Source organism: Lagopus muta, chromosome 25 (assembly GCF_023343835.1).
Source record: "Lagopus muta isolate bLagMut1 chromosome 25, bLagMut1 primary, whole genome shotgun sequence".
In the NCBI taxonomy this organism is placed as follows: domain Eukaryota; kingdom Metazoa; phylum Chordata; class Aves; order Galliformes; family Phasianidae; genus Lagopus; species Lagopus muta.
In genome coordinates, this window is record NC_064457.1 from 1,758,564 (window position 1) to 1,819,511 (window position 60,948).

The window sequence follows — 60,948 nt, forward strand, 5'->3', positions numbered from 1 at the left end:
TCCGTTTTCCCCTAAAAGTCTTCGTCTGGGGGAAACCTTCAGCACTGTCACCCAAAGGGCAGAGCAGCTCACGCACTGCCAAGAAGGAAAGCGTTGTTTCCTTCTTGCAAAGAGATCAGCTTAAGAAATCCGCAAGAAGTCGGGAATTTCTCTTTTTCTCGTTACCAAATATCGGCACCGCCGCTCCTTCTGCAGCGGCTTCGGCCACCAAAGAAAGCTTTGAGTCGCAAAACCCCAAACTGAAAGGGGTGGTGGTGGGGGGGGGAAGCAATGATCACGTCGGGAAAGCAGCGGCTCCTCAAAGCGGCCCCGGGGTGCGGATTGAAGCTTCATCCCCACCTGTGGATGCGACTGTGGCTGGGTGGGCTGGGGCGGGGTGGGGAGAGGGACAGAGCTGGGTCGGCAACGGCAACTCCTGAGGAAAAGCCCTTGGAGGTCTTCCCCCCCCCCCCTCTGCAGACACCGCTCCTTTCAGCTCAGGAGATCCGTGGGGTCTCTATGGGATTTTGCCCCGCTGCGTCCTACAGAAAAAGGGTAAAAATGAGCGCGAAGTTGCGGGTTCGGTCTTGGTTTTTGTCGTTCGCTGCTGCTGAAAATCTTGGGGTCTTTGTGGACGCGGTGGGGTTTGTTTTATTTTATTTTATTTTGGAAGAAAGAGAAAAAGAGGGAAAAAGAGGAAGAAAGAGAAGGAAGAAAAAGAAAAAGGGAAAAAGAAAATGGTAAAAAGGAAATAAGAAAAAAGAAGAAATGAGAAATAAATTAAGAACGAAAAGAGAAAAAGCGAAAGAAAGGAGAAGAAAAAAAAGAAAGGGGAAAGACAGGAAAGGGGGGAAAGGGAAAAATGGAAAAGAGAGAAAAAAGGAAAAGGATGAAAAAGAAATGAAATGAAAAGTAAAGGGAAGGAAAAGAAGAAAGAAAGAAAAGGGAAAAAATAAAGAAAAGAAGGGAAAAAAGAAATAGAGAAAAGGGAAAATGGGAAAAGAGAGAAAGGAAAAGAGAGAAAGGAAAAGAGGAAAAAAAGAAGAGACAAAAACGGAAAGAAACTACAGAAGAAAGAAAAGGGAGATCTAAAAAATCGGGGTGGGGAAAAATAGACATAAAGGAAGAAAATTGAAAAATCAAACTCCTATCTTTTTAACATCCACCTTTCCTTTTTCAGAGCCCCCCCCCCCCCCGCCTTTTTTCCCCCCCTTTCCACACTTTAACGACCGCTCTCCTTTGATGCCCTTCGTGTCCCGTTCCCCCCCCCCCCTTCCCCATCCAGCTCCCATTTGCTCCGCTCCCTGCTTTGCTCTCGGCTCCGCGTTTGCCGCAGCTCCGGGCCGGGCTCCGTGTTGGGGTCAAGGCCAAGTTGAACGCCGAGAGCGGCAATGCGGGGCCGCCGTCGGATCCAGAAGATGCGGGGGGGGTCGAAACGGGGCAGCTCGAAATGAGAAAACCCGAAAGGATCCGGGATGGTGAGGAGCTGCGGACGCAGAGGAGCGATTGGCCCGGTGCTCTGTGCCTTTTTTCATTATAATTCGTATATTTTTTTTGCCTTTTTCTTTATATCTCGTTCGAGGAAGATCCAACAGCACAGCGCCCAAGGAAGGAAGAAGAGCCGCTGAATGGAAACGGGATTTTAGCCTTTTTCCAAGGAATTCTCGGTCAGACGCAGCCCTGCTGCCAGCTCCAGGAGCAGCGCCGGCTGAGGTTCTGCTTTCTGCCTCTTTTCACCCCCAAATTCCCACTCGGGTTCGCTTATTTAGAGGTCGGAGGGGACTTTTTCACCCGGCTTCTCCCATACATTTGCACGTGGGCTGATTTATCGGAGGCATTACCGATCTTTTGAGGTCTCCTTTCCCTTCGGTTTACCTTTGCAACACGGTCGGAACATTTCGAGCGCTATTTGCAGTGGAAACGATTGCAACTGTGGCTTTCAAAGCGATATTAAGATTTCTATTCTTTGACAATTTTACGCACAAAATTCGGTGTGATATTTTATATCACAATAAAGCCAGAGGAACGGTGTCATTTTAAAGGAAAAGATCGATTTATTTACCAGCTCCTCTCTGCTCTCGCTGATTGTGTTTGAAATTATTAAATACACTTCGCAGCTATACTGATATTATATTCTTGATGGGATCCATTTAATATTTATGCCATCTGGAATCCGAAAATCTTTGGTATTCCAAATCTGAACTGATCTAACTGTCTGTAATTCTTTTATTAAAGCAATTGAAATTGAGGTCGTCCTCACAAAATAGAGGGGGGAGAAGGGGGGGAAAGCAACCTCAAAACCAACACAAACCCCAAAGCAGTTTGAAGGGGGAAAAAAAGAATTGGAACTACTTAAAGACGTAACATTTGGAAAGAATCAATTGCTGAAAAATTGAGTTCTGGCTCTGGAAGGGAGCCCAGCCCTTTGGTGTCTGATTTTGGCAATATTTCTGGGAAGAAAATAAAACCAAACAAATAAAGGCAAATATTTTGACCTCTCCTTTCTTTCTCCCTTCATGGATGGACGCTCCTTCTCTCCCCCCCCCCCCCTCCCCCCCATCTCACGGGCAGCCCCAGAAGCTCAGGAGGACACAGGGGAGAAGATTTCTCTCCCTGGTGCTTGGAGGGCCATAATCTGTACTTCATAGCACGTTGCTCTTGAATCCTTTGAACAAATCAGCTGGCATGGGAACAGACAGCACGGCCTGGCTTCTCTTCACTCCTTTTATCCTTGTCTATTGCTCCTGGCCGAGCCCCTGTGCTTGCAATCACTGCAGCACATTTCTGACCCCCCCCTCTTTAGGGTGCAATGTGAAGCGACCTCAAACTTGAAGCATTTTGTTGCACTTCAGGTCTCCCCTCCTTGAGTTTGTTTGGCCAGAGGCTTCTTCCTTACCTTTCAGTTTCCCTTCCAGGAACCAGGAAGGCTGAGCACCCTGGACAGGCAAACCTGAAACCTCCACTTTGGGGTTCTCCTTCCCTTTCTCCAAAATATGGTGTTGAATCTCTAGGAGGTTCCCCAAAGGCTGCAGCTCCTTTGCAATACGCCCCTCTTTAAGCCTCCCCCTCTGCCCACCTCTTGCTTATTGGGCAGGGGAAGGTTGAAACTCCAGAAGGGGTTCATTCTGTCCTCACTGCTGCCTCCAGGAAAGGAAGAGTTGTGGTTGGATCTGTATGGCTTTACCTGCAAAGCAGAAGCCTGAGGAAATCGAAGGTAATGTGGCCTGGGTGCAGCATATGAAGCAAATCCTCTTGTCCTGGAGCAAAGAGAGAAAACATAAACGCTCATCTGCTACTGCAAACAGAGACATTTGCACACCTTCAACCTGGAAACCTCCCCATAAATACTGCTGGGTGTCCACATCTGTGTTGTCTCTGTGTACAGCCTTGTTTAAATATGCAAGTGCTCTTGTTAGATATGGCAAAAATGTGCCTCTCTCCTCACCCCCCTCTGCATACCCCCATATGTGTGCATGAGTTGCTCTGCCCTGAGTCCCACCCCACTGGAGCAGCACTTTTGCCTGAGCCCATTTCCCTTTTTGAGCATCCATCCCTGCACACTCCAGGGATTAATTCAGTGTTCCTGTGTTCCTGCTCAGCTAAAGCAAATCATTTCAGCTGTTATGGGATAGAAGGGGAATCGCTCTGCGCGCAGCTTGCTGTACTTCTGATGTTTCATTCATTAAGAGCTGTTCCATTCCTCTGAACTTTCCCACTTGGACCTGGCTGCAGGTCCTGCAGGCAGCCTGCAGAAGGCATGGTCACAGGATGGTGGGGATAAGTCAGATTTTAAGTGGAATCAGGAATATTTTAGGGCTATTCTCGCAAATGTGCCTGGGACTGGGATCCCCCTGAGGGAGGTGAATCCAGGTGGGAACTCAGCAAGACCAGGAGCAGCTCTCCCACACCATGCTGCTGCCAGGGAACTTGGGCAGAGGGCAGCCTGCAGGTGGGAACCTCACACCATAAACCTACAGATGAGACTGTTCAGATGCTGAGGATCTCTGTGAGGCAGCAGTAGGGCTCTGGCTACAGTAGTAGGGCTCACTGCAGCTGATGAAGCCCTTCCTGCTTCTTCTCCACTGCACACAATGGGTGATCATCTATTCCAGCCTCACTGGTAATTCAGAAATTTTTCCAAACAGAAGACCTTTAACTTTTGGACAATGCCATCGATATGACAAACTCTGCTGTGCTGGATGTGATTCATACCTTGCATTCAGAAAAGTTTCCCTGAGGTCAATAAGATGGAGCATAAATCCCAGCGAAACGGTGGCACCTCCAGGACCAAGCTGGGCACAGAGCTGCGCAGAGCAGCAGGATGAGGCTCTCAGCCCCTGCAGTGCCCATTGCAATGGGAATTACGTTTCCTGATATTCGTGGCAAAACGTTTGGATTCAAGTCTTCGGAGCAGACAAAACATCGGGGATCTGAGCAGAGCACATCCACAGAGCAGCCCCGCTGTGGAAATGTCACTCAGCTCACAGTCAGTGGGAATTTGGGACAGTGCTTTTTGGGATGATTTGTATTTGTTATTTTTTTAAATTATTATTATTTATTGTTCTCATCTGATTTATGCACGACCAAAAAAGCAGCTGGACGGCTCACACGGGCTCTTTCTGCCTTCCTGAGCACGGTGATGGATCGTCCGACGGGATCCACCCCTCCTCCCCCCCCCCCCGAACAGGGCTGGATGGGTTCCGTGTCCCCTGGATGGAGCACAGATCACAGCAAACCTTCCGGGAGACACTCGCGTCCTCCCCTCTTTTCAGCTTTTGAGTCCAATGCGAGTTTCTCAACACGAGCTGGGAACAGCAATAGGGAAGGACGGGGATCTCGGTGCTCCGGGGGGGGGGGAGGGGGGGGGGGGGCTTCGAAGGTCAGCGTTCCTCATTCCCGACCCCCGCCTTTGGGAGGAGAGGAGGTTGAAGGTGGGGACGCGAATTCCGCCAGGTTTCTGGGGACCTGAGCAGCTTGAGGGCTCAGTGAATGCCCAAACTCACATCCAGGTAGCATCCAGCCCTCCTAGCGACCAAATCCACGGCTTCACACGGCTTGATTTAAGCACTGCTGGGACTGTCCAGCTGAGATCAAGTTCATTCGGGTTGGGAAATGAATGCGAGGCTGTGAATCAATTAAACACCCGAACAGCATTTGCTAGAATGGGGGAAGATAAAAAGGCGACTATCAGCCGATGGGTTGGGGAATTGTTTGCTTACAGGAAGTGCCAGACTGCATTAAATTCCGTGCATGAATACAATGGAGGGATTGTCGGTTTACGAGCTGCACACGGTCGGATGCTGATGTTCTGCATTGCAGAATCCTAACTCCAGAAACAGCATTACTCGAATCCTTCATTCGAAATTCACCTCGCTTCTATTTCAGTGGAGAAGACCGGGGCTCCCTTCCCACCCCCTTCCCCTTCCCCTTTTGGAGGATCCCAATTCAGAGCCCCACAGGTGTCGGCACACGAGGGGGAAAGCCGGGTCCGGACGGCAGAAGTTAATTCCCATCAATTAGGAAATAATTGTTTTGGGATTAGAGACATCGCGGCTGGAAAGATCCCTGCAGTAACACTTAGAACAAAAGTTAATTGCTTCTTTCTCCACGTCTTTGCTAAACAAGTCGCTGAATTGGAGTCAGTAACGGCACAGGAGCGCATTTCTCCGTTCATTTTGATATTCACTGCTCTTCACGCCCTTCCCATACTCACGAGAGGCGGTAGAACAGCGCAGAACCGACCCAGCTCCCGTCTGTAACACGAGCAGAAATTACCCCCAAATCTCTTCCCTTCGTTTTTCCCAAGAAGCGAAGAAATCCCTCACAATTTCCCCTCGGCTGATTCAATGCACAAATCACGCCCAGGGCGGAGGATTCTGCTGCAAAACACGAAGACCAAGGATCACCACGATCAACTTGCCATCGGATTTCACTTTTTCAGCGCTGCAGAACGATGGGACCCGGAGAGCCGTGAGCCCATTCCCACCCGGATTTCCCATCCTCCCAGCTCGCTGACATAGCCAAGAAAGCAAATTATCCAACCCACAAGAACGCATTTTGTCTCTCTGTTAACGCAGCGGATAGGAAGGTTTCCTTTCCCCCCCCCCTTCTTTAGTTAAATAGTATAGAAAACAAACAAACAAACGACACAAAAACGAAACGAACCATAAGAAAAACTGACAATGCAATTGGGAGATAACACTGCAAAGTGAAGAAATAATTCCAGCATTAATTAATAATTTATTTTTTTAATTAATCATTTCTAATCTTCATTCCCCCCACCCCCCCTCTTGCTCCCTGTGCTGCCCGAATTACACCGCTCCCCTCGAATGGAAGGGAAGCTTTCCTCCACCCTCCTTCTCTGTAACCTTTCAACGTTACCTGTTTTCAAGTTGTCCGAGGAAAAACGGATCGTTTTTCTTTCCTCTTTGTGGCACCTCCGGCTCTGGGGATCCCCTGAGCTCCTGGAAGCCCCTCAGTTCCGTCCGACCCACCCCCCCCCCCTTGGCTCCGGGAGGTGCCCGCAGAGCGCATCGCCCCGCTGCTATTACAGCTATTACAGCCCCTCCTCTCCCGAGGGCTGAGCAGGGAACGGATTTCCCCTCCGCAAAGGCAGCTGCTTCGGTTTACCTCCATTATCCGGATGATGAAAAGCGAGCCCAAAGCGAGGACTCCGCTTTACGGTGAGGAGGGGTCCCGCTGCGGTGCGAGATCACCTATTTTGCTACTGCTGCTCAAGGAGATCCCGTAAACAGATTTGCTGCCCGCACTCAATAACCTTTTCTCCCCCCTCCCCTCCCTCCAGAAATCGCGGCTTTCAGATCGCTGACGGAACAGGACCTGAGGAGAAGGATTTCCGTGTCTGTAGGGTGGATTCGGAACCTGGACCTCACCAGGAGGGGCAGAACAGGTAAAGCTGCCCCCCATCTCCAGGCGGCTCGGGGGTTCCCACAAAGCGCCGTTACTTCAAGGAGAGCTTTGTTTGCAAACAAACTCAGGGGAGAGCGCTTCTGTGTCTCACCTGTGCCTTGTTTTGCTTTCATTTCCTCCCCCATACCCGGTAACGTTATCCTGGAGAAGCCTATGGGTGAGTTCAGATCCTTGAGGTCCTGGAAGTGAAGGGAGGGGAGAGACCTGATGGGAGAAACCCCAAACTTTCCCCCATAGAACCGTTCACAACCTCAAGAAACCGTCCAAGAAATGAAATAATGCATTTCCCAGCAACATTTCCCGACCTGATGTAAATCCTTTCACCTCTGAATTTCGAGGCAATCTTCCTCCATCTTCTCGTCCTCCAGTGAAGAGAATCCATTTTCTTTCCCTAATTATCAAGCAATCAGGATGCAAAAAGAAAAAAAGCAGATTACAGCATAATCAATAATAATAATAATAATAATAATAATAATAATAATAATAATAATAATAATACAGCTGCACGATTAAAATTAAAATGATCTTTCCTTGCTCCCAAAGTCCAGCTCACACAGAAGCACTTCTCAGAGCCTCTCTGCTTGCTGTCAGTGCAGTGTTTGGAGCTGTCTGCTCACCACGATTCCCACTCAGAAATTCCTTGTTTCCACAACTCTGATTATTTTTCATACTCTTAAAAGCCTGGACATTGAAACACTCAGACCCCAAATCCCCCAAGGGGCTGCAGCTTTGCTCTGCTGGGCTCCCAGCACAGAGCTATACCCACCTCAGCTCTCCACCTCCTCCATTTCCACCTCACCTCTCCATGGGGAACATCTCCTGGGACATTTTAGTGCTCTCTTCTTGTTTTAGTTAATCCCCATCAGCTTTTGTTGATGCTTAGCAGTGCAGCCAAGGGTAGCTTTGATTTCTGAAGCAAAGCATAGGAAAAACAGACACAAATCCAGAGTTATTCACAGCCACATAAGAAAGTCCTTCAAAAAACATTTTAATTCATTCCTTTCAACAAATTTCCTCCCAGCGTTGCCCAGACCCATTTCTATACAGCAAAAGAGGCAGAGAACGTGCACTTGCACTTAGCACCAGGGACTTGACTTAGCCACTCATTTTCTTCCCATTTCCAGGATATCAAGGATTTTCCAATACCTGTGCCCAAATCATTTTGTGTTCACCATCTGGACAGGCAGATCTGGCTTCTCCCTCCTCGTGTAGTGGGTGCACCACACCAGGCAGAGCACTGGTCTGGCAGATGGCTGCCAATTAATTGTGCTTTCCCACCGTCATTAAGTACAACTTCTGCTGCTGACAAGTCACGTACGGCGAGGCACCAGGCAGTGCTGCCTCATTGCATGGATGCCAGAGCCAATAAATGCTTCTTGATCCTCAGAGGTTGTCAGCAATGTCACCACCCGTGTGACTTAACATAATAACATATTGCTGCATCCAGGTCCCAGCAATTTCTGTGCCAGCGGTGGCTTCATAGTTTCCATTCATTATTAGATGTGTCGGAAGCGCTACTGAGTGTTGCTTAAGAAATCAAGAAGCAAACACTGCATCCTCCTGACTGTAATAATCTCATCTTCTGAGGTTTTGTTTTGCTGTTTGTAGGTGACACCTTTCCCTTCTGCGGTAACATTTGGCATCCAGATGGAGGATTTTTATCCTGAACTGGGTCTCCCTGTCCCCTATTCTTTTTGGGTGTGATATCCTGGGGATTTTGGACCATAGAATCATAGAATGGCCTGGGTTGCACAGGACCACAGTGCTCATCTGGTTCCAACCCCCTGCTATGTGCAGGGTTGCCAATCAGCAGACCAGGCTGCCCAGAGCCACATCCAGCCTGGCCTTGGATGCCTGCAGGGATGGGGCATCCACAGCCTCCTTGGGCAACCTGTTCCAGTGCCTCACCACCCTCTGGGTGAAAAACTTCCTCCTAATATCCAACCTAAACCTCCCTTGTCTCATTTTAAAACCATTCCTCCTTGTCCTATCACCATCCACTCTCTTAAACTGACCAAGGCTGCTGTAGTGCCTCTCCAGGCTGTGCTGTGGGGAAGGAAACCTAGAACAGCATCAGCAGCAAGGAGTCAGAACCCTCCATGGGCCACATCCCTCCCTGTCTCTGCTAGGACATAAATCTTCAGTTATGCGCCGTAATGAAAGAATCCGTGCCATATGCACTGGAACTAATTAAATCTGAATCTCGTTCCCAACGCAGGGGATGTGCCCTGGGAGAAGTGCAGCTCTTCCACACACACAGGAGGAGGGGAAACGTTTTTCTCTGGGCTGCCAGCTGGACTGAAATAGCCCTGAAAAACGCTGAGCAAATGTTTTGGCTCCTGGGCTGGGTTCAGCCTCGAATTCTGCTTTTGTTCCCACTGCTGTTTGTTTAAGGACATCTCCAAACTAAATGTGAAAGAGCCCAAATGTCCTCAACATACCACTGCCTTCAGGAAAGCAAGGAGAAATGGATGTTGGGGCTCGTTATGCAGATAGCTCCTGAATCAAGGCTACCAGAGGACAAATATTATCTGAAAAGCAATATGTGTAGAAACTGATGCAATTTTCACATGCCGATAATCACCTCAATCTCATTTTGTGTGATTATATTATTGCAAAGGGATTATGTGCTATTGAAACTCAAGATATCCTCCAGCCTAGATCATTTCTCAGAGCCTTCAGCTGACAGTATTGCTGTCCATAATAATTATAGCTCATGATCGTCTTGCTTTGCCCAGCTGTTATTGATATAACTCATCAGCTACACGACGTTCTAAGATCACCCTGATAAACGGAAAGCTGCATGCATACAAAATATGATGGAGTGAAAAATAATAAGCCCGCTACACTGAATGATCATAACAAAGCAATGGTCCCATGCAGTGAGACATGAAAGCCTTCAAGGAAGGGAAATTTATTAGAATTGTTTCCAAAATATACAGTTCAAAGTGGGCAGAACAACAGAAGCTGGGATTGTCTCAGCAAGGAGCCAATAAAGCTGGGAGAAATGGAGGAGATGCTATTTGAGGTTCTTACACGATGGCATATCCTGACCATATTAACCATTCACATCTCAGCTCCTGAGGACAAGAGGCACCAAAGAGGGCTGAGAATCCCTCTGTGCTTTATAGCTGGTAGATGGAGCAGTGTGCTCATGGAAGGATCTTCCTGCAAGAAAAACCCCTTTTCCTAGCTTTTCTCTAGCTCCCATTTCTCAGGAATTAGATTACAAAGCAGCACTCGCCTCCTTCCTCTGCCCATTTGACTTGCAAGTGGGAAGCACTCCCAAGACAGCCCCATCCTCCCCCCTTCAAACAGCACTGGGGAAGCAGCTTGTGTATCAGTGCAGGAGCTGCAAAGCACTTTGCAGGCAGATGCAGTGAAGGCAGCTGAACCTGTGCTTGCCCTTAGCTGAAGGGCAGCGTCGAAACTTCATTTTCTTTTTGATTAACCCTCGGATTAAGTAATTTAAAAGGAAGGAAAGTGGTTCTGCTGAGTGACACTAATTTCAGTCTGATTCATTTTACAATGTTGTAAAAACAATTATGTGCCTGGCACCCTCCAGAACATTGAGCACTGCTCAGTAACCATCAGATCTACTGAGATGAAACTGATGCAGCTTGTTAGAGCAGAAACTTATTGAAAATGTGCTTTGCAGCCAGAGCAAGTGGGCAGTGGCTTGTTTTTTTTGTAGTATGACCTCGGCTGGTTTTCCTTCCCTTAAATGAAGAGGTGCAGTTCTCAGATCTCAAGGATCTGCTGTCCTGGTCAAACTCACTGGTCAGCACCCTGATGGACCCTCGAAATTCCAGTTCTGCTGGAAGGAATTGCTTTGATTTGCTGTTTGCTGACTATGATTGCAATCCTGGCCATTTTAATCCCTACAGCAATACTCTGATTGATCAGAACAAGGCTGTATAGATCTGTAGAAATGAATGTTACGGGATCTCTCACTGCTCAAAAGTCAGTAAGAGCTGACACTACTGAGGGGCATCTTTGCTGTCTGATCCAGCCCTGTGCCATTGATTGCTGCAGCAGGAACAAAGACCAGGTTGAAGCTATCAAAATGATCTACATCACAGTGCAGAGAACAAAAAAATGTGGTTCTGTTCCTCACTCTGTGGGTCAGAGGAAGTTACTGAGAAGTCCAGTCACAGAGGTGGTCTTCTGCCAACTCACACCACGTTCTGTGCCTCAGTTTCCCTACCCACCATACTGACAAAACAATATTTTCCCAATCCATCAGAGGTGCTTTGTACATATGGTGTTTCTAACATGCTTTGCTTTAGTTCTGCATGGACATTCAGTTCCAGAACTTAAGAGCAAAAGGAAGAGATACTAATTACCTTGATAACTTCTCCTCAAGCTTGCTTTCCATAGCTGTTACTCAGCATGCTTTTAGTCATTATGCTGAACTGATCCTTCTCCATTTCACTTTACACTCAAATGTTCTTCCAGTCTTTTGTACTATATTTCTATATAGGAAACAGAACGCCATGGATGTGAGTAGCCTCATTTGTAACCAAGCTTCTGTTAAAACATATTAAAAGATTAATATTTTATGGATACCTTGCATTGGAATGGCCTTCCTTGAAACACAGACTCATCTGTCTCCCAGGGTGAAACAGCTCGTATCACTGGCTGCTTCAAAATGGGATTGATGGTATAGACTAAATTCATTCTTGATGAAATGGAGATCATCCACTCAGTCTATGTTACAGAGTTAACCAGTGTTAAAAACTAAGTAAAGAAAGTGAGGATGAAGCACTGATTATTGCTTCACGTTACTGTTCTGCAGAGCTAATACCAAGCAGTAAGCTGTGGACAAGGGATGAAGATCAAGCTGAATGGGGCACTGGGTGAGATGCTGAATGAGGTTGTATTTGTTCATTTGCTGACAGAAGGAACTCAGAGCCATAGCTTTAAATCCATCTTTTTATGATGGCAGGTGTTATAAGTTCTTTGGACAAGGACAGTGCCTCGTTATCTGTCTGCAAAGCAAGCATAACATAAAATTATTAATGAGTAAAAACAGATTTCCTTGTTCTTGACAGGTTACAAACATTTGAAACTTTTCAATGGCAAATCTAGGCCCTTGTGTTCTCTGGCAAGTATTTCTTACATCCCTTACCTTTGAACCCTGCTCCATCACTCACCCACTCACCTTATGGCAGTTTTCAGGATAACCGGGGGGAAGTAGTGAATATTAATAAGAATAATCAACATTTTTGTTAATACACAGTAAATGAATATCAGTGTACCAAAATTGCTCTACAAGAAGAAATCAGCCTGTGAAATGAAGCAATTTGTCAGACACAAGAGGTCTTTTTGCCTCTAATCAGATGAAAACTAGGCCAAGGAAGGGCATGTGAGGAGCTGAGTGCTCTCTTAACAGAGTTAAGTGCAAAATGAATGACCCTCCACGGAGCAATATAAACAACGAGCCTTGCCAAACCCCCAGACTTCCAGGATCACGGTTGAGATTCCTCATTTTGGCCTCTTCCATCCTTTCATCTCTGTGAACCTGAAAAGTGAAACCCTGGTCTATCGCATCAATCTATTTGTATCCATATCAAACACAGTATCAATGAAGACTAATAGATGTGGTGCTGGAGATGTCTGATTTTGGCAGTCCAACAGCTCAGCAGGGTTGGCTCAACATCCACTGGGAAGGAAATACTACGATCAACAATTTAATAGAGTGCCTACACTGCAGAACAAAGCTTTAAACAACCCAGCTCCTATTCTAGAAGAAGTGCAGCCATGACTGTGCGTGTGCACCCTCAGTTCTCAGTGAAATAAAGTCAAGATAGCTCAGCTATCACTACACAAGTGTGTTACTGAATTAAATTGCTGCTCCATGCTATAAAGCTGCATGGAGACTGTGCACCATTGCTCATAAAGGCGTCACAGTTTGAGAACGACTGCTCCATTTTACAACCACAGGACTGCAGAACTGTGTGGACTGAAAGCATTTGAGGAAAGGCAGCCAACCCATCCCTTCAGGCTCACCACACTTCTCCCACAGATTCCATTCCACCTGCTCTTAGAGCTACTGAACAACCTGTCTATCAACACAATCCATCCTGATTTCAATTTATTGCCATCGTCAAGGTTGGATATTCCACAGTTTTGCTGCTGGTTTCACCAAGGATTGCTGAACAGCCATTTCAGCTGAAAAACACACCTTCTTATCCTCTCTTATCCTTATCCTATCCTCATCCAGTGCGTCCTTGCTGTTTGTCAAACCAACAACAGCAACAAAAAGCAGTGACACAAGCTGGTTTTTTTCTTTTTTTAATTTGGCAAAGAGAAAACTAATCATGGACATGCTCAGTTTGAAATTATGGCCTGAGATTGAATGCGGAGTCGATGCCAATCTAGCATCCACTAGGAGTAGAAGAGGAGGAACTGCCATTAACTTGCTGTCCTCTGAGAGCCACAGGCTACACTCTCCATTACCAAGTACGTTCCACAGAGGGTAATAGCTAAGTCTGAACTAATTCCGCATGCAAAGAACTTGAAAGAAGCCGTCCACAAAGGTGGGGACTCCTGCAGGCAGGAGATGCTCCATGCAAGCTCCCGGAGATCTTTTTCCCACCGATTCAGTGTAGTCTATCCCCCTCTGCCGGCCACCCATGAGCCATCCTTTAGCTGGGAGCTGCAGGAAAACCCGAAGCCACGACAATTAGAAATCGGTGTTAAAAAAGAGGCGGGTGGCTGCAAGCAACAGGCTGAAGAAGAGCAATAAGTCAATACAGAGGCAAGGCTCAAGTAGACAACTTCATATGGCAGAAGAGGTAAATGCAACCCTCTGTAAGAGTGGCTCTGAAATGTTGGCTTCTTTTTATTTCTTACTACCAGTGACTTCTTCTCTGCAGAATTAGCACTGTTCTGGTTAATGGAATAATTTGTCAGATGCATGCATACATTATCTGTAAATGAATGAACAAGATGCAGGGTTAGAAAGGTATTAGCCTCCTCTCTTCTTCTCTACATGATCCTGGTCACACTGCATAATGTACAGAGCATCTTAATTAAGCACAGAAGATTTAATGGCACTGAATATGATCAGCTCTATACTGATCCCATTACTCTAAAGAACCCAATAAATGAGGCTCAACAGCTTCAATTTCACTTCACTGCAATCTCATCAGCATTCCAATTCCATCACTTCTGAGAAATCAGCAGTTTCAATTGAATATAGCCCTCTTTCTCAGTCAGGTCCCATTCTACAACTACTTATTAGCAGAGCTAATTCCATGTTAGAATGATCCAGAACTACACAGCAGAACCTTTTCCAGCCATCAGCTAAGCCAGGACTTCTTTTCATAAAGAAGCAGGAAAAAAAAGACAACTTAGCATGGAGGCAAACTTTCCCTCCAGCGTTTCTTTTTCTTGTAACTACCTTAAACAGGACCAAAATTATGCTGAAAGTCGATTAGATCTGTATTTATGGCAATGTTATCACACCTAAAACTTGTTTTCAGCTTAGATACCAAAAATATAACTACCTACTAGAAAAGAGCTAAAATATTCTATGCATGCTTTTATTAATGGAACTGAGGTTCTGCACATCGAGATCACTAACATTTATGGAGTGCTTAGAGATTCCCAGATAAAGAATCTTTGGACAATCAAACCACAGTGGTTTCTCTGTCCAGTTGCTATGTATTGGATGGTCATTAATATCTGCTGATAGAGTTGTTTACTTATGAAGCTATTAGGCAAAAGGTCAGAGTGTGCTGAACTGGCAAAATGTGTAATGTCCTCATTATAGACAAATATCCTCAGAGGATCACAAGATTCACCAGCACATAAATTTGCAGATCAAACTTTTGTCTACCAGTTATAAAAGTCTGGGACTTTTGTGCGAAGCCAATTTGCTTCTAAACTTGCTTGAAACACATGAGTCACTCAGGTAACTCATTAACCTATAGAGCAAAGGTTATAAGCCCAGTTAATGTCTCTACTGAACACTTTCCTACAGTAGATATTTTTCCAGAATAGTCTAGCCTAGCTAACAAAGAGCTAGGAAAGATGCAGCAAATGTCTATTGCTGGGGTCTAGGACCCAAACACTGATTATACACAGCCCACAGCATGGGAGGTGGAATAAGATGATCTTTAAGGTCCCTTATGACCTATGCCATTCTCTTATCCTACGATTCTGTGACTGCCTACTTCCTTTTTCAACAAGCCAGAGTCTCTGTGTGCCCTTCCCTCCATCTATGGCTTTGACTTTCATTCTTTCCTGGGAATGATCCCTGAGAAATAACAACGAGGTGAATGCAAAGTCAAATTTATCTCCCAAAATAAAGCGTATCCAAAGGTCAACAGCAAACCAGAGTAAATTCAGGTTCTGTTTCTAAGACTATCAGAAATCCACAAACCTAGACGTTCACTGGGGTTTGTACATTAGACTTCATCAGGAACATGACTCCAAATGTCAATCAAAAATGCTTTGATGAGAGTTTTGTAAAGAGCAGGACAATAGGGCTTAACTGGACTCGTGAAAAATGAGTATTGTTTAAGGGCTCATTCGCTCATGAGGGAAAGTTTTCCTTGTCCAATGAGTCCGAATGGCCTGAATTCTTGTCAAGGTGATTCCATCTCAAAATAACAGAGGCTATTTCTGAATGAGAGTTTACGCGGCGACATGTAAAGTAGATATTTTTCCTTTTGACAGCAATGAATTCCTTTGATAGTGATGAATCTGAAGAAAATGACCAGTGAATGCTATTTATGGCTGACTGACCACATCAAAGCAAGGCTAAACTGGATATTAAAACAGTAGCTCAGTGACAGAACAGCAATCTTGAAACATGGAATGGAGGGCTTACCCTTGAGATGTATTGCTGGCAGATCCTCCCCTGTCCAGGTTTTATGTCCTCAGATTTGGCGATGAAGATGCCTCTTCCCTGACAGTCACAGTCCACTTTACAGATATAAGTCCTGTGTTTCCTTGATATGCTATCAGGCTGCAAATCATCACCACTACGGGAAGGGAAACAATAGAGGGACTCCTGAGAAGTTATCAAACGCTTGCACTAAAGCTGCTTTCTAAGGTAGACTTTCTAGATGTAATTTTTCAATCTTTTGAAATAATTTTGAGGAAAAAAAAGGTAACTGACTGTCATAAGGAAATGTAACATCTGGCTAATTTTCTGGGTAACTAAGAAAAGAAAAAAAGTGATATTTTGATTTTCACCTCTTTAATTGCAAAAAATAATAAAGAGACCATCGCATGTCATGCTGTGGATGGACTCAATGATCTTTAAGGCCTTTTCCAACCTGAGTGATGCTATGATTCTATGATTCTATTCTATATGCATACAGATTAAGCAGCTCATGCTTCTAAGGGCTTGATCATCACTTCCATTCACCAATCTGTTGAGTACAACCTGTCCAGTATGCTGTCCTCTCCTCATCATCTCTTGTTGCCCATAGGTTTCAGGAGAATGGAGAGTTGTAATTTCAAACTTTGCCCTCTGGGTGAGATGCAGCATCTCCTTTCAGTCAGACCTCAGCAATAAAGCAAGGTAGATTGCTTCTGCTTGCTGCAGATGCTTTATTTACAAACTGCTTGTTTTAGATGGCAATTGGTCATAAAGGACCACCAAACAGGCCAACAATTTCTTGCTGCTTCAGAAGCCACCAACAACTGCCCAAACAAACAGTCCCATTGATATTTCTGATGAGTGGTGAAAAACAGATTCCTGGAACACAAGCCTGAATAATGCTTTGTTTAAGTTGGGAACAGAGCCATTTGTAGTGCTTCTTCGTGCTCTACACCCGAGGCATGAATCCAGAAAAGTACTGGCAAGAGCTCACTGACATATTAAGTTTTGACTTCTTGCCTAACTTCAGTCATTAAGAGAGAAATATGTATCGTGATCACAAGCAAGCCCTTTACAGAGATTAAACATTAGGGATAGTGAAGGCTTGCAAAGAGCAAGTGTTAGAACAACAGGGGACACTCCAGGGCAATAAACCAATACTTTGCCTAATGACTGGTAGCGTATGTCTGAACAAACTGCATCAATGGGGAATTCCAGGACAGCCTGCCAAGCTCTGCACAACCACCCACGACTTTCAAATGATATTTGGAAATCATGTCATGACCTTCATGCAAATGGCAATCGACTCAGCCTTCGGGTATGGACTACACCACAATTATTTTGGCTCCTCCGAGCCCAAAGGCTGTGTGAATGCTCTCCTACTGCTCCATCCACGCTGGTGCCAAGTGGAGACCCATTCACAAGGAGGTTTTTTTTGCAAGACCTCTGTACTAGTAGCACGGGGGAGCTGCAAGGGACGGAGCGCTGGGAGCTGTTTTCAAAGATGACAGCTCACCAGAAGGAATGGAGGAACCGCTGAACGAGGGCAGCTCGAACCCCACGGGACCCCAGTAGCCTCGAACCAGCAACCCTAAGGCTCAGCGCGGCTCGCAGCAGCGCCACCTCCCGCCCAGGTGAATTCCCTTAGCGGTGAGCCCGCATCCCCACCCCCGCGCCTTCTGATTGGACAAAACGACAAGCACCACCCCCTTCTTCCCCCGCCCCCTTATTAACAAATCGCCGCTCCATTGGGCCGAGCGGCCAGAAAAGCTTGTGACTGGATAAAAACAGCAAGGGGGCGGGGTAAGGAGCTGGCGGGAGTGACGTCACTTCCATGCGCCACGAGTGCACAGGCGCGTTTTAAAGCCCTCCCCTTTCCCGCCCACTGCCGGCTGCTGACGGCCCCATTTCGTTTGAACGGCCGCAGCCAATCGCAGCTGTGTGGCGATGTGAATATTCATGAGGGCTGAGGAGGAGCTGGAGGCTGGGGTGACGCCTAAGGGCTCTGCCACTCGGGGGGGAACGAAAGTGCTTCGCTTGGGGCCTTCCTACAGCAGTTTGGGGGAGGCCAGAGGGGAATGAACGGCTGTGAGGCCCGGAGCAGCGCGTCTGCCTGGATGGGATTTCAGGGCTCTGTTTTAAGCAGCCTCAAGTTCGAAGCTGGATCTGCGCAGCTCTGCCAGGGCCGCCCCAGCTCTGGGTAATGGCAGCACGTGGGCCTGAGAGCGGCTGTGTCTCAGATATTAACATTAAACAAAAAAAAAGCACCCAAATCATCCTCGCTAAGTAATGATAACAAAAGCAAATTAGCAGCCTTGGGGAAATGAAATTAGGTGCTGAGGTCTGCTGGTGCTGCAGAGACAATGGGCAGCACCATTTACATCCAGAATTCGCAGTTGGTGTATTAATTCAGCTCCTGCTGCCATGGAAACAGATGGAGCTGGCAGAAAACAGAGCAGGTTGTGCTGAGCTAATTGACACACGCACAGAGAAAACTGGATTCCCTCTTCTTTTTTTGTGATAACATATCCTTTAAAGTAACCCTATTCATTTCCATAGCAGCCCACAGCGGATTCACCAGAGTTCATTTGAAATTTTACAATCCTGATACAATCCTCATTGGCTTAAGAGTTTTCCAACACTTCAAGATGCAGTGAGCATCTTAGATTTAGTTGAGCAATCTGTGGTGCACTCAACAAGGTGCACCCAGATGATACATAGGTAGATTGCTTCTCCATTAAAGCAGTGGGTTTTTCTCTTTTGTTGCTTGTGAACGCAGATGTTGGAGCCTGAGACCAGAGAAAATTTCATTCAGGATCTCATGGTGATGCAGCAGGTCTGTATGCTGTCTTTTATTGGAATTATTTAGGATAAAAGGCAACAATCTCATGTTTGGGGATTGTCTTAGTAAAGTTCACTGAAAGATAGGGTACAGCTTTCAATGTTAATCTTCTTTTTTTTTTCCCAAAAAATATATATTAGGGTTATGAGTATTTTTACAAGAATTATTTCTTTAAGAACAGAGAGGTTCTCTTGTAGGTAGCTAGCAGGAAAGTTCGAGTGCCCCTATTTTAATTGGTTCATTGAGAAAAGCAAAACAGGTCATTACAGTTGTAGTAACAGAGAAGGCACTCCTTGAAGGTGTGAAAAACACTGCACTGCCTAAAAGATACTGATGTTGTGACAGTCTTTGGGTCATCTAATGAAGAGTCCTTCCTTTCCAACATTCTGGATCAGCTCTATCCTAGCAATCAAGCTCTTTGAGGAAGAACTGTCAAGTTCAGCGACTCTGCTAAGACAAGTGTGGGTTCATAAACTGCTACCATCAGGTAATAACTCCTAGAGATTAAAATTCCATATGGCTCTCTCAGCTGCACTACATAACATGCAGTACCTGCTCTCAACAATATAACTGCTAATAAAAAGGAATTAGCCACACTGCATGGCTGGCGAAACTGCAACTTACTGTAAAACACAAAGAAGTATTAAAAATATTCAGGATCTTTAGATTTCCCATCTTTTTGTCTTTTTCGTTGTCATTATTTGTTTCTGGTTGCATTTAGATGCTATAATCATGACCAAGGCCCCACGGGAATACACATTATGAAAGCACATGCAATATTCTAGTCTCATCCTGTTACTGGAGAAGGGAGGCAGGCAGCGTATGAGACATACAGATGTAAGTGCCTCAGGGCTTGAGTTATCAACTCACTCTTGAAGCAGCTGCTCCCACTGGCAAATCTCTTATGGATCAGCAGAGGAGCAGCGCAGGCTGATGAACCCCACCAGGTTTTTCAGGCTGGCAAAACCATTGGGAAGGGTTAAAAACTCCCTGGAGTCTGAAGGACATCAATCCCTTTTGGCAGCCATCCATTTTTTTCCCCTCCATCCTGGCTCACTTCTCGTGCTGCACAGCCTTTCTCAAAATGAATGTTAAATCTGGTGAGGGAGAGGAGGATTATGCCACACGTTTTCTGAGAGACTTTGGCTAAATTCCTTCATGTCTACGTGGCTGCTGCCCTATCTATAGCATAGAGGTAATATTTAATTACATAATATAGGGCATAAGTCTCTTAAGACCTGCATCTTCAATCCTTGTGAGGTTGTAATGTGGAAGGAGCTATATTTTAAAGTAATTAATTTAGCATCTGTGTTGCTGATGGCTTTATTGTATTTTAGGCTTTCAGTGCCAGACTAGTAATTATGTAAGACTATAAGCCCTGGGCACTCTGAAGCTAGTGGAAGCTTTGTCACCAATGTCATTTTTTATTTCTATTACATGGCAAGCAAGGGTGTAAGCCTACCTTTAAGCCTAAAGTGACCTTGCATACAAATTTTAATGAGCTGTGGAGCTCTTGAACTCTTAAATAGGGCACCATGTAGTCCCATCTGCTTTGCGAGAGGGGTGGGCACAAGTATGGCTGTGCCTTGATCCAAGCCAGTCATAATATATCCCATAATATAGCCAACAGAGAATGGATGAGTGAGCTCAAGTTCTTTCCTAGAAGGCTTCAGTGTTGTATGCAGCAGGATGTTACGATCTCTGCAGCTAAGCTGATGATATTTGGAGGGTGAGTAAATAATGTCAAGGAACATTGGGGCAACCCAGTTTCTGACCAGATCCAGTGAACCACAGAAACATTGCTATTTGGATCAGGGTACAGTGTTAATTTTTCCCTGAAGGCAGTTTGGACTTAGTGGGAAGGTTAAAAAAAAATCATCTTCAAAAGCCCTGCTTTTACTAACAACAAGAGACAGTCTATACAGTATCACATCAGTAGCTCTACTGCTTAAATGGTGATCAAAAACTAACACAACCCTCTATTTGCTGAGATTTACTACTTCACAGCCCAGTGGAGCGAAATGTAAACTGCAGCACATCCATCTTTATTCCACAAGCATCCCTGGTTCTGTTATCCCCCCTTCCCAGTCCCCCTGGATGAATAGCCCTCCCTGCCTTGCCATTCTCAATAGGCCAGGTGACTCCAAAACCGGCCACCCAGCAGATGCTTCAGCACTACCAACTGTTCTGAATCCCCCACCTCTTCTCCAGCTTTTTTTTTTCCCTTTCTTTCTTTCTTTCTCCCTTCCCTTCTTCCCCTGTGTCCCACCAATCTAGGCTGCCTGGCACATGCTGCAAGCTGCAGTCCCACTGGAGTGATATTGTGATGGAAATGAGGGAGGGGGTCCAGGCAGAACTGCACAGATTTACAGCACTCTAAGGGTTTCCATTAAAATCCTTGACAACTTGTTATTTATGAGTAGACCAACAGCTCTTCTAATATCCAGGGCCTAGACCCCATTCACTTCAATAATGCTGGTTTGGAATAAATGAGCCAGAGGATGGAAACCAGTTCTGTTAGTATAATGGAAGTGGCTAATAGCTGTTTAGAGAAAACAACCGATCTAATTCTGGGACCCAAGTGTTTCACCAACAAAACTGTAAAGATCTGCTTCTTCAGTGCATCTCAGTTAGGGATTTAATTCAGAACAAAGCGGGTGATGAACAGCAGTATTCTGATTTCATGCCTTTATATGCCCACTTTGTGCAACTGCTTTAGAGATAAAGGGCCTCACTGACTCCTGGATGAGCAAGAGGTCAGTTTGGATCTCTACTGCAAAACAAAGATAAAGAGAAAAAATGTCCTCACAAAATAACATAAGCAACAACAACCAAAAAAGCTCGACAGAAGTGTAATACCTCAATTTCTCAGTTTCACAGGGACGTCTGAACACTTCCCCAGATTTTTCAGAGCTGCCCCATCTCAAACAGCCTGGCAGTTTGCTTCAGTGTCGTTTTAGAACCATTGTTTTTAACTGTGATTGCATTCCCCAGTCTCTTCCCATAATTGACATGCCAAATACAGAAGCGCTGCCACTTACTAAGAAAGTACAGACCTGATCCCTGAAATAAGGACTTTGGTGTTCAGAACACTTTAACTCCTAGGAAGTGCATTATACTGCTGTAAAGAATTATCGATCTCTTCTGCTGTGTCTTAAAATCAATCTGACAAGTTGATTATCAAGCAAAACCACTCAGTTGCTGGCTTGGACACTGCTTTCCTTCTCCTCTATTGTTCACCCGCACCTTGTCTATTTACATTCCTTTTGTTAGGAACCTTTTTATTTTCTTTCTGCTTCCTCTGCTCTCTGCAGGAGCCTCATTAAGGTGAAGAGAAGCAGCAGCACTACTCCCAGCCTGCATTCTGCCAGTGCTGCCAGATGGACCCCACTCCATGCCTCAGCCTCTCCTCACCCTAAACCTCAGCACAGCAATTTCAGAGGAGAAAGACAACGCTGAAGGTGTACCTTGTTCAGTAAGAAAGAAGAAGGCATAGATAGATGATGAGAAATCAGGAGGAGAAAGGGTGGAGGAAAGAGGCTGCTAAAGTGAGTATAGGGGCTGTGGCTGTGAGCTTGGGAATCATTTTGTGAAAGGAGCAGAACCACCCATCACCCTTCAGAGACTCTGACTTTTAAGACTGAAAGAGTTGGAGAATCTGGATACTGTAACTGTCTGCCTCATGGCCAACCTCATTTTTCTGCACCAAAAAAAACCTTTTGCAGGCAAGATGATGGTCTTTCTGATGGAAAGAACTGTCAGTCTGGTGCCCTATGCAATCGACAGCATGCCTTTGCAGCTGGGAGATGCTGTCATCTGGTTTGTGTTTTCCATCCACAGACATTTGGCCTGCAAAATTTTTATACCCCTTTAAATATTTATATATAATAAATGCCCATTCAGTCAGATTCCATGTGATTCCAGACATAGATTGTGCCAAGTATCTACTGTCACTTTTGAAAATTTATTTCAAGGTCCTCATGCAATACATATCAACGTAAATGGGATCTCATCCAAAGTATAATTAGATCTAATGATCAACCATTTGAGCTATTTCTGTTTTAAACCATACAATTGAGATAGGGTTGAAACATACTGCAATTCCAAATGTTAAATACATCAGTAACATACATAAAGCTGTAAATTACATGTAAAATGAAAATCTGCTTAGAAAACACAGTGTAGTTTGTACTTGGAGGTAAATTGGTCCCTGGCTGCTCAGGATGTGTCAGGCAGAAGTATATTATGTCTTGGAAGTCTGAATCTGGATCGTTATTGCAGAAAACAAACGGCATACCTTAAAATGCTTTGAAATGCAGCATCCTCGTGAGATTTATTGCAGTCTGACCCCCTCTGCCGGCCACCTGCTTGCTGTCTGTGTCCTATGGCTGGCACCTCAAAACGGGCTCTGAGGTTTCATGGAGATGGTAGGAGGTGGCAAGCAGAAAATGGTTGGCACCAGCGTATTACAAGGGGTGGAAGCAACATCAACACTTGGCAGTGGTAGCTCAGGGACACGGTTAGCACTGTAACACAACTAGCCACTAATGACAGGGCTAGGCTTTAGGATTTGAGCTGCTAAAGCCAGCATTAACAGCAGTGTAGAAAATGAGCAGGGCTGGTAAGTGGTATTTGGGGAACCTGCTGGAGTTTTAATAAAGACTGCTTCTACTCTCTGCATTTGATCTGCTTCGGTCAAGATGTAAAGCAGGAAAAGAATTGGAAAAGAAAATGTAATTTTGAATGAGGATGCGTAGAAAAGCTTTGGGGTGGGAGCATTTTCTTGAAAACCAGTGGGATGTTTCCTGAGAAAACAGGTGCCCAGTTAAAAATTAGCCTCACAATGACAGAATATTTGCCAAAATTGGCATAAAGATACATCAGGAATGTTGATACACATTATAGTAATGAATAACATCCTATCCTTTGGCTTTCTTGATACATTTCCATGCTGAGAGAAGCCAATGAAGATCCGCCAGTTCAGTAGATCCTATTAGACAGCAGCAGCCCCACTACCATTGAGATATTACGTTGCATGCTAAAAGTTATTCAGAGATGTGCTTAAGTACTTTGTTAGAGAAAAGCTTCAGAAAGTAATCCAAGGCTTGCAAATAGCTCCATTAAGACACCAACAATTCCTCCACTTTATTTAAATCACTTGTCATCTTTTTTCAAGGTCTTTCTCAGTACAGCTTTTATTTTTTCTCTGCTCTTATTTTCTCTTACAGATTTTTTAAAATCATGCTTACCAGTGTACATCTTAAAGGCAGAAATACTCCATTTAAACCTAGATTAAAAAAATCATGTGTAAATCAAAACATTTTAAAGTCTTTGTTACTCTTAATGGTCTTAAGACTCTATGTAAACTTCTTATGATTTTCTTTTGCTTCAGATATTCAGCAGGAAACGTCTAACACAGCTGGATAATAAAACTTCACCCATTTGTATGTGCATGGACAAAAGGACTGTTAATCATAATCTGAAAATCCCAAAGCAGAAATAAAAATAGTGACTGGATAATCCAGCCACAAAGCGTTGTGATGTCCCAAGGCACTTAGCAGTTTTCAATCACAATGTTTTGGTTTGAGAACAGGCTCTTCATTTTAAGTCAGGAGGGTTTTCATCACTTCCTTTACATGAGGATGCCCAGTTTCAAGACTGAGAGCCCATTTATCCTCAGCACTCTCATGGCAACTCAGCTACTGCTTTCCTACAGGCTCCAGGCCATTCTGACTTTCCCTGTTTCATAAACATCAGGGTTCCCTCGCCATGAGATGGATGCATGACAGGACAGTGTCAGAGTGCCCACACAAGCACAGACTGTGTCACCATTTACTTTCAGTCTGGTCATACAGGAAAAAAGGGACAACAGTGCATGCACCTCATTGTACACTAAGCTATACTGCCTACTCTGACATAAGAACCCTAGACCTTTAGATCTACAAACAAGTACTTTCTTTATAAATACATATTTCACTTTTTTAAAGTGAAAAGACAAAAGAAGAAAGGAAAATATATTCTTATTTAGACTTCTGTATTTATTAGTATTTATGTTCCAGAAGCTGAACCAGACTGAAGGTGTGGTCCTAAAAGACTATGCAATGCTTCTGCTCTTTGGTTAGCAATCACAGTGCTCTACTGAATAATAAAGACATTATAATGGACCTGTATCAGCTGAGTACTGCTGTACTAGATCTGTTATTTGACCCTACCTGGATAGTTATTAATTACAGGATTTGTAACTCATTTAGCAAGCACAGTTGTTTGATCCAAGGCAGAGGACTTAAGGGGATGACAATTGCATTTCTTACCAGCATAGATCAAGTCTCTAGAGTAATTTTGGTCTATTCTAAGCTGCAGCCTCCACCACCTATTCTACAGAACAGATAAGGATTCACAATTGTTCCAGGCTATGGCACAACATATGGTCTTCAAACACCTGCTGGTTGGACTTGTCAAAGGCTCCATTGCAGACTGGGCACTCCAGAAGATGGCCCTGCACGTGGGCCTCGTAGTCTCTTGTTTCAATATTATCAGGAAAAATGCAATTGCATATGGGGCATTTCCTGATAGAATCCTGGAGTACAAAGGAAATGCAAACAAAGACAATTTTAAATTTGTATTTGTATTTTTCCTTCAAAAAGAAGAAAAAAAATTGCTAGTCAGATATCATCAGCTTTGGGCAAGTTTTTCTGACTTGTAATACATTGAAGTTTTCAGATGTCTCCAAGCTTCTCTAAATAACACTTAAAACTCCTATATGGCACAAGTCAACGTTTGCAATACAAAATAATAAGGTATTTAGCAGTTGCTCATTCTGACATTTGATGCTGCCAAAAGCTGTTCTTTAAAGATTAAGGTGAACAGAACTTCTCTTCCCTGACATGTTACTAATTCTACAGACTAAGTGTACATGGTTCCATTTTACTGTCCATTATATTACCAGGACTAAAACAAAAAATGGACAACCAGCTACAGAACTGAACTTGGTGCTTCTCATTTTCAACTACTGATTTTTGTCTGTATGTCACTCATTCATGTCCATTCATGTCTCCTTTACTTACTATTCCTGTGCCTCTTGTCCAATTTGCTCCTGCAGCTGGGGAAAAAAAGAAGAAAAAGTTCATTCAGCCACTTCAAACGATTAACAGTGCAATAACTAACATGTAATAACAGTGTCAATAACTAATAATTCTTGAAATGTGAGGCTGTGGCTGTGGATCTAAACCTCTACATTTAGGTCTATAGAAACTGGACATAAGCTACAGAACTCGCTGTCCCACTGACAAAGGAGCTAGGTGATGGTTGTCTCTTTCTGCAGTAAATGACAGACTGCTGATGACTTAAACCAGCTCTTAACATCTGGCAGCATTTTGCAGCTGCCAAATCACCTGCAAACATGCAAAGCTACACAGGTGCTGTTAAGAATGCATTCTCCACAGCATCCAATTTGAAAGGGAGGACAGTTGGCTGAGACCCTTACTGCCGTGTATTTGTGGTATCAGACAGAATGTAAAGTATTCTCACCATGATATGGATTTCCAAATACAAAGCCTTCAGGAGCTGGAACAAAAGCTTGGGCTTGTGAAGCAACAAAAGAGGAAGAAACGTCTCTAGGCTGAGAGAGATGCCTCAGGAGGGAATCATTCTCTTTCCTTAATAGCTGCAAAGGGACAGAAGGGCAAAATTAATTTGCAGGAGCTCAGGAGACCAATTCAGTGACAAGTTACACACTGAACTAACACAGCTCTTCTTAAACCAGAGTAAAAATTGCTCTTCAGTTTTCAGATAGTTCAGTCTTAGTCCTGCTTGACAGAAAGTGAAGAAAGGAAGTGCAAGGATCTATTCTGTGGCCTGCTCAGGCAGACAGGATGACTGCAATAGAGTAATACATTTTAAAAGACAGAAAAGAATCTTGCAGTTGTAAAGGCACAGGTAGCAATCTGTTTGGTGGAGGGGTCAGTGGAACTGAACACTAATGGACAGATTTGTGTCATATTCAATGCGTGAAAAACGTAAGGACTTGTGACAAGTTCTCACCTGATTTTCCCCATCAGATTCCTTCTTTTTTGCTTGCAAAGCCTGAAACAAACGCTTCTGCTCTTCCAGCTCTTTCATTAAGTCACTGTTTTGTTGCTATGAAGGAAGAGTGTTATTAGCCAAATTGTGGGACACTGGCAAACAAAAAGATGACAGCTTCAAGCACTGTTCACGCATACAGGCAGCTTCTAACTGCATTTATTCCCAACAATTAAACCTCTTCAAACAAGAGTCTTAGCATTTTGTAGATTTTGACCTAGGGCAACTCTGTGTCACCAACCACTTAAGCTCTGTATTTTCATTACAGCATGAGAGGATGATGTGACCTCCAGAGGGGATGCACAACACGTCAAAGTGAGAGGTTAAAGAAAAGGATTCTACCCTGGCAGGTAAGAGCCCTCCAAGGTTGACACATTTCCTGGTACTCTGACATCTGCATTGACTGTGGATAGTATCACAGTCCTCATTAAAAGAATGAGAGGAATGAATCTGGGATTAAATCTTGGATTAAATCAGTAAATTACGTAAGCTAGAGTCCATAGGGATTCTGCAGTCATTCTCAAAGTGTCACTGTAAGAACCCTGAACATTTGGCATCACAGCAGAGGTAATCACATCTATTTTAGGCACCTCATTTTTGAAGTCAGAGGGGCTTAAAGTAAATGTCAACTCCCCTAAACAGACACCAGCAAATTCTATACAATATAGCAGAGCTCTGTACTCAGCACTTTTGAGACACTCCCAGAAATGCTGGACACCTGTTCATTCTGCAGACGAAGCGTCAGCTTGGCCTCTGATCCCTTCAAGTGCTCCAGGCACAGTTTAAGTTCTTTCTTTTGCTCCTCCTGATCAGAATTCCCAGAGTTTCACAGGTAGAGTTGCAAAGAGAAATCAAAGAAAGAAGATGTCAGGTCAGGAATGTGAGGCAGAACATTAAACTACAGAATAGAAACTTTATATTGTAAAGGCTGTTTCATGGCATTCTGACTATATTCCATCTTTTCATCTTTTTTCATTATTAAATGGCAAATCTACAGTAGTAAAAATGAGAAAGGGACAAAATGTAAGCATACAGGAAACCAGCAAGGTTGCTGCCTTTCACCAGTTACTCATCGGCTTCCTTTTGGAGCTAAAAGCAACTGCAGATAGTCTAGGCAGGTTGAAATTGTTTTATTTATACAAGTCTCCACCCTGAAACTTTTGCCTAGTTGTAACAATTTGCCATCAGCTAACTATCCATTCTGAATTCCCACCTATCTGCTTCATCAAAAAAGATGAAGACAGAGATTGAATTTTCTTGCTACAGAGAATCAGAATTATGAAGTCTACTTAGACAGGCCTCTCTTCCAAAACTAAAATGTATGTGTGTGTACTACAGGAATCTGCAAGGTGGTGTGTTCACAGAAATACCTGTGTGGACACCCATAGCACCATAGAGATTTCTCCTTGTCATGAAACCTCCTAGACTTTTCCTAAAATTGAACTGTATTTCTATGTAGTCACTGCAAAGGACACCATTCAGCTTCTTCCCTGGCTTCCCCAAGCATCCTAATATTCAGGGAAGGTTTTACCTTTTGAGTAATAGTCATGCATAACTGGTTATTCTCTTCCTTTAAACTTTCACACTGCTTAGTCTTGTCATGGTCCAAACGAACCAGCTCTTCAATTTCCTTCTCATAACTCAGAAGTTGAGACTAGGAAGAAAGAAGAGTGGGCAGCAAATGAATACAAACAGTTATGACTGAGAAGCACAGGATCTTTTAGGTGCATGAAGCAAACCTCCAGAACCTGTGGCTGACCATCAGAGACTGTCCATAAAATCAAAGGAAGGAAGCTATGTGTTTTCTACCTGCAGTTGATCGACATGATCTAGGGCTGTTTTTAGTTTGGTTTCCAGATGTTCCTTTTCAGAGGTTACATTCTGAATTTGCTCCTTGAATCTGTTCAAAGCAAGGCAAAACACACCACACTTTCACAAGTGGAAACTTAATCCACAACAGCAAGATGTTTGCTTACATGGAATCCTGTTTAAATTGATCTTGAAGATACACTTACTGGTGCAGTTCTGCCTCTCTGCACTCATTCAGCTCCTTCAGGTGTTTATTTTCCTGTTTCAGGGAATTCAGCTCCAGCTCCAATTTTTCAGTGCTGCTCCTAAGGGACTCCAAAACATTTTGTAGCTCCTGAAAATCAAAAATGAGGTCAGTAGGAAGAAAAAAATGGGACTCAGGCAATAGACCTCCTCTGCACTGGAAGTGCAAAATGCAATGCTTCCAGGCAGCCCACATGAAGGAGGAAAATCTCTCCTTTGTATCTTTCAGACCCCGTTTTGTTTACACTAAGCCCTGAGCAAAACTGAAAGAGAAAACAGGAACATTAGGGAACAGGGCTGGGCTGGAAATTTCTGGAGAGCCTACCAAACATTTTTGAATATGTTCCTGAACCCCACCTCTGATGATGCCTCTTGTTCATCACTGTTATTATTGTAGCAGAGGTGTTGTGCCCCTTGTTAAATGATTAAACAGATAATACAGGAAGAAAGCACTTCCATTTTCTCCCAGAAGCATACAACAGAGCATGATCTGACTCAGACTTTTTACCTTATCTTTCAGAATTAAAGCTTCTGACTTCATATATGAACTTTTGTTGTACCTGTGTCTTCTTGAGGTCTTCCTGCAGATCTGTATTTTGTTTTTGGAGACTTGCACAGTTGGCTTGCAGCTCCTCATTTTCTTTAAGCAAATTCTTGTTTTGTTGTTCAATCTCTTCCACTTCTCCCTAGCAAGCAAAGTTGTTTAGTTGTAGTGGAAGCATAAAAAACCACTATGCTCCAACTGCAAAATAAATGTGCCTGGCTTCACAGCACCTCAGTTATTGTCCATGTGCACACGTTTACTCCCATCTAATGGAAGGCAAATAAAAGCAAAGCAAAGGCAGGAAGAAGAAGGGGACGAGAGGATACACACCTGTGTGGTAACCACCAGAATATCATCCTCAGTCTCTGCTCTGAACTGGAAAGGCACACTGGCTCCACGGATCATACCATCCTGGTCAATGTAGCAGAACTGGTAATATTCATCATCTTTGGGCAGGTAATAAGCTTCAGACAAACACAACAACACTCAATATGCAGCTTCTAATTATTTGAGTCTCTTAACTATCTAGCACAGAAAGTCAGAAGCTAGCAAAACAGACATCTTCAATACTGTTCCTTCACCATTGCTAGTTCTTCGTGATAGGGATTGGAACACAAACAAAATCATTCAGACAGGATTGCAGAACCCAGTAGACTTGAAGTAGTTCTTTCAAATCTATTAGGCTGGTGGGATTTGAAATTTACCAAAGCACATTACTAAGATATTCTGTAATTCTGAATATAATACTTATTAGTGGCAGCAATGATTTGATGTGTGCATGCCTGTGTGTGCACCTGCACATATATACCATGAGTGACCCAACCTCCCAGCCCACCTTTGAACTGGATCTGTTGCTGCACAGCAGTATCACCACGGACATCACTGGGCCGAGGAGCCCACATGAATGTGTAATATTCTCGGGTGGTTTTCCATCCCACCTGCAACAGCAAAATTCTTGTAAGGGATTACATACTTCACGTTTATCCTATGGCAATTGGACAGTATTACTACATAGACCAGCTGCTGGGAGGACTTTTGTAACAAAATCCTGACTTCTTAAGAGTTGCAATCTATGCATGAATCAAAAATCACCAGTTTATGCCTTATTCTATGGAATGTGTTAGGTAAGTGAGGGGAGCACTGAAGTAGGAAACATTGGAAGAGATGGTGCCAGTATGGTCTTTAATGCAATTGTTCTTCACAGATTCTGTGTATCATGGTCTGTTCTGTTGGCCTTGAAGCTGTTGAAGTAACAACAGAGTTCTGGCACTCTGTCCCTGAGCACAAGAAAAATGTTGCATGACACAAGGTTATCACTGAAAAGAAATTCTTTACCGTGTTCTACCAAAACCTTAAGACCTTTCCTAATGGTGAAGTATCAACTAAATGCCAAACAATGTGTTTCTGTCAGAAGCTGCCTAATGGTACTTGGTTGCACAGTATTCACTTACCCGGAAGATGCCCACCCAGTCCTTCCCACGAGGAACAATGTTGTGTGTGAGAGTATAGTGACAGGTTACGTCTGCTCCAGGAACATAAAATTTCTCCACGTTGTTAAAGATGACCTGGGAGAAGTGGCCGCTGTCTAAAATGACAGCAGAAGTGGGAGGTTCATCTGAAGTCTCATCCATTGTGGAAGTCTATGAGAGGAGAAAGCATAATGTAATTATCTCATCTCCACGTGCTGCCAGTATAATCGTGTCCAGGAAGGATACGAAGAGGAACAGTTTGGAGTGACAGAGCTGTAAGGTCCTCTACACATGGACCAATGTTTATCAGCAAGGCACAAGGGAACACTGGAGTCCCTACTGCTGTGATGAGCCTGCTCCTTAAATTCAAGACAGTTTGAAGATCCTTTTTAGTAACGTAAGACTGACCACTGCTTCCCAGCCACAGTGCCTGGAACTCTAGGGCTGCCCATGTAATGCAACAACCTCTCTCCTGCTTGGGACCCCATAAGCCAGACCCTGCTGACCTTCCTACAGATCGGCTACACAGAAGAGAAGCAGCAAAGCCTTCTAGCAGCAAAAGCACGCATGCATGTCTGCTGGTGGGATTCAGTGCCTGGATGCAGCAAAACAACGCATCCTGCTGGGGAAAAAAAAATGAAGAAGTATTGTTTTTCAGCAAAAATGACAGTGATCTTGCAGAAAAGCAACCCCAATGGCCAGACAGGCTGTGCTGATGATACAGCATGCAGTCCATTTCCAGGAAGTAGAGGAGAAAGACATCTTACTAAAATGAAGTTTGTTACATGAACAGTTTTGAAGCAGTGCAGGAAGAGGTCCTGTGAGGCTGGATCCATCAAGGCAATGGTCACAGCCCCACCTTTGCAGATGGCAATAAGTAAAGGTCAGCCCCAGCCCACAGCCGAGGTAATGAGATAATTACACCTCACACAGAGCAATATGGAATATACAACACTCCCTCTGATATTCACGGCCCAACCTCTTTCTGGGGATTTTTGGTTGATTTCCTTTTGCTGTTGTTTTCTCCTCTTTGTAAGCTGCAGCATTCCAAAAATGCAATCTTAGGAAGAGAATGCTCTGACAGCAGCTTTCTGATACTTATAAACAGGAAGGAAATCAACTTTCTACACGGGTAAATAGCAATAAGACAAATGGGAAACTTTTAAAGTAAAATAAGAGATTCAGATGAGATGTCAAGGGTAATTTATTCACTGAGAGGGCAGAAAGGTGCTGGCCCAGGGAAGGGCAGACACCCTACCCCTAGAGGTGTGCAAGGCCAGCTTGGATGAGGCCCTGCCCATTCTGATGTAGTGGTTGGCAGGGGGGTTGGCATTATGTGATTTTTGAGGTCCTTTCCAACCCAATCCATCTCATGATTCAACAACAACAACAAAAAACAACGAAACCCTTCTTAAGTGAGGCTGATTTCCAGCTGCAGGCAGGAAGCTGATGTGCCAAGTTACATGCCACGGGGGGGTGCCCTGACTGCAGCCCCTGTTAGCATCCCTACGTAAGACGTGGGGTGGAACGGGGTGCCGCTCCCAGCTCCACCGGCCCAGAGTCTGCACTCACTGCCGGGAATCGAATGTGAAAGCATCTCACCAGTAAGCGAGCCCCGTCCACAATCAGCCTTCCACCCTGCACTGAAAAAAAAGCGGAGGGAAGGAAGAGGGGGACAACGGGATTGCAGGGCATCCCCAGGACCCCACACCCTGTCCCGGCTCACTTACCGACAGGCACGGCTGGAGAGCTCCGAGGAGGAAGCGGAGCACCAGGAAAAGCAGAACGCTCCTCCGCAGGCTCTGCCGCCCCGCCCAGGGTCGCCTCCCCAGGCTCAGCTCCGCCTGCACTGCTGGGATTTGTAGTTCGGTGCCGCGGCGCCAAGGACCGCCTTCGGTGCGGGGTGCTTCGCTAAGCAAAGCCGCGCTTCAATAAAACACAAGGACGAGTTTCAGTGTTCGAAGGGACCTTTATTTATGGAACAGGAAACAGCAGCGGCCGCAACAGCCTCCGGTGTACCGGAGAGCAACGTGAGAGGACGGCCGAGCCCGCGCCGCAACGACCGCCATGTCCATGGTCAGCTCTGTGATTCGAGGAGCGGCCCGCGCGCCTCATGATCCTCTGGGAGACCTCCAGGCCGCCAGCCAATCGCAGAGCGCGTAGCGAAAATAACTAACCAATGGAGGCCCGCATCGTAACACAGTCCTCCCGCCCCATGCTGCTATCCCGGATGCTGGTGGGAGGAGCTTGCCTGACCTCGGCCAATGGGGAGCGAGGATGTTGTCCCAGAATGCCGCGCGCCGCGTGTAGCGGTAGCCAATCGGCGCGGAGGACGCTGGGGGACACGGCAAGGTGAGCGGGGTGGGGGCGCGCTCTCCCTTCACAGCCACCGCCGTCGCAGCCCGGAGTGGACGCCGCGCAGGTGGGGTCCGTGTGCGGCCCCGGGGCTTCGAGCGGCACCGCGACCTTGGTCTTGGCCGGTGGGGTGTGCCTGGCCGGGACCGTACCCTTTGATGGGACTGTGCTGTCCCTTTGCCCCGTCCGGGACTCGGTTGTGCTGAGGTGGTTTTGGGGTGTTTAGAATGAGGGAAGGGAGAAATGCGGATCTCTTGATCTGTGGGGTTGGGCCGCGAGGAGGATGTGGCAGCACTGGGATTCCTAATTCCTTCTTGTCGTTATTAGTAATAGGTAAAGCAAGATGCAGACGACTTCTTTGGCTCTTCTCAGCTCTCCGGCTCTGGTAAGAACTGTCTGCAGAGGGGTGTAATGGTGCTTAGTGGGGCCGTGTGGGTATGGAGGCTTTCCCCATGGGGCAGCGATCAGAACTCTGGGCGGTCCTGGCTGAGAGAGGGTCCCACAAAGCCATTTTACACGTGGGTAATAAAGGGGGGGGAACAAGGTGACCTCTGGTGACTGCAGAGTGATGCCCACTGTCCCTGCAAGCATTTGTTGGGCTGTGAGCCCAACAGCAGTGTGAGATAAGCAGTTATCACAGAGATGTCATCCTTTTGTCACAAAATACAAGCTAGGAATGAAACCTCTGGGGTTGTGATAATGGCTGAGCTGTGAAGTAACAGCTGTGATCCTGCAGCTTGTGACAGCATTCCTCGTGGGCTGCATCCAACTGACTAGAGTAGGAATGCTCTAAATTTGTCTATGCTTTTTTCAGTCTTAAAACATTTCGAAAATTTTCTAACACTGTTCTTTTCTCAGAATTGATGAGGGTGCATCTAACTGTAGGAATTAATGATCTGTTTTGCTTCAGTTCCGGTGCTGCTCCAGGGCTCTGGCCAGGCCCGTTTCAGTGTCTGTGTTCAGCAGGCCTGAGGCTCAGGCTGTACAGGTAAGACTCTTTTATGTGGTAAATTAAATTGGCTCCTGTATTTCAGTGCTTGATGTCTTGATGACTCCTCCAGAGGTGGAGGAGTAAGATTTTTACATCATCAGAACGGCTAGTAAAGGGATATAGCTTCTAGCCCAGACCAGTGGTAGCTGAGCATTATTTTTTGCTCTGTCCTGAGTAGATTATAAAAGGTGAAAATATGTTGTATTAAGATGACTTCCATATTGATGATTCAATGCCATTAACCTGTTTTTCATGTATCCCACAGCCAGCTGGTGTGTCCTATCCACAGCTGACCCGCCGTGAGTTCCAAACTAGTGCAGTTTCCCGGGATATTGACACTGCTGCTAAGTTCATCGGTGCTGGTGCTGCCACAGTTGGGGTGGCTGGTTCAGGAGCAGGTATTGGGACAGTGTTTGGCAGCTTGATCATTGGCTATGCCAGGTAAGTAAGATGCCAGGCTGGCTTGCATTTATTCCTTTCTAGCGCTAAACTTAGAGGAGAGGAGCTTTTTCTGGTGCTTATGTTCTACTCTATATGTGTAGCGTGTAGAAGCATTCCTCTCTGGAATGTAAAAGGAATGTTACACTTCATCATTTCATTTAAACAAATAAGAAAGTGCCTGAACTGTTTAAATCCACCCTATACTTACTATTGGATGATGCAGAAGTTCTGTGGAGCTCTGCCTACTCCTAGAAGGAATGAAACACTAGTCATCAATGGCAACTGGTGCTTGGTACCACCAGGGCAGGTGAAATTAGCTTTGGGGATTTCACATAGCTACTGAAAATCGTTAAACCCAGGGAAAAATCATGGCTTTTCAATTCCAGATGGTGGCTAGCTGCCATAAATCTGGTTCATCCTCCAAAGCTTGATGACTGTATGGCATAATCCTGGCTTTCTGTGATGTGATTTGGGGTCTGGTTTATTTAGTTGTGTTTTGTTTTTCTCACTGTGGGTCCTTTTTTTTTTTTTTCTTCCTACCTTCACTTTGTTGTTTTTCGTTCCCCCCCCCCCCCCCCCCCCCCCCCCGTATACATGCAGGAATCCATCTCTCAAGCAGCAGCTTTTCTCCTATGCCATCCTGGGCTTTGCCCTGTCTGAGGCCATGGGGCTTTTCTGTTTGATGGTGGCATTCCTTATCCTCTTTGCCATGTGACAACTTCTGGCGTGGCTGCAGTTTCCATCACTTTGTCCTCGGCGGTTTGAGTCTGCTTTCATCAGAGCGTTCCAGACTGACAATTAAAGAAAATATTTCTCTAAATAAAGTGGTGGCTTTATTATTTTTTTTTTTCTTATGTGCTGTTCCATCATTGGGAAAGCCATTGGGGGATGTTGATATATTAGTTGAAGAGGGTAATATTCTGGATCTAGGAACACCTACTGATAAAGCAGTGGGAATGTGAAATGGTGGCAGCAAGAAGGAGAAATGAAGTCAGCCAAATAAAAGGGGATGTCCTTGAACAGCTCAAACACTGTGTCGGATTTATTCAGTGATCCCAACAAGCATTGCTCTAGTAAAGCAAATTCTTACATTTGAGCTGACAAAACATTACTATCTCCACATAATATTACTGAAGATTATGGTATTGAAAAGGTGATGGGTACAGGTGAGTGTACAGAGTGTATTAAAGGAGTTTGGATTATAAAATGGCATATGTCCTTGTGCAAGTACACAAGGATATACGTTACAGTACCATCTGAGACTTCTTTAACGAAGAAAGAAAAATGGTTTCAAGGTCACACTGTTCATAGGCCTCTTCAAAGCTTTGGTTTAAGCACAGGACCACAGACAGTGTTATTTCTTTCTCAACAGTTGCATGCCTCAGCTGTTTCAGAGTTTGGAGCACACTGAGCAAGGAGAAGTTCTGAGGTCTAAGCTGAATCTTAGACCCAGTGTAAGACAGCTGTGCCTTTAAGGAAGGTAACCATGTGGGAAGCTAGTCTGGTTATCAGCTTTAGGTAATTGAATTAATGCAGTGTCTGTGTATACTAAAGCCTCTGAAGCGTGGTTGGGACATGCCTGGGGACATGAATATCAGTAACTTCTCTGTTCCTTTGTAACAGCTGCTTATGCAGTGTGAAAGGAGTTGGAGAAGGGTTTTGATTTCTGCCCAAAAACAACAAACAGACAAACCCATTCTGGACACTGCTTGGAGAAAAGGATCTCCAGGAAGAGCCCACACGAAACCCACTAGCTGACAAAGAGGAAAGGTTCTATATGTTCAGAGAGGTTGCCAGGTGGGGACAAATACATAATTGCTCAAAGGAGAGGACCCTGTTCTCCATGCCTGGATTTCTTACTCCAGCTGAGGTTTATCTGTTTTAAATGTTAACCATGCTGGACTGCAGTAGCAGAAACCCTTGCTGATAGAGAGGATGATGCACAGCTTAACTTGTGCTTTTATGTTTCCTTCAGTGAGAAGCTAAAGTGCATCACAGACAGCTGTGAGCTGGAGAGGGGCAGATTTCTCTTGAGCATGGGGGAAGCTTATCTGTGCTCCCTGTGAAGTGTGGGGGTAAAACTATCAGTGAAGGTCCCTGGGAACCTTCAGTTAACATGGTGTAGTTGGCAGTGTGTCAGCTGCTCACCTGTACTCACAGCACAGTGCTGTGTTACCTGACCTTTTCTGGCATGTAATCTGATTGCATTTCTTCTTTACGTCGGTCTTTTGTGCGTGAAATGGATTAAACCAGATTATTTTGTGTACTCTGGTGTGGCAGCAGTGACCTTGGGAGTAAAATGGTTCAGTGATGGCTGCTCGGGGCCGTGCTCAGCATCTCTGTAGCAGCTGCTTCCCTGCTGAGCCTCAAAAAAACTCCCATTTCCACGAGTCAGACTTCACTGCCTCTGCAGTCCGCCGGCACAGCAGGGGGCGCTGTTGCGCAGCGACGCACAGCCTATTGGGAGGAGAGGGCGGTCTCCGTGGAAGGGCCCCTCTGGTACCGACAGGAGACTCTATGGCAGCTGGGGGAGGGGGGAGTCAGCGCCGGTAGTGGGAGGGCAGCGCGTAGGAGGTGACGCTCTGGGCGGCGATCGGTGGAGGAGGCGCGAGGTGGTGGCCGCTCTGGCCGACCGACTCGTTGGTGCGGAGTCCCGGAAGCGGCGTTCTCCAAGGCCGGGCGCGGAATGGCGGAGAGTCCGGCCGCCGAGGAGGCGGCTCCGGCCGCGGTGTTGGCGGCGGCGGCGGCGGGCAGCGGTGGCGGCGGCACCTCGACCAGCTCTGGCGGCGGCGCGGGGAACCCCGGCGTTTTCATCCCCGCCGAACTGTGGGCGGCCGCTGGTTTCGGCTCTTCTCCGGCTGCTTCCAGCGTAGCTCCGGGAAGCGGCGGAGCTCCCATCGCCGCAGCGGCGGCGGCGGCCGCGGGGGCCGCGCTCCTCACGCATTCCGCCTTCTGGGACCCCACGGTCAGCGGTGACTGGGACAGCGAGCGGCCCAGCTCGGCCTGCCTGCTGCGAATCAAACGGTGAGCGGGCCGCCCTGCCCTCCCCTCCCCCGGGGCCTCCTCCCGTCCTTCCCCGGCACGGAGAGCTCCGACGGAGCCCCGCTGTCCCGCTCCGTGGCTGTGCGGGGCCGCCCGGTTTCCTCAAGGGCGCCGGTAACGGGGAACCGGGGCAGCGCCAAGGGGTTCAGCCGGGTTTGGGGCTGGGGACGGGTCCTTGGGGTCATCAGGACGGATCCTGGCGGTCGCTGGGGAAGAGTAGTCTCAGGAGAAACAATGGAAGGGATCGGCCTCTGTATCAGGTAGCAGCCGTAGGATAACGGTGATGGCATTATGTTGTGCCAGAAGAGGTTCAGGTTGGGTATTAGGAGAAATCTCTTATCCAAAAGAGCAATGAGGCGTCGGCACGCAGGCTGCACGGGGAAGTGATGGAGTTGCCGTCCTTGGAGGTGTTCAGGAACTGCAGAGATGTGGCACTTGGGGTCATGGTTTGGGGGTGGGCTGGGCTTGGTTTTATGGATCTGAGAGGTTTTTTCCAACCATAATGATTCTGTAATTCATTACCGTGCCCAGGGGCTCTCTTAGGTGCAGCCCCAGGGCTCTGTGCTCAGGTGTTTGGGTGAAGGCCACACTCCCTCTGGGATATCCTCCTCCTCCTGTTGCTGTGGCCTTTGGCAGCCACGTTGTGTGGCACGCTGCCCTCATCCTGCCCTCAGGATTGCAGCGTGCTCAGTGGAGATGCTGTTAAATAGGAAGGGAATGAGCTCCTCTGCTTCCATCAGCAATCAAGTTGAGTTTTGCAAGATGTTATCCTAAACCTGCCGGTAGCAATCCTTTTTCCTGGTTGGTGCCCACCCATTTGGCTGCTGTGACTCTTTAAGAATCATCTGGTTAAACCTGGTATGTCAATAGCCTTTGATACCGTGAGCAATACGGTCTTTTATTGTTAGAGATATTGGCACTGTTACAGCAAGTTCTTCCTCTTCCTTCAGAGCAGTATTGCTGCCTGCCAGGCTCTTGCTCATCCTTGTTCTGTTGCTTGTTCTAGAGCTTGTCTAATGTCTTCCAAAGATGGCACCAGATATTTTGGCAGTTTTCCATCCAAACACCAAAAGCAATAAACTTCATAATGCTAAGTAGGAAGGCAAAGCTCTCCTGTTGTTCTCAAACTCGTTCTTGCCCTGAAACCTCTCTGGACTCTGGTTGCTTCCTGAACAGGTCTAGTGGTAGCTTGTCCCAGAGTACAGTGCAGCACTGATTGTGGTGGGGAGCTTTTTGGCAATAAAAGGTGATGGGTGGTGTTTGGTGTATTTGTAAACTTGTTATTTTTCATTTTGTTTAGTCCAGGAAGTAAAACCATTGTAATGAAGTTGTGTGTGTGTGTCTGTGCTTCCTAATAGCACTTGAACCAACTGTCTGATTAAAACCAAACTTGACAGAGTGGTTTTTGGACACAGTTCAGTCACTGTATGTTGGGGAAAAAAGTGACTTGGTCTGCAGAAGGGACTTTGTAAATAGTCCAAGTGTATGGAGAGAAAACAGAGAGGTAAAGTTTCCTGTTGGGTGACAACATTCACCAATGAGAGCTTTTTTGTGCTGACCTTAGGAGAAGCTTACTGTTAATTCCTAGGTGCTGGAGTTGATTCAGGGTTAAAAAGCAAGACAGCAGGTAGCCAAGGTGCTGAGGTCTGATGCCTCACTGATTCACTGAATGCTGCCTGTGCTCTTCAACTATTGTTTAAGATAAGAGAGCTCAGCCAGGAAACAGTCAGACCAAAGGAGAGCATCTACCACTTGGAGTTGCAAATTTCCATCTTAAAAATCTGTCCCTTTGCATCTCTACACAGCTTTGTCCTCTAGAACATTCCATGCCTCAAGGACTGATGAACACCAAGGGAGATTTTGACTAAATTCCTGTTTCCTTTGTTGCAGGGATATTATGTCCATTTACAAGGAACCGCCCCCGGGAATGTTTGTTGTGCCTGATCCCCATGACATGACCAAGGTAAGAGACACTTTGGAATGGGTTCAAGTTCCCACTCTTCTGTGTGTTGCTTTTGGTGGCTGCTCTGAGGATTCTCCCAAATGGTGTAATCCCTTCTCTCAAAACAAGAAGTCAGGGTGAGTCCTGTAAGAGCACAGTGCAGCTCTGGGTTTTTTTGGTGACAATCTGGGCTGCATTTAAATGGAAGGAGGATGTCAAGGAAAAAATGGTTTTGTGGAGAGATACCATCCCAGGAACCTGGGAGTTTCCACAGATAAAGACAGTCCTATGAACTAGTGGAGTGCCAACCCAGCTTGTTCTTTGCCCTGCAGATGCTTGAAAAGAATCACTAGATTAGCTCTATGGAAATCTGTTGGGCATGGGGTTTGTGAGGGGCTGGAAATGAGGAACACCTGTCAGTCACTGGAAATGCTGAATTATATGTAAGTCACCTATGGAAGGCAGAGGTGTTTAACTGTTATGACCTGGCAGTGGGATTTATCCCTGCGCCCAGATGCTGTCTTGCTGTGGAGCTGCCTGCCTGGCTCTCACAGGTAACAGCATCCCTGTCCCAGAGAGGTGGTAGATACCCTGTCCCTGAAGACAACACCTGAGGTCAGGTTGGACCAGGCTGTGAGCACCTGATCGAGCTGTAGGTGTCCCTGTTCATTGCAGGAGAACTGGACCAGCTGGCCTTTACAGGTCCCTTCCAACTCAAACAATTCTACGAGTTCATGCAGATCTGACCTGCGTAGCTACTCCCATCACATCACCTCCAGCACATCTGTTCCCTAGGGCCAGGTGTGTCTCTTGCCTCTCCTGCCCCAGTTCTTCCCCTTCTGGCTGCCTGGCTCTAGGGATTTTCCAGGATAGGGAATTGCCAATTATGCCTGAGAGAGTGCAGTGATCTTGGAGGCTGGTGTTGCTCAAACAGTGATCTTGATCCAGTGCATTCCTTGGCTGATGCTACTTTTCTCCAGCCAGTGTCACCTCATCTGGCTGTGCTGGATTCTGAGAAAGCTCTGTGTGTCTGTGTGTGTGTGTGTATGGGGTTGCTTTGGTTTCTCCTCTGCTGCACACTTCTCTCACCCCCTTGACAGACTTGGCACTGCCTTGATTCCCTCAGTGTGAGCACCTGCCTGGCTTAGGGCTCTTGGATTTTTGGAGATAGTGCAAAAGGGAGTGTCTGTGTGCAGACAGCTCAGACCTTGGGCATTTTGCTGGAGCTCTGACCTCCCTGGGTTTGAAGGCTGAAAAGTGCCAAAATGCCCTTCAGCAGAAATGCGGGTTTGTAGAACAGCAGCCTTGGGGTTTTTAACTAACATCCTAGGTGGGTAAGAGGATCATTGAAGGAGATGGCTTGGATCACTTCAGGAGGATGGAAAAGGAGGAAGCTTCCCTAATAGCCCAATGGGAGCAGATTTCCTGGTATGCAATTGAGATTTTTGAAGGTAATTAGCGAGGGGAGCATGGGGTCTTAATTTCAGATCCTGGCAGAGGTAATTAAATGATTGGTTTCAATAAAACCAAATCAGCATGAGACCATAAAATTGAGGAATGTTCTAGTTTTGGCAGAAAATCTGCCTTTTTTTCTTGCTAAAATTAGCCTTTTTTTTTTTTTTTCATATTTGAAATCTTTTTAAAGCAGAGCTCACCAGCTGAACTGTGATTCAGTCCTCTTTGGACTGTGTTGAGATGTATGGGAGGCAGCTGCCGTGGACTGTGGCCAAACCTCACGTTGGAAACCTGCTCTGCACATTGAGTGTGGCAGAGGGGAGAGAAGGGTGCAGCAGTGGCTCTGGCTAAGGAGGGAAAGAGGGGGGGTTGTGTATGGCCTGCACGTGGCGTGTGCTTGGGGAAGGTGCCGTGTCCATGCCTGGGTGGAGGTATTGCTTGCCTTCGGTTGGCTTTGTTGAGGATTTGATGGTGCTGCACAATGTTGAAGTGGTGCGCAAGATGGGCTTTTGTTTTCCAGATTCATGCATTGATCACAGGCCCATTTGACACGCCTTATGAAGGGGGTTTCTTCTTGTTCCTGTTTCGCTGTCCTCCAGATTATCCCATCCACCCGCCAAGGGTCAAACTGATGACAACGGGCAATAACACAGTGAGGTTTAACCCCAACTTCTACCGCAATGGGAAAGTCTGCCTGAGTATTCTAGGGTAAGAGGAGACTTTGGCTGTTTTGGTGGGAAATCAGGAGGTAGCCACTGGCTGCACTGTGCCTCGCACATCTTTCTCAACGCTCTGTGCCCCAATCTTGCCCCAGACATGCTTGGATGCACCTCTATGCTTCTGTAAAGTTATGCACTGGATCAGAGTCGTAAAGCAGCACAAATTCCTCTTCTGAGCTCAGAGTCTAACTTGTCTCGAAAAGCATCTGAGAGCAGAGCAGGGGAAGCATGAAGTTCAGTGCATACTGTCACTTTTCTGCTTCCCCTTGCAAAGCCCTGGCTTGAGCGCTGCCTTTCTTCTGCTCTTGCTCTTTGCAAGCTGATCCTTAATGCTTTCTGAATGCAGGTTTTCGTGGTTTTAATTTCCTCCCTCTGTGTGGGTTTAAAAATAAGTAAGATTAAAAGCCTCTAAGAACTTCCTTGAAAGCCATTTGAGTGCTCTGGGCTTCCACCTACATGTAGTATGTGAGGCTGGGTAGGTCTAATGATTTACAATCCCTGCTCCCATGCTGCCTGTTCCAACAGGCTCCACTGCTGCAAATGCTTGTTACTCACATACTTGGTTTTTAAACTGAGTCCTGGCTGATTCAGTGGCTTTTAGGCTCTACCAGAGGGACTCCGGCTGTAGTGTGATACTCCCCACCCCAGCTGTGATGGTTTTTCAGTTGCAAGTAAGAAAGGGCTTTTGCTGAGGCTCTAGACTGGTGCAGGTAGAGGCAGCCAAGTGGGGAAAGGGCAGCGATGGCTTGAATTGCTGGAGGGGTTTCATCAAACAACAGGAATCTGAGCACAGCTGTGGTTATTGTCTTTGGGATGGTTTCAGCAGCACCATGTCCCTTTTGCTAAAGTTGATTCAAGTCACTGATACTCATCTGCTGGTCCAGGGCTGGGTGAGAGATGCAGTGTGCTGGGAAACATTTTCCTCAGCAAGTGAGCCTTTCTGATCCAGTGAGCTGGATGCCAATGCCTGGGAAGCACTGAGGTGTGCAGGGCTTGTCTGAAGCTCAGGGGGCTGAATGCCCAGCAGCTTCCACGCAAGCTGCCTCATTGCTCATGTACTGTAGCCTTGGCATGGAAGCTAAATTATTGAAGAGTGAACAAACAGCCTCAGCCTTACCAGCAATGGGAAGCTGTGAATGAATTTAGGAAGAGCATATGTGGGTCAGTACATCCTTGTTCAGCTCCCAGGGAAGCAGCTCCCTATCTGGAGCTCGGATATTAATGGCAAGTAGCAGTTCTGACCTGTTGTTCTGTGCAGAGGTTTTTGCTACACCACACATATTAAAGGAGCACCTTCTTCCTACAGCAAGGCATCCATGAGTGCTTTTGGTGGCAGACCTTGTGCTGTCTGCATTACAAACTGCCCAAGTAATGGTCTAGTTTGAGTCTGCAAAGTTAGATTTAACTTCTTAAACAGTTGCAGTTCTTGACTTACTGTAGTGTTGGCAGCATGTGTTGCTTCAGGGTGCTGTACAAGATTACAGCCATAGCTCTGAAGTGCACCGAGAGGTATTTGAAGATGGTACTTTTCCTCAGCTCACCTGTGATTCCCTCTGTGTGTTAGCTGTGAAGCTTCCCAGCCTCTTGCATGGCTCAGGTTAATGCTCTCATTTGACTGAGAGAATAAACTGCCTTCGACTTGGAAACTTTCTCAGTGTGCAGCGCTTTGTCTTTCTGTAGCAGCTGTTACTTCTCCTGTCACATTTCTGTAAGGTGTAGATGTGTTTTCTGAGCTTTCTTATCTTTGATATTTGGAGAGATGGTTGTTGCTGGGCTGATCCTGCCTTGTTAATTGATCCTTTTCTGTTTTGATGCTTCAGCACTTGGACCGGGCCTGCGTGGAGCCCAGCACAGAGCATCTCCTCAGTCCTCATCTCCATCCAGTCTCTGATGACTGAGAACCCGTATCACAATGAACCTGGCTTTGAGCAGGTGAGAGTTGGAGATGGTTCATCTTTGGTTCTGCAGCAATTTCTCCCTTCACTCCACACCTTGACCTGGTAACGAAACACATTCTGGAAATGGGGACAAAGCAAGGCTGTGTCACTTGGCTTTCTTTCAGTTTGCTCTGCCTCTGGTCAGAGCTTGAGGGGGGGGGAATTACAAAGCTCTGAACTGGAGGCTGCTTAGCTCTCATAGAGAAAAGTAACAGAAGAAGAAAAGGTGTTTCTCTGCTATATGACTCCTGATGCAGCTTCTTTGAGACACACTGTCGTGTAGAAACCAAACTGCTCAGGTTTTCGTGGTTCTGGCATCCCAGAGAGAGGCAGCTTTCTGTGCCAGCTATCAGCTGACTTGCCTCCCCAGCTGTGTGAGTCCAAGACTCTGTAGATGTAGAAAATGGTGCCAGCTTTTTTTTTTTTTTCCTTTTTTTTCCTCCTGTATAAATTAGCTCAGCATACACAAAACAGACAAAGCTGTAGTGGGTTCATGCACCAGTGAAATTCATCAGTCTCGAGGGAGAGACGAAGAGTCATTCCAGTAACATGGACTCACTGGCCCAAATTCTATTTCCAGGAGAGGCACCCTGGGGACAGCAAGAACTATAATGAGTGTATTCGGCATGAGACCATCCGAGTAGCAGTGTGTGACATGTTGGAAGGAAAGTGTCCCTGCCCTGAACCACTACGGTATGGAAAGGAGGCAGGGAGGGAGCATAAGAAAACGGGTGTGGGGAAACAGGTTAAGATTCTCTGGTTGCTTTTCCTGACATCCTGAGAGGTGCTCCAGAGAAGAGAAATCTTTAAATCGTCCTGTTCTAGTGCAAAGTGGTTTTGTTTCTTCTGTAATGGATGACTGCATCTCTGTCATGCCCAGGAGCTGTGCAATGATCAAAGCTGTGTTACTGTGCACAGTGGCTGCATCCTCTGATTTGTGTTTGGGAAGAAATGTGCCTTCTTTTAGAGGGGAAAAAAAAGAACATTTCAGACAGAGAGAAAAGCACAGCTGTTGTAGAAACACGTGCAGGGTCTGTTCAGCTGCAGCAGTGCTGCAGTTTGTTTTGTTCTGTGTCCTGCCTCGCTGTACCCAGTTAGTTGTCTGGCTTGAGCTGTGCTGATTACATGACTGTGGTTCAGTGGGATGCTGTGACCCTGGATGATGCCACCATTGTAATACTGTCATTCTCTGTTGACTCTTTGCTCTCTGATTATGTTCAGGGGTGTAATGGAGAAATCCTTCATGGAATACTACGACTTCTATGAAGGGGTGTGCAAAGAGAGACTTTATCTCCAAGGTCAGACGATGCAGGTGGGTAGCAGATGATTTTCTTGTCAATTCAGGACTTGGATTCCAAATACACTCATAGTGGCAAACAGTTGCACTGTGTGATGTGCAACATGGGGTGGATCTGCACCTTTTCTATCAGCTGTGTTTCAACCACAGTTTCTATCTGCTGTGGTTAACTCAACTCTGAGTTAACCATGGAACTCCTGTGAATAAAACACTAACTTTCCTGAGTTTGGAGTATGCACACAGTGTTTTCAGGGCTGTGGGATTCCTCTCAGTGCTGGACCTGAGCCACACTCAGAGCAAGCAGATACTTATAGCACTGTTTAAAGAAGTGCAGTTTGCTTTCATGTGGATTTGGTGTTAAGCAGGGGAGGCCCATATAGTCTATGCAATACTGATGGCAGCTGAGCTCTATTGCATCATTTTCTTGAGGTGCTGGTAAGATTTCTTTTTCATGGATTTCTTTGCTGGTACAGATAGGAACTTTTCTCTGACACTTGTCAGAGTTGTTCTGTAAGATGCAGTTGAAAGTGGCTGACTGAGGCAAAAGTATCTGGAGGAGGAAGGATTAGGGGAACAGCGACAATATGGCAAATACATCCAGACAGGTTGAACAAAGGAGCTCATTTCTGTAGGAAAATAGACCTTACAGAATAGACTGCCAAGCTATTTGCATCTGAACACGTCTTCCTCCCTCATCAGGCACCTCTTGTCTGACTCATTGAGAAATATCACTGTTAAGGAAAGATGGAGGTGTTTGATTTAATGATCCAGTGGCTCTGATCTGAGCCCTTCTTTCCTGTCAGTGCCATCACTGACTGTGTAATTCATAACATGAAAGCACTCCTGAAGCAGGAAGGTTCATGTTTGGAGCGAGAAATTCCTGAAAATGAGAAATGAAAATGAGAGCACTGTGCTGAAGGCTGTATTTGGTGAGATCAGAGGATTGTCAGGTGTGATCAACTCTTGTTTCTTCTTCAAGGAGCCAGAGCTGGGTTACTTCTGAAGAACACGATGGCTTGGGACTGCTGTGCTCAGTCTCCATAGCTGGTGACTACCACAGTCTGTTTTCTGCTCACGTAAATAGCAGTGCAGGGAGTCTGAACACAGTTTGCTACTGTTATCTCCACTGCTCTGTATTTGAAATGAAGTCACTCTAGACAGATATAATATTGGTTCAGTGCTTGGCAGATGTGCTGTCTTGTTAACTCTGGAGCCACGTGGGACAGGTGAAACTTCACCACTCCTTCATATAGCCCTGATAATTGCCTTTAACATGGAATAGGGATAAAAGCAGGAAGTGTTTAAGCAGCTCAGCATCTTGATTTAAAATGTGGTTTCACAAAGGGCAAGCTGTGCCTGATGACTCTGGTGGCCTTCTACAACAAAATGACTGCTGGTGGGTAAGGGAAGAGCAATTGGTATCAGTTTGGAGTTTTGTGAGGCCATTGACATGGTCCCATTGATCACAAGGTGGAATTCAACTCTTTGCTGGCCAGTTACTGTACAGCTTTCTTTAGACCATTATCCTTCTGGCAAGAGGTGTATATTAATGCGTTCATCTCTGGTTTCCTTCCAGGATCCTTTTGGAGAAAAACGAGGCCACTTTGACTATCAGTCCCTATTAATCCGTTTGCAAGGAATTCGGCAGAAGGTGCAAGAGAAACATCAGCAGGAGAATACAGAAATAGACTCTGAGAGCAGCTCCTCTGAGACAGAGACAGACACTCAGGGCTGCTCCAAAGCTTAGAGCTGCGTTACCAACGGAGAGGCCAAGCCGTGGGGATGTTCTGTCTTCACACTAGAGTACCCCTGACAGACTCAACAACCAAACCAATGCCAGAGTGGAGAAAACTGGGGGATATCTTCTGTCTCCTTTTACTGCTCTGGTGGATAACGCTGAACGAGAAGACTTCATGCTAGACAAAGCCAAGCTTGTGACAGGCTACTCTTACAAGGTACTTACTCTACTAGAAATCCGGAGCATGTGGCATCAGGTTATTTTTTGAAAAACATCTACACTGGTTATTATTATTATTATTATTATTATTTTTGTCTCCATTTGATTAAAGAATGAGATGTAGACTGCGACTCCTCTTTACAGCTTTTCTGTTCCTACAGTGAGGCCTTCCCTGGGGCCATGCTGAACATGGAGCTGTAGCTGTGGGAGCGCTTTGATGAGTCTGGGGTATGACATGGCTCAGGCACTGTGTGCCTGGATGAAACCTTTTTGTGCAGACTGGGAGAGATGGAGCCTGTTTGCTCTGTAGAGCCCATCTACCCGATGTCTTTCTTCTAGACACTGTTCTAGACAGACCAAAGATAAAGAGCAGTGGTGGAATCTGGGCTCCTTTCTGAAAGCTTTACACAAGCCTTGGGTGACTTCATCCACTGAGATTTCAGGCACAAAAGGGGAGGATGAAAAGGCAAGAATCTGTACATTGAGTGCAGGTCTGTTCATCGTGGTGTTTTGGGGAAGGGGAAGGCGAGAAAATCATTGGTTCAGAGATAGGGGAGCACTAAAAAAAAAAACCCTAAGTCTTGTTTGTGTAACTCTTTAAGGTTTTGATTTGAATTTAGTATTCTAGAAGTGTTTTATTCTGGCTGCTCTGAACAGAGAGCTGGTTTGTTTCCTTCACTGAAGTACTTTTTGCTTTCCATCTCTCCAGTCAGTGTAATATTTCATTTTCCTCCTGCCACCTCCCTCCCCACAGCAACCATCATTGCTCAGACTGAAATGCTACGATAAGGGGCAATTTAGCTCAGGAAGCCACTGTTTCTAGGTGGAGCTTTCCAGAGGTGTACACTTAGTTACTGACTGAAATTCCTTTGCCAAACTTGGCCAAGCTCAACGAGTGTTGTAAAGTTAACACTTCAGTACTTTGAATGTTTGAAATGGCAGCTTCTTACCATGAGCAAAAGCAAGGCTGGAGGAGAGGTGTGTGCTGGCTGCAAGTGCAATTACGTCAAATATGTATCCAGTGCAACTTGGGTGGAGGTGAATAAAAGCTTCTCCATGTGAAAGACCCCGGGGATGATTGATGGAAGCAGTAAAATGTTTTGTTGGCAAATAGCTTCATCCACTTTTTTCATGAGGATGCTGATAGAAAGCTGAGCACAAAGTTGCACGTTGTCCCATTCCCTCTCCCCCAGCACGGCTCTGCTGCATACTGGTGGTGGGAGAACATTCAGTGCAGTCATTCTTGTTCTAAAAGCAAAAAAAGCACGGGAGGAAAAGCCAAAAGACCCCTGCCATGCACTGCACAGAAAGGCATTGTCCTATACGTCACTGAATTATTTTCAGTCTCTGATTTATATTGGCTCTTGCAGAACTTAGAAGCCTGCGCACTGCTCTCTAAGCAGCTCTGGAAGGTGGAAACGTTTGTGAACTGTAAATGTGCCATTCAACAAGTAGGGGAACCTTTCCTCCCTTCTAGCAAGCAGCCTCCCCTGGGTCTGTCACTGGTATGAATTAGACTTTAACCTTACCTTCCCTCAAGGGAAAGCTAAACTTACATAGGACTCACTCAACACATACACCAAAAGAGAGTAAATAAAGCTGTGTTCACCTTCAGATAAGGTCTCAGGGAGGCAGCAGGGTCTCCTGAGAAATCATGAGCAGTATGCTACTTTTCTGCCTCTGTAATCCTGTTGTAAATGTCACGTTGTTTGTCACCATTCAGTAGCATTGTGGATAGAGCTGTGACTCTGCTGCCTTCTCAAGGCAGAGCTGGTTCTGAAATCTGTTTGCGATGCATGTGGCATTACCATCCACCCATACAATGAAACAAGAAAATGCCTTATTGTGGACACTATTCACATAACTAGCATGTGGCTGTAAAAGAGAAGTATTAGTTTTCTAGCTCTAATGTTGTCTGTCCTACCATTTCTGAATGTTTCCATTTCAAAGTGACAATCCTCAAATGACTGCTTTAGGCAGAGATGTTTTAGCAACAGATTTTTAGACCTAACTGAGTCAAAAATATATGCACAAGAGTCACTCTAAGATACCTTGTTTATATACTATTGTACATAAGATTTTTTTTTGTGCAATAAAGTTTGTTTTGGCAGAATCTAGACTGTGGTTCTCCTTGGTGGAACGACGACTCATTCACAGGACAGAGGGCTGCAGCACGGTTTCTGAGTGGCTTTAGAAGCATCACTGCAGGCAGCAAGAATCTTTAGACAGTCATTTTTGCATCCTCCATGACTGCAGTTGCAATACTTTTCCTCTTGATGGGAGGAGGTAGCTACCATTTGCAATAAGTAGTGATATTTCCACTCACAACAGAGGAGAAAATCCCAAGGTAACCAAGCATGAATTGGTCCTATGAAACTTGTCAAGCTAGACACTTCTTTTTACAAAATTTTATTTCAAGTCCACTGTCCTTCTGTTTCAAGTGATATGCAAGTACCCTCACAAGAAGACTTGGATACAGGCACAGAACATTTAGCAGTCAAGGTATTGCCTCCTTGGCTTCCTCTGGAGTGATTTCCTGAGAGTACAACTCTGTAAAGAGAGCAGGCAGCCAGTACTGAGGTTCTCCTGCTGCCTGTGTATCCAGCCAGGCCATTCCTTCCTTCAGCAAGTGTTCCTATTCAAACAGAGCAGAAACTGTGAGCAAAGCATAACTAGACAGCTGACAAGCCATTCACAGGGGAGGCCTCACCCTGCATTTATTGTACAGTAAGGGAGTGTGCACAACTCAGATTTCTACTCATCCTGAGCAGGGGAAAATGGAGTTTGGACATGTAGTCATGCAGGAGCAGAGCTAACACATCCCAAATTTCAGTGAGATTAGTGAAGTCACAGCAATATCATCCTGTGCACACTCTGCCTTTGGTCTGCCACCTAGCTTGGGATCACCTGTGCATGCTGTGACAACACACACAGTCACCAAAGCGTCTGCAGCTCTGATGCAGGAGCAGCCACTCTACCCTGTCACCGACCTCCATCATGCACAAGAGGCCCTCATACATACCAGAATTTGCTTTGCACGTTCCACCTCCCACTTCAGACTGGACTTGATCTCACCAACTGTTACATAGCCTTTTTTCTGAAGAGAGAAAAAAAATAGCATGCTTGGAGTCAAGACTTAAGCCCACAGTTTAGAAGAGTGTGGACAGTTTTACCTACGGCCCTGATCTAACCAGAGCACGATCTCTGGATTCACATTCCTGCTGGAACGTTATTTTCCACTCCACGTGTTCCCTGTCACAGAAGCAGGGAGATTCTTTCGAGGTGGCATTTTAAAGTCTCCTGGCTCAATACCTCTGCAAGCTGCAAGACAACCGTGTGATCCATGTTCAGTTCAGCTGGTACAGACTGAATCAGATACGTTCCACCAACAGGGATAATCCCAAAGCCACTCCCCAAGACCTTCAGTTTCTTGATTGCACGAAGGAGATCATCTCTGAAAGCAGAAGTTAAGGCAGGGCTTTAAGCCAAAAGCCTCTCCCAAACTGCACTAAGTTTAGTAAATGAGGAAGACTTCATGTGAAGAGGGTATAAGATACAGCTACTGGAGCTTGCTGCAATTTCAGATAATCAACAGCTGATTTTTCTCCTATTATTAATTTACAATTAATTTATCTGTGTCCCTTTACAGAAATACAGAGTTCCATCAAAGGGACACTGGTAAAATCCAAGCTGCAAGTGCTAAGTTTAAGATTCAGCCCCAATTACCAATTCTAGGGAATTGTATCCTAACCCTAAAATCTTCTGCTCTAAGGCCAGGTATCAGTCCTTTCCTTTACAGCTTGGACCAAAGCAGCTTCAGCAGACTGTGACAGTAGGAGTGCAGCATCTGCAGCCCAAGCCAACAGCCCTTTATACTTATGGCTCACTCCTGAAATAGTCATTAACTACAGAGCAAATACACATGACTAATTGCTAGAATTTGGAGTCCAATTAACAGCAGCACCTTCAAGCCCAGCTGAGATCAATCACTCAGTTTCCTCTTTCTCATGTTACTTGATTCCCTTCTCCTACAACATACAGACACTCACTGGCTGACTTCCTGAGCAAACTTCCCTCTTCCCTTCAACACTTGCTGATGAAGTTCTTCCAGTGTTATCAGACCTAGGAGTCAACAAAAGGGGACAAGAAAGCATTAACTGCACAGTAAGAAAATTACTCCAGCAGTAGTAGTGAAGGCTTCTTTGTGTGTTGACCACTGGCTCACTCTTGCCTCACATTATACTCCCACAGTGTATCAGATTCCAGCTCCTATTGGCTTTGCTGTTGCCCACTCTTAGCCTCAGATTGCACTATTGGAGTGAAGACAGACAGAGAGAGATCCTCACCTCCATTCCTGTGTTTCAGAGCCAGGCAGACTTCAATAATCTGCACACCCAATTCATAGTAGAAGTCACCAACTCCCAGCATTTCTGACCAGAATCCTTTACCAGCTGTGAAGTGAGAAAAAAGAAAGCAATTGGACCATCAGCAAAAACACCTTCCTTAAGAGCCACTGCTGCTCACAAACCTCACTGTGAGGATCTCAGTGAAGAGCCTCTTTGGTTACCTCCACCTTTTTCTTTTCTCCCTTTTAAATTTACGTATCACCTAAAAGCATATTAAAGCATTCACAAACCCTAAGAATCAATACACCATCAGACTTCCCCAAGGACAATTTCTAACAGCTTCACTGAGAATCCTTCCCAGGAGGATCTTCAGCTGTTAACCCCTGCTGCCTGGTCCTCACATGCTAAAGGATCCACTCCAATTGTTGCACACATATCCTGGAACTGGACCCGGAATTCGGGGTTTTTTCGGATCTCTTGCTTATGTTTGCTGGCAAACTCCTCCAAGTTGGTTTTAAACATGTCCAGCTGCTTAGACATCTGAAGGACAGAGAAAAGAATTTCTGTTCAATCCTTCTGTGAGCACAGCCCCCAGTACACGTTAAGCAAGCACAGCCCTTAGGCAACACTCAGCACTCTGACACGCTGCCCAGCCTCAATGCACTCAAAAGGAAGGAAACACCTCTACAGAAATGAGATGTTGCTAAGATGGAGAGGAGAGAAGCAGAGCAACGTCTGCAGCAAACAGCACAGTTCTTAGAGGAAAAAGCAGCCCAGTGGTGCCATCATTTAATGCTCCAACCCTGAAACAGTGCGAAATGAAGCCTAGATTTACAGCTGGGCTAACAAACACGGTTACACCGCAGCAGGGCTGGGTCTCCCACCTGGGCCAACTGGTCTTCAGCCAGGACTGTCCCTCGCTCCTTGTACTTGGCCTGCAGGATGAAAACAGAACGGTAGAGCCAGCGCTGGAGAACAGAGGAACCAAACCCCAAACTGGGCGAGGGAAATGCTCCTTAAGGACGTACGAACCCGGAAGCCAAACGAGGGAACTGCCAGAAACCTCGGGGCAGCCCGAGCTTACGGCAGACACAGCTGCGGAGATGCTGAGGACCCCACTTAGAGCCGGACACCGCAACTGCCACCAACCACAAGGGACCTGAACCCCTCACACGGGAACACCGGAGCCTGGCAGCTCACCTGTCCCGACACCGGCGGAGTTTGACCCCCTACGAACGCACTTAGGAGCTCCCACCGGGGCCCGGAACCACTTACCCACGGACCCGACCCGACCCCGCCTCACCTCCGCCAGCTTCTTTTTGGCGATAGCGCCCGCGCCCACCCCTCGCCGGTGCATCCCGGCGCCGCTGCCGCGCGTCGCGCACTTTCTGACGTCATCAACCCGCGACGCGCCACGTGACACACAGATGGGCGGGGCCTTCCGCTCCACGCCTCCGCCTTAAGGGACGCTTCTGGTGGCAGCCGGTGGCTCTCAGGGGGGTGGTTGGGGCTCGGTTCATCCCAGCCGCCTTTATTGTGGGTCAGGGGGCTGGATAACGCATTTTATGGGTTTTAGAGGAACAAAGGCTGAGAGGAGAAAATCAACATCTATTGAAATTAAAGAAAAAGAGAAAAGCTCTTTATGCTGATTGCAAAAGTTGGACAAGGATGAAAGAATCTCCTCACCCAAGGAAGTTGTGGATGCCCCATCCCTGGAGGCAATGGCAACTCCTAAAATGCAAACCCATCCCCTCCTGCTGTTCAATTCGGACTGCTGTAGACTGAACTCGTTGAGCACCGTGCCCCTCTATGGGAGGATCTATTGACAGGGCGAGGGGAAATGGCCAGAAACTGCAGCATAGGAAGTTCCACACAAATGTGCAAGAACTTCTTTATGGTGAGGGTGACAGAGCACTGGAACAGGCTGCCCAGGGAGGCTGTGGAGTCTCCTTTGGAGATATTCAAGACCTGCCTGGACACCTACTTGTGTGACCTGGTTTAGGGAACCTGCTTTGATGGGGGGTTGGACTCGATGATCTCCAGAGGTCCCTTCCAACCCCTGTGATTCTGTGACACGTGCTTTTATTTTAATTGCTGAGTTAAACCCCGCACGACCCCAAATGAAAACTTCATCTGATTGCAGTTTCAGGCTGAAAATCTTTTATTTCTTCCATTGGCAAAGTGGGTGATACTCAACGCAGAGGTTCCTCCTCAGTGCGGCTGTGGGAGCTCCTCAGGCGGTGCTGTGGTTACACAGCTCTACATGGGAGGGGAAAAAAAGAGCCATAAATCCTTATGGAACCACATTTACCCTATTTTAATGCAGCTCCGACAGCAAACAAAATGTGATTTGTTGCCTTCTTTACCCCCCAGTCCCCTGTGGCACCTTTTAGATGTCTTGTGATAGCATGACATATCTCACAGCTAACAGGTATCCAATCAAAAGTAGGTATAACTTCTGAGAGAGAGCAGCAACAGATCAGAGGAGCAGGATACAAAGGTGTGCATCCTTTCCCTGCAGGATGAGCTCAGCACTCAGCTGTTGTCTCTGCTTTGTTATTGTCTGCTTGGTTCCCTTTATCTGACCAACCTGCATGGAGCTCTCTGTAGCACAAAGCAGCCCCCATCTCCTCCATTCATGGCCAGCCCATCCTTCTTTCATAGAATCATAGAATGGGTTGAAAAGAACCACAATGCTCACCCAGTTCCAACCCCCTGCTGTGTGCAGGTCACCAACCAGCAGACCAGGCTGCCCAGAGCCACATCCAGCCTGGCCTTGAATGCCTGCAGGGATGGGGCATCCACAGCCTCCTTGGGTGAGGAGATTCTTTCATCCTTGCCCAACTTTTGCCACCAGCATAAGGAGCTTTTCTCTCTATCTCTTTTTAAATTTCAATAGATGCTGACCTTCTCCTCTCAGTCTTCGTTCCCCTAGAACCCATAAAATGTGCTCTCCATTCCTTTGAGTCCCCATGGGACCTCAACCTTTTGCACCCTGATTTCTTGTTTTTCTCTCTGCTTTTCACGCTTAAGTTTACTGAATAGAAAGGAAACATCATTTCCAAGTTGAACATCCCCTCTTCTCAGAAAAGCAGGGCAGAGGATTTATTAACCCTTCTCTAGGTGGTCATTATTTGATGTTTGTCCATCCCCCAGTTCATCATTGAAGATTTTTTTGCAGAGCTTCTCACCAAAGCTCTCAACTCTCCAACGAAATCCAGTTAAGCCACATTGTGTGAGTGGTCATCAGAAGATGGAGCACTGCAGCAAGAACCCCTGGGGCAGGAGCTTTGTATGGTGTCACAGTGGAAAGGCTGTTTTTTACTATAGGGTTAGGCAGAACAGCTGCTCACCATGGTCTGCAGAGGTCAGTTGACATTAACCATGTCAGAAACTCCTGGTTCACAACATCCTTCAAATCTTCTGAACCATCTGGAGAAGCAGAACTGCAAGAAACGTGACATGCCATCAAGAGAGGAAACAATCTGAATGCAGTATACAACAATCTTCTCCCAGTTACATCACAGATATTTTATTTTCCTTTGATTTAATGCGCTGCTTGCCAGCTTGTCAACCCTGAATCCTGGCAACATTTCCTTCTTTTGATTCTCAGTACCCTGATATTCTTAACTATTTTTTTTTCCCACTTCATCCTTAAAATAAAAAGTCCTTTTTGTCCCTCCTTATTCTGAAAAAGCCATAAAGTACAGATCTCTGCCTCCCAGCCTAGATAAAGTAGCAGTCCTCGCTTCTCCCAGGAGCACATCAGTTTCACTTCAGTTGTCACTGGTGAGTTTTATTTCGATAGGGCTTTGAATAAACCACACTGGAATGGTTTGGTTAATTCAAAGCGCTTGGTTTTAAGCTGTGATGTGAAGGATGCTGTAGGAACAGCTGTCTCTCAGCTCTGTCAAAAACAGTGCTCAGACTTCAGCAGAGCACTGGGTTTGTTGAGGCTGTTCTGATATTACCTGAGAAACAGCAACCAACCGACCAAAAAAACCCCAAAACAACCAAAAAGCCAACAGCCTGGACACCCTCCTCAGTCATCTGCATTTCTCCAATGTGAATTTGTTAAGAAATTTTAGAGGGATGGAAGCTTTTTTTTTTCAATCTTTCTTGTCTCCCTCACCCATGAGACAATTGCAAAGCATGGCATTCCTTTCTGAAACAGAAATCCTTTTGCTTGCTGATGCTTATCACCTATTCCTGCCCTATAGAATCCCTCCAAAGGTTGAGAACTTGGGGACTTCACCCCCCCCCCTCTTGGCACCGGATTCTGTTTTCAGTTCTCTGCTCTCACCTCTGATTCTCCTTGGCTTTTAGGAGCCAGGCAAGGAAGTCGTTGGCTTCGTGGCTGCGCAGGTCCGAGCTTTGGTCACTCGCTGCGGATAGCTGGGGCTCGGCTTCTCTCTTGTACGGCTCAATGACGTTGCTGGGAAGGCAGAAATGGGCAGAAATCTCAGCCTGAGGCACCGCAAGAGGGTGCTGGAATGCTGCTTTTCCACAAACCCTCCCCACTCCATCCAACCGCAGCAATGGGAGAAGGCGGACTGGAGCTCGGAGGAGGCAGTGCCGTGTGCCGACAGAGCAGAAAAAACCTCTAGGATTTAGGGAAGAAAAAAAGAAGCAAAAAAAGAAAAACAACCCCTTTGCCCCCCGGGAATCACTGCTGCAATCCAAGAAAAATATCCTCAGCTCTGCATCGTAACGCAGCCATCACTCGGCTGACGACAGCTGTGAGTTTGGAGCGCTGGAAGTCTGCACACTCACTCGCTTTTCTTCTCTCTCCGGGCCAGCAGCCACTCCACGAAGTTCTTTTTCAGCATGTTGTCCATCGTGCGGCTGTAGTCGCTCGCCAGCGTGGCCTCAGAGTAGCGTCTGTGCATCGGTCTGGAGCCCGGAGTCCTGATGCTGAGGCTGTAGGAAGAGTAGAGTGGAGGAGAGGAGAGGATTGAGTGCTGCCCAGCTCTGCAAAGCAAATTGCTGACTGGACAAGGAGCTGCCGTGCTCCTCATCCCGGTAACCGTTACTGCCTACTGACACATTTGCAGCTCGTATCTGATAGCTTACGGGGTGAACTTGGGATATTTGGAGCCACCGGGACTCTTCATAGCATCGTTGAATCATGGAATCATTAAGGCTGGAGAACATCTCCAAGATCATCCAGTCCAACCACCATCCCATCACCAATATTGCCCGCTGACCCACATCCCTCAGAGCCACATCCGCTTTCCTGCCATATTCTGATGGATCCAAACTTTGACTCAGCCTAAAGGACGCTCAGGCACCTTTTCCAGTGAGCTACACAACAAGGAAACCAATCCCTACATCCTCAAAGAGCCTGAGGGTGGGATGGCAGGTGACAATTTGAGACCTTCAGATCAGTCTGACAATGCAGACATGGTTGGGGACTGCCTAAATTAGCCAAGGATGTCAGGGCTGATCTTCCTTTGGTACTATTAGCTGGAATTACATCAGCTCCTGCTCCTCTAATAGGGATTCTTTTGGACCTTCTTGAGTAGCAGCTGGAGGTTCTGTTTCAGGAATTGAACGAAAGGAGGGAAAGCCTTTTTTATGTCCCCACTTTATGTAACTGGTCACATTTTCAGAAGCTTAAAAAAAAGAAATGCCCCCTAGCCTACTTCTTGTGAGATGATTACATCTTGTTCTAGTTCCCAGCCAACCTTCTCTCCCTGGTCGACTTCCAGCTTGCTACTCCCAACCTGGAGCAATAAAGTTTCTAGGGAAAACTTGGGAGTTCTTGGCTTTGGCATAAAGGCTTTAGTTTGAGATCTCTCTTATCATTTGTTCATCTCTTTATATCCAAGAGCCACCTCAGGACTCGTGTTCTCACCTTTATACCAAGATGCCAATGGAAAGAATCCATTTGCTTCCAGCGGGAAGTTGGAAAAGGCTCAAAATACATCGTGTGCTTTCCAGAACACTTACCCTGAGACGTTCTCTTCCATCAAAACAAAGCTCAGAGAAGCAAAAAGCAGCGAGAGAACTCTCAGAGACATCATTTTCGTGGCTGATTTCTCTGTTCAGAAGCAGAGGGCGATCTGGATATTTGGCCTTTGGGACAGAAGGGACAAGACAGTGAGCCCAGAGGGATGTGCCACGACTGGGCACAAGTCTGTGCTTGTTATCATGGCTCTTCAGCCCTTGTGCTTAGAACAGCCTCCTCCACCACACACAGCCCTCCTTTGCCATTCCCAGCTAAATTACTTGTTCAATCCCAATGCTTTTCCACCACCTCGCTGCCTTTATGATGTTTGTTCCCCATACTTTTATTGTAACCACCAAATTCACCGTGGTTTGCACATTCCTGAAGGCAAGGGCATCGTCCTGCTCCCTGTTTGCAAGCTGACCCCAAGGGATCCTCCTCAAGGATCAGTTCAACCTTCAGTATGTGAATGGGATCAGGCAGTCCCAATGGCAAGGAGGAGAAACACGGCACCCTGCCTTTCCCTCCCTGCAGGTCTGCAGGATTTAGGAACCCAATCTAATTACTGCTAAGCTTTCTGTTGGTATGGATAACGCCTTATAGGTAGAGAACACATCCAGAGCCACTGGGTATCAGTTGGGAGAAGCATCCCAGGACAGTGACAGGATGGAATTCCATGGTTTATTGGTTTCAGGCTGTTCTTAGTCCACAGCTCAACAGCCCTCAGACATCTGAGCTCTTAATTACTATCCCACCTCCACAAACTCTGTACAAAAATGGTTTTGATCATGGCTCAGGGATGTGGTTTATTGTCTGTCACCTCACTCTTTGTTACAGATGTGTCTGGAATCTGCATTGCCCTGCAGAGCTACTGTTCACAAGAATCGAATGATGACAAGAAGTAGAGGCGTAGATCAGGACTTCAGCATCCCATCCTTCCAAACTGCACTCCTACATCAGTGCAACTTTGCTCACACTCTTACAACAGCTCAATTATTCGTTTGGAGAAAGAAAGTTTTGACGTTGCTCATAACTGAGGCACTGTTTTATTCCTGGGAAACTGTGGCATCATTGCACAAACGTTTTCAGCCTTTCCGATTGAATGAGAGAAATATCAGATGTGTTCTGATATCTCAGAGACATCAAAATCAGAGGAATACCCCAAAAAGCAAAGCGTGCTGTTCTGAGCACTCACAACCCCCCTAAAACACTTACAGCTAAAGCCAGAAGTTACAGAATGCATTGACAGAAGTGGGTTTCATGATACAAAAAAGCTGGGGGATATTCTATATGGGAACAGAAGAATGGCTGTGATTAAACAGCAGGTTTCCCCTCTTATTTACCATTCATTTTCTATATTGCTGTAGGTATGACAGTGAATCTGAAAACAGTTATGTGGTAAGAGAATATTGTGCTGCTGAAGGTAATTATCTACAAAAGCAGGAGAAGAAATGCGTTGTAGCCTTAATCTGAAGGAGGGGTCACGCTCATCCTCTGCAGATTTTGCCAAAATAGGGAGGAAAAAGCAGTCTGCATTTTCAGAGATGGTCGGAACAAACATTCCTGAGTTCACACAAGACCCCTTTGTCTCCGTGATGCTCAGCTCCAGCTCTGCTCCACCCGTCTGGGGTGCATTTTGCTGCAGTCCCTGCACTGCTTTACCTTACTCTGAGACCCCTTCAGACAAGTGGAAAACATCTCCTGATGGATCTCAGCTATGCGAAGGTCTTAAACCCCCTTGTCCAACGCTGTCTGCTTTGGAAGAAACATTCTCCTTGCTTTATCCATAGCCAGGAGGATGCAAAAAGCCATTGAGAACCATTTTTCCTCGTTTCCCTGTGTTACATATATTTAAAAGGGCAGATCCCAGCCTAAGATGTGCTGCATACCAAACCCTCCTTTGAAATCATGGTCTTCACTGCTGAATTGCTCCTTCCTGCAGACCCTACCAGGAAAGCTGCTGCTCCTGCACTGCCTGGGGAACAACTCAGCCCAACAGCTCACCCTGCTCTGCTGCTTTCAAGCCACTCTCACACTCATATAAGGAAAAAGAATAAAAGTAAGAAGTAAAAAGAGAGTCCAACAGAGAGCTGCTTACCTCCCTGCTCCCCCGAGGATGTCCAGAAGCTTTCAGCCAATTCTGGTGCCCAGAAAAGACCCTTCAGAGCCTTTATATACATTCCCAGTGTGGGACCAAACCCACTTCCATGAAGCAAACAGGAAACTGAGCACCAATCAGAGCAACTCAAACCCGCTTAGATCTGCTCCATTAGGTCCATTGACCCGCAGAGCAGGGAAATAACCTTTTAAATTATGTTTGCATTAATGGTAATTAAACACGAGTATATCGCGAAATCAAGAACTGTGGGCAGAATACAAATGGCATCGGGCTGAACCTCATTTCCACACAGCTTCCCTGGCAAAACCTTTATTAATTCCCATCTCTTCTGCTGTCAGGTGTGAGTGTCACCTTAGAGAGACCCCTTGTGCTTTTCTCCCATGCGGTAGGAATAACTTTGCTAAAAGCAAAAGCTCCAAGTTTTCTTTTCGCCACCACCAGCATTGAGTTGGGGCAAATGAAGTGTGTTCTGCAGCCCCCTGTGCAAATCCCAGTACTGGGAGTAATGGCTACCCCCCAAACTTGCCATCTAAGGGGGTCCCTCCATTTGGGATGGACAGCAGCAAGCAGGAAATTGTTAGGAATTAGCAAGGCAGCATTACTTGAAGGGATGGAGGGTGGCATTGGGGTGGTTAGCCTTGGGGCAGAGCACCGTTCTGACATTTCTGAGAGTGTTCCTGTTGTGGTGTGCCTGATACAGTGTTCTCCATAGTGTCCAACCTGCTCTGGGTTTACTTGGGAGGAGAAGTAATGCATTCTGCTATGTGCATCCAGGGGAGGGGCTGCTCGCAGGGATCTCTGCTGCCTTCAGCTCCAATCTGTTGCAGGATTGTTTTCCTGGCAGCTTAACCCACGCACTGAGCTCTGCTAGCATCCATTCCCTTGCACAAGGGGCAGCCCTTGGTGGGACTGCAGAAATAATGGCAATGTCTGTGATTTCAGCATGGATGAGGGCATCACTGCACCCCGACGCATCTCATCCTTAACGAACACAGAAATCCAGTGCAATGAGAGATAGATCTCTGTATAAATGCTTGCTAAAAAGTGCTTCCCTGCTGTGACACTCTGCCAAATGTGAGTTTGCTTCAGTCACCACCTGTATTCCTGTACCAGGAGGGCACAGAATGATACACACACAGCATCCTGCAGCCCTGCCTGGCACAGGACTCTCTGCCCTGCAGTTACACAACAGCCTGGCACAGCCAGCCCCTGCTGCATCTATATTACATTAAGATAAAGAATCAGAAAGACATTTTTTTTTCTTCAGGTAGATTAAGAGCTCAGTGCTATTAGGGAGTAATTATTACTTTCACAGGAACTACTTAACATTCGGCTTAATCCTTTAACCAGCAGCACACCAGCATGCCAGTGTAGCCAAAAGCTTTTCACTCACGCAAAAGCATCGAGCCTGCAGTAATAAATGTTGCACTGTAATAATTACAAGTAAGCAATTCACACTCTTATCACTGTTGCTAATCAATAAAATGGAGTAGTTTATCCTGGTGCCTTTATTATATGTATTCTGGGCACTTTGCTGCCAGCCAACTCGGATATCTTGTTTCTCCAAAGTGTAAGCTGTTTGTTTTCCTCTCATTTAGTGCCTCTGTGTGGTAGGGAGTTAATAGAGTGAAATAAATATTGAGCATTCAATGATGGGCTGTTC

General features: G+C 46.0%; 5 protein-coding genes across 11 annotated transcripts; 2 read left to right on the plus strand and 3 right to left on the minus strand.

Moving 5' to 3' along the window:
* Positions 1 to 24,458: 24,458 nt before the first annotated feature.
* CALCOCO2 (calcium binding and coiled-coil domain 2) lies at positions 24,459 to 32,753 on the minus strand. Of its 3 annotated transcripts, none has more exons than XM_048927024.1 (14): positions 32,465 to 32,753; positions 31,241 to 31,353; positions 30,717 to 30,905; positions 30,101 to 30,203; positions 29,596 to 29,729; positions 29,282 to 29,407; positions 28,685 to 28,812; positions 28,479 to 28,569; positions 28,201 to 28,323; positions 27,388 to 27,474; positions 26,631 to 26,726; positions 26,118 to 26,253; positions 25,655 to 25,689; positions 24,459 to 25,167 (listed from the first exon to the last, which is right to left on the minus strand). In XM_048927024.1, the coding sequence occupies exons 3-14, from the start codon at positions 30,894 to 30,896 to the stop codon at positions 24,985 to 24,987; spliced, it is 1,422 nt and encodes a 473-aa protein (XP_048782981.1). In that variant the 5' UTR covers positions 30,897 to 30,905; positions 31,241 to 31,353; positions 32,465 to 32,753; the 3' UTR covers positions 24,459 to 24,984. The 3 variants fall into 3 exon arrangements, with proteins under 3 accessions (XP_048782981.1, XP_048782980.1, XP_048782979.1); XM_048927023.1 differs by having other exon boundaries at positions 31,241 to 31,356; XM_048927022.1 differs by lacking the exon at positions 31,241 to 31,353 and having other exon boundaries at positions 32,465 to 32,750.
* Positions 32,754 to 33,010: 257 nt separating this feature from the next.
* Positions 33,011 to 35,360, plus strand: ATP5MC1 (ATP synthase membrane subunit c locus 1). 3 transcript variants are annotated; one of them, XM_048926627.1, is made up of 5 exons: positions 33,011 to 33,086; positions 33,417 to 33,474; positions 34,000 to 34,077; positions 34,346 to 34,521; positions 35,122 to 35,360. In XM_048926627.1, the coding sequence occupies exons 2-5, from the start codon at positions 33,433 to 33,435 to the stop codon at positions 35,234 to 35,236; spliced, it is 411 nt and encodes a 136-aa protein (XP_048782584.1). In that variant the 5' UTR covers positions 33,011 to 33,086; positions 33,417 to 33,432; the 3' UTR covers positions 35,237 to 35,360. The 3 variants fall into 3 exon arrangements, with proteins under 3 accessions (XP_048782584.1, XP_048782583.1, XP_048782585.1); XM_048926626.1 differs by having other exon boundaries at positions 33,040 to 33,156; XM_048926628.1 differs by lacking the exon at positions 33,011 to 33,086 and adding an exon at positions 33,192 to 33,296.
* Positions 35,361 to 37,078: 1,718 nt separating this feature from the next.
* On the plus strand, positions 37,079 to 49,137 carry UBE2Z (ubiquitin conjugating enzyme E2 Z). Its single transcript, XM_048926890.1, has 7 exons — positions 37,079 to 37,545; positions 39,454 to 39,526; positions 41,481 to 41,668; positions 43,500 to 43,611; positions 44,197 to 44,309; positions 44,838 to 44,928; positions 46,490 to 49,137. Exons 1-7 carry the CDS (start codon positions 37,208 to 37,210, stop codon positions 46,658 to 46,660), a joined length of 1,086 nt encoding a protein of 361 aa, XP_048782847.1. The 5' UTR covers positions 37,079 to 37,207; the 3' UTR covers positions 46,661 to 49,137.
* Positions 49,138 to 49,263: 126 nt separating this feature from the next.
* On the minus strand, positions 49,264 to 52,637 carry SNF8 (SNF8 subunit of ESCRT-II). 3 transcript variants are annotated; one of them, XM_048926891.1, is made up of 8 exons: positions 52,520 to 52,637; positions 52,101 to 52,151; positions 51,618 to 51,756; positions 51,217 to 51,321; positions 50,920 to 50,992; positions 50,183 to 50,324; positions 49,893 to 49,967; positions 49,264 to 49,505 (listed from the first exon to the last, which is right to left on the minus strand). In XM_048926891.1, the coding sequence occupies exons 1-8, from the start codon at positions 52,571 to 52,573 to the stop codon at positions 49,368 to 49,370; spliced, it is 777 nt and encodes a 258-aa protein (XP_048782848.1). In that variant the 5' UTR covers positions 52,574 to 52,637; the 3' UTR covers positions 49,264 to 49,367. The 3 variants fall into 3 exon arrangements, with proteins under 3 accessions (XP_048782848.1, XP_048782850.1, XP_048782851.1); XM_048926893.1 differs by lacking the exon at positions 52,520 to 52,637 and adding an exon at positions 52,417 to 52,496; XM_048926894.1 differs by lacking the exon at positions 52,520 to 52,637 and adding an exon at positions 52,249 to 52,365.
* Positions 52,638 to 53,368: 731 nt separating this feature from the next.
* LOC125684674 (gastric inhibitory polypeptide) lies at positions 53,369 to 57,242 on the minus strand. Its single transcript, XM_048927025.1, has 5 exons — positions 57,169 to 57,242; positions 55,990 to 56,136; positions 55,520 to 55,651; positions 54,570 to 54,662; positions 53,369 to 53,475 (listed from the first exon to the last, which is right to left on the minus strand). Coding segments are annotated over exons 1-5 (447 nt in total). The 3' UTR covers positions 53,369 to 53,474.
* Between the last annotated feature and the right edge of the window lie 3,706 nt (positions 57,243 to 60,948).

What these genes read in the sequence shown, in the direction of transcription:
- CALCOCO2 (XM_048927024.1), bottom strand. Translation starts at nt 30,896, where the DNA reads ATGGATGAGACTTCAGATGAACCTCCCACTTCTGCTGTCATTTTAGAC. An exon ending in AAGACCTCAAGAAGACACAG is followed by an intron (nt 28,813 to 29,281) that starts GTACAACAAAAG and finishes TTTGATTTTCAG; the next exon opens with GAGCTACAAAATGTTTTGGA. An exon ending in ATCATGTCGATCAACTGCAG is followed by an intron (nt 28,324 to 28,478) that starts GTAGAAAACACA and finishes CTTTCTTCCTAG; the next exon opens with TCTCAACTTCTGAGTTATGA.
- ATP5MC1 (XM_048926627.1), top strand. Translation starts at nt 33,433, where the DNA reads ATGCAGACGACTTCTTTGGCTCTTCTCAGCTCTCCGGCTCTG. An exon ending in TTCTCAGCTCTCCGGCTCTG is followed by an intron (nt 33,475 to 33,999) that starts GTAAGAACTGTC and finishes GTTTTGCTTCAG; the next exon opens with TTCCGGTGCTGCTCCAGGGC. An exon ending in TTGATCATTGGCTATGCCAG is followed by an intron (nt 34,522 to 35,121) that starts GTAAGTAAGATG and finishes GTATACATGCAG; the next exon opens with GAATCCATCTCTCAAGCAGC.
- UBE2Z (XM_048926890.1), top strand. Translation starts at nt 37,208, where the DNA reads ATGGCGGAGAGTCCGGCCGCCGAGGAGGCGGCTCCGGCCGCGGTGTTG. An exon ending in ATCCCCATGACATGACCAAG is followed by an intron (nt 39,527 to 41,480) that starts GTAAGAGACACT and finishes TTTGTTTTCCAG; the next exon opens with ATTCATGCATTGATCACAGG. An exon ending in CCCTGCCCTGAACCACTACG is followed by an intron (nt 44,310 to 44,837) that starts GTATGGAAAGGA and finishes GATTATGTTCAG; the next exon opens with GGGTGTAATGGAGAAATCCT.
- SNF8 (XM_048926891.1), bottom strand. Translation starts at nt 52,573, where the DNA reads ATGCACCGGCGAGGGGTGGGCGCGGGCGCTATCGCCAAAAAGAAGCTG. An exon ending in CTGAAGACCAGTTGGCCCAG is followed by an intron (nt 51,757 to 52,100) that starts GTGGGAGACCCA and finishes TCTGTCCTTCAG; the next exon opens with ATGTCTAAGCAGCTGGACAT. An exon ending in TTTGCTCAGGAAGTCAGCCA is followed by an intron (nt 50,325 to 50,919) that starts GTGAGTGTCTGT and finishes TTCTGCTTTCAG; the next exon opens with AGATGATCTCCTTCGTGCAA.
- LOC125684674 (XM_048927025.1), bottom strand. Translation starts at nt 57,242, where the DNA reads ATGATGTCTCTGAGAGTTCTCTCGCTGCTTTTTGCTTCTCTGAGCTTT. An exon ending in CGGAGAGAGAAGAAAAGCGA is followed by an intron (nt 55,652 to 55,989) that starts GTGAGTGTGCAG and finishes CTGCCTTCCCAG; the next exon opens with CAACGTCATTGAGCCGTACA. An exon ending in AAAGCCAAGGAGAATCAGAG is followed by an intron (nt 54,663 to 55,519) that starts GTGAGAGCAGAG and finishes CGTTTCTTGCAG; the next exon opens with TTCTGCTTCTCCAGATGGTT.